This window comes from Gopherus evgoodei, chromosome 1 (genome assembly GCF_007399415.2).
Source record: "Gopherus evgoodei ecotype Sinaloan lineage chromosome 1, rGopEvg1_v1.p, whole genome shotgun sequence".
In the NCBI taxonomy this organism is placed as follows: domain Eukaryota; kingdom Metazoa; phylum Chordata; order Testudines; family Testudinidae; genus Gopherus; species Gopherus evgoodei.
Genome location: NC_044322.1, coordinates 2,729,263 through 2,790,210, shown reverse-complemented (window position 1 = coordinate 2,790,210; position 60,948 = coordinate 2,729,263). Strand labels below are relative to the sequence as shown.

Below are 60,948 nucleotides of genomic sequence, written 5' to 3'. Positions count from 1 at the left end.
TTAAGCCCATTAGAGCGCATTCGGTTTGTGCAAGGACATTGCCTGGCAGTATTATCCCAGCCCAGTTAGAGACGCAATATGTCAACAAACCTTATTCGTGAAGCCCATGCAGGGATATAAATAGCCTAGCAGAAGGGGTGGATCAACTCCAGACCTGGGCTAATGCAGTTGGCAATTGCCATAAAAAGAAAAACCAGCTGCTTCTCAGCTGTCATGTCCACAAGGCCCCAGAGCGAAGAGCAGCCGCTACTCCACAGGAGCTGGGGGAAGCAGAGACGCCCCAATTATTCCCCGCCTGCTTCTGGGGCAAGGAGAACCCAGGTAAAAGTTCTCACTTCTTCCAACTCAGCCTGCCAGACCAAAAATCTTGTCAATTTCAGCCCCAGCAGAGGGCAGCGCCCTGCCAAAAGTGAACTTTTTAACGGCCGGGGAGGGACAGTATTAAATGAGGGCTTTAATTTTATGACTCCACTTGTCCAAGAAACTGTTGTAAGTATTTCCTGGGCCAGCTAAGACAGAAATTAACCTGTCGGTTGTTCCGACTGTTCTGTACCTGCCATGGTGTTATTTAGGGTTGCAAGGGAAAGTGACATGATAAGGGTTTTAATCTCTATGGAGAGGCCTTTGGAGCACTCTGCTGCTGCATCTCTCTCTTTCCGCAAGTGAAATATTTGTATTCCAACTTGCTGACTGTTTGTGTGCCACACAAATATTGCGGTTGCACAGGGCCCACGCACTTCACAGCCCAATGAAGTACAGTCGTGCACTAGCTGAGGAAACGTGTCTGTCTTGCATGAAGGTGTTTAATGCAGATGGACGTCGATTTGATCAGCTTCTCGGAGAACGCCCAAACACACTTGTAAAACTGGAGTTTTCTAAACAAAGGGGCTGTACAATAGAATGTGCACAGGAGACACAAAGGCATGGGAGTTTTCCTATACGCAGTGTAGTTGTAGCTATGCTGACCCCAGGTATTAGAGAGACACGCTGAGTGAGGTTATATCTTTTACTGGACCAACTTCTGTTGATGAGACAAGCTTTCCAGCTACACAGATCTTCAGGGTGGGAAGGGTCCTCAGCGTGTCATAGCATAATGCCAGGTAGAAAGGTTGCAGTAGTTAGCACATAGTGGAAGGGCCCATTCAAGGTAGAGTGGCCCATTAACACCTCTGCAGTCACAGTACAAAGAGGGGGTGAGCGGGTTACAGATCCTTGTAATAAGCCATAAATCCAGCATCTCTGCTCAGGCCATGAGTTTTAGGCCATGGCTACACTGACGCTTTACAGCGCTGCAACTTTCGTGCTCAGGGGTGTGAAAAAACATCCCCCGAGCACTGCAAGATACAGTGCTGCAAAGCGCCAGTGTAATCAGGGCCGCAGTGCTGGGAGTGCGGCTCCCAGTGCTGCAAGCTACACCCGTAAGGGATGTGGTTTACGTGCAGCGCTGGGAGAGCTCTCTCCCACTGGCGCTCTGACCACACTCACATTTCAAAGTGCTGCCGCGGCAGCGCTCCCGTAGCGCTGCCGCGGCAGTGCTTTGAAATGTCAAATGTAGCCATACCCTTAGTGTCTAGCAGAGTAATGAATTCAAGCTCCCAGGTTTGTCTTTTGAAAGTGTTGTGCAGGTTTCCTTTGAGGATAAGGACTGAAAGGTCAGCTAGAGAGTGATAGAATCCCAGAATCGTAGGACTGGAAGGGACCTCGAGAGATCATCTAGTCCAGTCCCCTGCACTCAAGGCAGGACCAAGTATTATCTAGACCATCCCTGACAGGCGTTTGTCCAACCTGCTCTTAAAAATCCCCAATGATGGAGATTTCACAACCTCCCTAGGCAATTTATTCCAGTTCTTAACCGCCCTGACAGTTAGGAAGTTTTTCCTAATGTTCAATCTAAACCTCCCTTGCTGCATTTTAAGCCCATTGCTTCTTGTCCTAGTCTCAGCTATTAACAAGAACAATTTTTCCTCCCTCCTCCTTGTAACAACCTTTTATGTACTTAAAAACTGTTATCATGTCCCCTCTCAGTCTTCCCTTCTCCAGACAGAACAAACCCAATGTTTTCAATCTTCCTCCTAGGTGACGTTTCCTAGACCTTGAATCATTTTTGTTGCTCTTCTCTGACCTTTGTGAAGAGTGTTTGCCCACAGGTGATAGATCGGGTGGTTTTGTCTTTTATCCTTTTCCTGCGTGAGTTCACCTGAGAGCATAGGGATCGGGGACTGAGCAGAGACAGTGAGTTTATGGTTTATTACAATTTGTAACCCACTAACCCCCCGCCCAGCCCCTCAACCCCTCTTTGTTGTCCTGTGACTGCAGGGGCATTAACAGGCCACTTCATCTTGAATGGGCCCTTACAACACGCGTTAACTCTTTATGATAAACAAGCCCTTCCACCTTGCGTTCAGCGGTGATGCTGGGAGTTCCTTTCCCAGACCTGCAGAAGAGCTCTGTGGAGCTCCAAAGCTGGTCTCTCTCCCCAGCAGAAACTGGTCCAATAACAGATATTCCCTCCCTCGCCTTGTCTCTGGGAGTTTTCCTGGAATGCAGCAGCGGTTGTTTGTTTTCTTGTCCTCAGGGGACTGTGATCCCAGGGAGCGACTGCAGCTCGTGTGGTCGCACCTGAGCAGGGGTGGTGAGTTATATGGGCCATTGGAGCCTTCGTCAATGTTTGGTGCTGGCTCTCTCCCCGGGCCCCGCCTGCCTCCGCCAGGCCCCGGAGCGTCCCTGTCTGAAGCGGGTGGCTGCCCCCGAAACTCCAGGCTGTGCTCCGCTTTGCTGGCTCCTGGCATCAACTGCAGGGTCCTAGTGCCCCCCAAACGCTAATGCCAGGGCAGGCTGAACCTGACCCTGCCCTTTGGCCTCAGACTCTTCCCTTTTCCGATGGGACCCTCCAGCAGCACAGGGCCCCCCCGCCCCCCCCGGGCAAGGGGCAGCCCCACCCTCATCCCCAGTGAGGGGCAGCAGCAGGGATAGAGGCACACATGTGATGGCAGCCTCCACTCTGACACCCACGGCAGGGAAAGTGAGGGGGCTTCCTGAACCTGAGGGGGCCCTAGGAGCATGTGCAGTGACAGTGGTGCAAGGTGAGTGTGGTGCAGGGGGGGAAGAGGTGGATCTGCTGCTGGTGGGGAGATGTAGGAGTGTGCCAAGTCACCGGTGTGGTGCCTCCTGCTGGTCATCCAAGGAATTAGCTCACCAGCCTCAGAAGCGCCCTTTGCAGGCCGATGTCTCAGCTTGCCACTGGTTCCGGTGTCCCTCCTGGACCTCGGTGCCCCTTCTCTGGGGTTCTGACCCCTGCAGTACCCCGCAGTCTCACTGGGTCTCCCCTCCCCGGGGAACCCCCAGCCCCCTAACCCCACCTCGCCTCAGTCCTTGGCTACTGCCAGTTCCTGTCTAGCCCCCACTCACTGGGACGGACTGCAGTGTAATTGCCACTCATCATCAGCAAGAAGGGTTTGGACCTGCTGCCTTTGCCTACCCTGGGCTGCCCTCTGCAACCCCAGTACCTTTTCCAGCCTTTAGCAAGGCTGCAGTCTGGGGGGTTTCAAGGCCAGAGCTCCACAGCTCCTCTGGCCTTCCCCCAGCCCTGCTCCAGTCCAGGAGCCCTGCTCAGCTCCCAGCAGCCAAGCCAAGACCTCTCAACTCTAGAGAGAGAGACTCTGAGCTCCAGCCTAGCAGCCCCTTTATAGGGCCAGCTGTGGACTGATCGGGGCATGGCCTCAGCTGAGGCTGCTTCCCCAGTCAGCCTAGGTTTTTCTCTCAGCCCCAGCTCTCCCCAAGGCTGCTTTTACCCCTCATGGCAGGAGCGGGGTGACCACTCCTCTACAGGAGAGGGCTGGGGGGTGTCCTTCTCTCTGGCCCCAGCCCCGGGGCAGCCTGCCTGCTGCACCCCAAAGTTTGAACTCCTCATCCTCAGCCCCACCCCAGAGCCAGCACCCCCAACCAGAGCCCTCACCCACTCCCCTGACCCCAACCCTATGCCCCAGCCCTGAGTCCATCCAACTCCCCAAACCCCTCATCCCCAGCCAAAGCCCTCATCCCCCTGCACCCTAACCCTCTTCTCCAAACCTGAGCCCCCTCCTGCATCGTGATCCCCTCATCCCCGACCCACCCAACAGCCCTCACCCCACACCCCAACCCTCTGCCTGAGCCCCTCCCACATCCCAAACCCCTCATCACAAGCCCCACCCCAGACTCCTCACATTTTTACATTATTTAGAAAATATATATTGGCTTACAAGGCAGGAGTGGGGGAGTGGGACTTGGACCTGTTCTGGGCACCAACAAAAATTATACAAACCTGCTGCCCTGGCACCTGAGCCAGTTTGAATCTAGCCAACTCAGAGCAGAGAAGCGGCGGCAGCATGGGCTGGCCAGGCGAGGAATTACCCAGGGTTGCAGGTGGGTTTGTACAGCCTGTGCTCACCCCCCTGGTACCCAGAGCAGACGCATCTTAGGCATTGAGCAGCATCACTGCTGCAGCCAGCTGCGTTATGCTGGAGCGAACGATGCTCTGTGCTTGTCAACAGGGCCGGCTTTAGGAAGTGTGGGGCCCAATTCGAACAGTTTCGACCAGGCCCCGGCAGGGATGACTTTAAAAAAAACAAAAAACAAAAAAAAACACGTGGGGCTTGTATTCACCGGGCAGTGCTCCGAGTCTTTGGTGGCACTTTGGCGGCAGGTCCTTCACTCACTCCAGGTCTTCGGTGGCACTGAAGGACCCGCTGCTGAAGTGCCGCCAAAGACCCGGGGCGCAGCCGAGTGAGTAAAAGTTAAAAAGGTGCCTCTAGCCAGGGAAGGGATTCTCACTGGGCACAGGGCACTCTTAGGTATGGGGCCTGATTAGAGGGAATTGGTGGAATAGGCCTAAAGCCGGCCCTGCTTGTCAAGACAGGTACAGCCAAGGATCTGACCCTCACAGAAGCCCCTTGAGCTGGGGTAGTGTTGTTCTCCCTCCACGTTACCAATTAGGAAACAGAGGCACAGGGAGAGAGTTATCCAAGGCTACAGAGAAGAGTTTGGCAAAGCTGGGAGGAGAAGCCGAGCCTCCTCGCCGGCAGCCCCATGCCTGACCCACCAGCCTGCCCCACACCCCACCCAGCGCCTCTAAGCATCGCGCTGCCATCTGTGAACACACGGGCCGTTCCGCGGGGGTGGAGTGAGTAATTGTCTGCACTGAAGCGTTAAAGACAGTTAAATACAGCAGGAAAACACTTGGCAATCAGGTAAATTGCTGAAACTGAGAACCATCCACAGCCAGGAGAAGGGGCTCAGACTCCTCAGGGTGGGGGCTGGGGCTCAGTGCCAAGCCCCAAACTTTACCTGTGATGAAGTGTACAAGTAACATGTGGTACACCCTACGGCCTTTGCTATGGACACATGGCGCTGGGCAGCGCGCTTGCCAGCTGGCACAGACATAACTGCGCTAGCTCTGGTTCAGCCAGCCTCTAAAAATAGCAGCAGGTTTTCAGCAGCTCAGACTAGCCGGCCCAAGTACAATCCCACCTGACCCCGGGGTATGTATTCGGGCAGCCAGCCCTAGCTGATGCCCTTGCCAGCACAGGCACATAGGTATGTCCAAGGTGTACCCAGATACATCTACGCTGGCTGGGACTCACCTCCCAGCTCAAACGTACCCTGTGTGAGGCTTCGTTCCTTAACATTTCCCTTTGTGGCTGCCTCCTGGGTGATGTAGCCCTTCTCCTGGGTGGAGTCGGCAGCAATCAGGGCCGGGTTCAGTGTCTAGGGGGTTCCTCTTCACAATAAGAAGCACAACAAGCTCAAGCCCTGCTAAGGAATCTGGGAAAATGAAATACAACCCTGGACACCTCCAAGAGGCAAGACTTCTCCTCTCGTGAGTCAGCATGTAACCCACACATCTCCTGGGTGCAGTGCTCTGTCCCATCTAGGGCACTGAGACCACTTAGGGGGAGTTACATGAGTCTACTCGACAGCCTTAGCTAAAAGCCAGTTGGCTTTTAGCTTATGCTGTAGAGGCTCAAACACTAAGCTCCAGAGGCCCCAGGTTCGATCCTGCCCACTGACAACCCGGGGTCTGTTGGTGTTACAAGTGCACTCCTGGAGAGAGCTTTTATTAACAGGACAAGGGAACCAAGCATTAATTTGGGACAACACCACACACGCATTCCATGTGATCATAAGTAAACACCCACTCCACAGCACGCTGGGCGGGGTCCTGTGCCTCAGTTTCCCACCCTTGTGGTGGGAAAGTCCGGCGAATGAATGTCCCTCGAACACATCACTCCCCTCTCCCTCCACTGCACCCCAGTCACAGCTGGTTGGCCTGCATGAAGACCCAGAGGTGTGTTCACATGGATCCATCTCCCGCCCCTGAAAAGGGGATATAGAGCAAAGCCATTCCTGCTCTCACCTCCTCTGCAACTGACTCGGGGCTGCTGCTCTTACCTCTGCTGCTGCTTGCTGCCTTTTCAGCGATGCCACATTCCGCGGCTTCTCCACCCAGCCCAGCACTTCAGGATTTCACTGAGCAGTGGGGAACGTCTGTGTTACTGCCTATTAGTCATCTCTCACTCCAGCACAATCCCTGTACCAAGTGGACAGGCTCGACCCCTAGATCTGCCCATCAGTGACATCAGCTCCAGGAATCACTAAAGCAGTGGTCCCCAACGTGGTGCCCGTGGGGGCCATGGCGCCTGCCGGGGCATTTATGTGCACCCGCCTAGTGCCCAGCAGGGAAGAGACGCTGCAGCCCCACACCTGCCGGTGACAGAGAACTCCAGGGCTGCAGGCTGTGGGCACCGGTGTTCTTGGTCCCTGGCAGGCACAGGGCTGCGGCTTCTCTCTGGCTTCTCCGGGGCTGCAGACTGCGGGCGCCGGTGTTCTCTGGCCCTGGCAGGTGCAGGGCCGCGGCTTAAGCTCAAGAGAAGCAGCGGCCCCATGCACGCTGAGGACAGAGAACTCCTGGGCTGCAGGCTGCGGGTGCCAGTGTTCTCTGACCTCCCAGCTTCTCTCCAGCTTCTCTCTGCACTGCCCAGAACTGGCGTCAAAAACCCAAAAAAACAAAGACAAAAAAACAAAAACAAAAAAACCCACTCTGACTCTGCAGAATGGACGGAATGCCACCCTGTAACATGTGCTGCCCCAGGCACGTGCTTGTTACACTGGTGCCTGGAGTTGACCCTGTATGTGAGTAATTGCAGGCGCCCGCCACACTCTTCTGAAAACATGAATGTGCTACTGGCCACAAAAAGGTTGGGGGCCACTGCACTAAAGAGTAACAAGGACCCTCCATTGAGTCTAGTCAGCTCTGTCTTTATGTCATAAATATAAAGGGAAGGGTAACAACCTTATGTATGCAGTAATATAAAATCCCTCTTGGCCAGGGTACAGAATCACTTACCTGTAAGGGGTAATCAGTTCAATTAACCTAGGTGGCACCTGACCAGAAGGACCAATGGGGAAAGAAGATCCTGAGGGTGGCTTTGTTTGCTCTCTTATGTGTGTGTGTTCCCTCTTGAGACAGAGAGAAGACCAGAGCAGGAAAAAACATCTCCTTAAAAGATCCTGAATAATACATATAAAATTACAGAAATCATAAGTAATAGCAAGGAAATGCTTTAGATTATCTTTTGTTTTAGCTTGTGAATTTTCCCTATGCCAAGAGGGAGGTTTATTCCTGTTCTTTAACTTTAAAGTTGAGCCTAGAGGGGGATCCTCTGTTTTATATCTTTTTATTACCCTGTAAAATTACCTTCCATCCTGATTTTACAGAGGTGCTTCTCTCTCTTTTTCTTTTTTTATAATAAAGTTCTTCTTTTAAGAACCTGATTGGTTTTCAGAGTCCTAAAAACCCCAGGGTCTGGCCTGTGCTCAGCTTGGTTACCTATTTGGTTGATATATTATTCTCAAGCCTCCCCAGGAAAGGGAGTGAAGGGGCTTGGGGGGATATTTTGAGGAAACAGGAACTCCAAGTGGTTCTTTTCCTGAATCTTTGTCTAACTCACTTGGTGGTGGAAGCAATACCATCCAAAGGCAAGGAGGAATTTGTGCCCTGGGGGAAGTTTTTAACTTAGGCTGCTAGGAATAATCTTAGGGGTTCTTTAATGCAGGTCCTTACATCTGTACTCCAGAGTCCACTTCAAATGCTGGTGAGGAAAGAATCAGAGGGTATCTGAGACTCTGCAGACAGCTTCCACTCTGTCAGATAGGAACACCTGTCCCTGCCCCTTTCCTACCCTCAATGGGATTTCGCACCCCTACCCCTGGCTCAACAAGTGAGGTTCAGTTTAGAGTCACCCTCTCAAGCAGGGCAGGCTAAGCACAGTTCAGCTGCCTTTTACTCATACAGTAAGGACAACAACATCTCATCACCCCTGCCTACACATAATCCCAGCTATACATACAAAGTGATGGGGTCTAAATTAGCTGTTACCACTCAAGAAAGAGACCTTGGAGTCATTGTGGATAGTTCTCTGAAAACATCCACCCAATGTGCAGTGGCAGTTAAAAAAGCGAACAGAATGTTGGGAACCATTAGGAAAGAGACAGATAATACGATAGAACATATCATGTTGCCTCTATATAAATCCATGGTACGCCCACATCTTGAATACTGCATGCAGATGTGGTTGCCCCATCTAAAAAAAGATATATTAGAATTGGAAAAAGTACAGAAAGGGACAACAAAAATGATTAGGGCCAGGGAACAGCTTCCATATGAGGAGAGATTAAAAAGACTGGGACTGTTCAGATTGGCAAAGAGATGACTAAGGGGCGATATAATAGAGGTCTATAAAATCATGACTGGGGGAGAGAAAGTAAATAAGGAAGTGTTATTTACTCCTTCTCATAACACAAGAACTAGAGGTCACCAAATGAAATTAACAGGCAGCAGGTTTAAAACAAACATAAGGAAGTGTTTCTTCACACATCAAGTATTTCTTCACACACCGGGGATTGGTCCTGCTTTGAGCACTGGGTTGGACTAGATGACCTCCTGAGATCCCTTCCAACCCCAATATTCTATGATTCTATGAACGCACAGTCAACCTGTGGAACTCCTTGCCAGGGTCTGTTGTGAAGGGCAAAGCTATAACAGGGTTCAAAAAAGAATTAGATAAGTTCCTGGAGGATGGGTCCATTTATGGCTATTAGTCAGGATGGGCAGGGATGCAAAACCATGCTCTGAAATGTCCCTAGCCTCTGAGTGCCAGAAGCTGGGAGTGGACAATGGGATGGAGCACTCAATAATTGCCCTGTTCTTTTCATTCGTTCTGAAGCACCTGGCACTGACCACTGTTGAAAAACAGGACCCTGGGCTAGATGGACCATTGGTCTGACCCAGTGTGGCCATTTTTAAGTTCTTATTCAAAGCGAATTGTAATCCCAAACCAACCAAAACAGATCACTTTGACAAAGCAGGTTGCCTGCTGAACACCTAGGAAGAGTGGGCGTGTCTATGCAAATATGGTCTGCTCCTGAAGACTTTTCCCCCAGTGCATCACTGTATCACAGAAACATAGAACCACAGGGTCAGAAGGGACTGCCAGGTCATCTAGTCTAACCCCTTTGAATGGGGATAAAGACAAACAGAAGCACAGATGTCAGGGGAGAGCTCATTCAGACCTGCTGATTTTAGGAAAAATTGTCAGAGGAGCTACGTGCAAGAGTTGGTGGCTGCACATTGAGACCACCAAAAGTGTTGTGATGGCTGCGGCTCTAAATGGCCTAAATTGTGGTCTAGGGGAATAGCCGTGTTGCTTCCTGTGTTGTTTAAAGTGGCTCAGCTATCCCTGAGTAATTCTGCTGTCACGTGAGGCCCCAGTGAAAGGTACTGTTCCCTCTCTTGGTTCCAGATTTGCTTCTCTTGATTGCTTGGCATGACTGGAGACAGAGAGATAGTAAAAGAACCGACTGTTGTGGGACCAAAGGCATCCCTTTGGTCCCAGACTCTTGGCTTCAGGGCTGTTTCCGCAGCAATGAATTCTGAGCAGGCCCCTACTGGAAGATGACAGCTAGGATTGGAAAGATCTGTGATCACCTGCAATCTCAGCCTCACACATCCTGTAGGATCTTCTCACTGAGTTTCTCTGAGTCACAGTTTCCCATCTGTAAAATATAGATAATTCCACTTTTCTGGCCTTGTGTCTTGAGATTGGAAGTTCCCCAAGGCGGGATCTCTCGCTTGCTTTGTGTGTATGTACAGCACCTAGCACACAGAAGCTGCAGTCTTGCATGGGGCCCTCACAGTGAAAAACAAGATTGCTCTAGTATCTCTGTAGAAAGGGCCAGAAATCTTTAGGGTACAGGGGAAAACAATGGCCTGGACAGGTGTGCCTCCACCTCCCCACCACTTCCCACTATCTCCCAGGTGTTTTGTGGCTCTTCCTCTGTCTCTTGCACAGACTGGAGCTTGGTATGAATAAGTTGCTTACTGATTCGCTGCGGTCTGTACTGGCTGCGGACTGAGTGTATTTTTTTCCCAGATGTGGATGGCGAAGATGGAGCGTCTCAGACTAGTTTTGGTCCTGCTGCTGGCTGGGATCTTTGTGGAAAGCCCTCAGGTACATCCTAGGTGGCTCTGCTAAAAACACGCAGCAGTTAAACAGTTAACAATGTTGTCATCATTAGGGTTCAGCATTAACACTCCATTGAGATGAGCAGGGTGTAGGGCTAATTCTATGGGCTAGATCCCCTGCTGCCATAAGTCAGCCTAACTCCATTGACTTCTGTGGTTCATTGACACCTGCTGAGGATCTGACTCTTTATCCTTGCATATCCCAGGCAGCAGAGAAGAGCTGTATCCCCATTATACAGACAGAGACCTGAGGCCCAGACAGACCAAGGGAGTTGACCAAGGCTCACATGGGGATTCTGTGGCAGAGTAGGTAGCATCCCAGGCTACCACCCTAACCACTGGACCACCCTTCCCTCATGCTCCCTTCCCCCAACACTTTACATGTGTCATTTGGCTATTGCTGTCCCTGTAGCCTGGCTAAGACCTGCTCCACCATCTGTTGCCTGCGCCTGCCACCTTGTTCTCCTGCTGCCCTCAGGTCCAGTGTTTCTCCCTCTGCAAGAGAGACCTCTTCTCTGTCAGAGAGTCACCGCTGGACATGGCCCTCAGCTCCTTCGATGACCAGTACAAGGACTGCGTCAGCATGATGGAGGCCGAGCTGGGGGAGCTGAACCTCACCGAGTTGGCCAACAACAGGAACTACGCCGAGACCTGGCTGGAGGCAGCCTCCAGCTGGAAAGAGATGAAGGACAAGAGCTACATGCCACGGAACTTCAAGCCCGAGTACGCCATCGCCATCTTGGCCTACACCAGCCAGGGCCCCCTGTACAAGCAGCCCCTGCACCAGGAGTTCAACGCAGCTGTGAGAGAGGCAGGCCGCACTCGGGACTTTTACCTCAACAACTTCAACTTCAAGACCCTGCACTTCCTCCTGACCAGAGCCCTTCACGTCCTAAAGGCCTCCGAGCCCACCAAGTGCCACCAGGTGTACCGCGGAGTCCGGGGCATCCGCTTCAAAGCCGAGAGTCGCAAACCCGTCCGGTTCGGCCACTTCACGTCCACGTCCCTGAAGAACGAGAGTGCCCTGCATTTTGGGCAGGACACATTCTTCTCCATAAAGACCTGCCATGGGGTCATCATCAAAAACTTCTCCTTCTTCCCCGGTGAGAACGAAGTGCTGATCCCCCCCTTCGAGATATTCAAGGTCACCAACTTCTCCAGGGCTCAGGACAGAACCTTCATCCAGCTCCTGTCCCTGGACAGCTACAGCAACTACAACTGCGAGTATGTGAAAGGTAATGTCCACCCATGGGGTTAGCGGCCTTCTGCTCCCTGTGGCCTCTCAGGGATCCTGGTCTGAGCTTCCCACCAGCCTGGAGGGCATTAAGAACTGGGGGGATGGTTTGGCCGAATTATACGCTCCAAACTCACTCTGCTGTCAGAGCTGTTTGGAGCTGGGGTTTCAGTCTGTGGAAGGAGAGTCAGAGACAAGGGTCTGCGGATGGAAACAGGGTCAGATCTGGTGTGAACTGGCTCCAAGGTGACACCAGCTGAGCCGCAGGCCCAGGCCAGCTCTGGTTCTGTGTTTGCAGTTGGGCCTCAAGTGAGACCAGGATGAAGCTGATGCCATTTTGCTTAGCGCCTGTTGGGAGGGGGTGAGGGCAGCTGCCTCTGAGATAAGCTGGCTATGGGTGGTCAGTCCAATGTGAGATGATGGTCCTATCCTAGAGCCTCCAGACAGTCATGTAGGCAAGGCACTGAACTAGGACTCCAAAGGCTTGAGCTCATGTCCCTATACCACTGTGGATGCCCTGTACAACCTTGGGCGAGTGAGTTCATGTCTCTGAGCAACTCCCCGCCTGTAACAGGGGGATACGAGCAATTCCTTTCTCCCTCTCCTAGGCTACTGAAAGGCTGAGTTCTTTGGGCCAGGGATGGCGTCTGAGCCCTACTCAGCACAATGGGGCCCTGATCTTGGTTGGGGGCTTTTAGGTTCTACTGCAATACAAATAATAGCATGCCCAGTGGACGAGAAATTCACTGACCTCCATGGCCTGGTGGGTCCTGAGCTTGTACCTCCAGCAGAGCTCCAGGAGAATGATGTAGTTATGGCCCAGAGCAAGGGATGGAAACGCTTTCTTCTTCCACGTGACCCTCCCTGCATTGTCCCTCTGTGCCACCCCCAGTGAGGTCTGAAAAGAGGCAGCTTAGCATGGGAGAATTCAATCCAAACAGCTCCCCCAGGGGAAGGAGCCCTGCTGCCCAGCAGATTGGCCCTTTCCTTTCCCAACCAGCCCGGTTCTTCTGGGGTCATCCGTATGTCAGCATGGTGGCACCATACCCATAACCCCATGAGGTCCCTATCTCAGAGCCTCTTGACCTGACATAGAGAAGGAGGTGAAAGTGACATGCTGGGTTGGTTTTGTTTTAATGTTGTTGGTTTCTTTGGCAGAGAAAAGATGCAAGACCCGGAGATGCGTTTTCAGCTCCGGTAAGAACATTAATGACAATCTGATGCTTCTAGGGGGCAGCACAGATATTACTTTTGCCCGTGCCCCCACTACTCTTCCCCCACTGTAATTATTTCTTATACTTTTTCTTGGCATCTTCAGGAATGAGCAGTTTCTCCTTCGGCATACAGTGCCTGTACCTCCTCGGTGGAGTTCTTCTGGCGTCAAGTGCTTTGGGAACGCCTGACTTCCTTTGACGTCCTACTCAGCATGCTCGCTTTCTCCCTGAGCTATCATTAAAACTGTAAAAATTGCTTTGAGGAAAAAGGACACGGAGAAGAAAGAAACTCTGGAGCCCATCTGCTGGTGTCTTAGGCCAGAAGAGACCATTGTGATCATCTGCCCTGACCTCCTGCTTCGTGCAGGCCCTAGAACTGCCTGGGATTAATCTCTGTTTGAACTAGAGTAGATCTTTGAGAAAAAAATCCCATCTTGATTGAAATGTGGCAAGTGATGGAGATACACCCTGATCCTTGCTAAATTGTTCCAGTGGTCAGTTACCTTCAGCGTTAAAAATTTCTATTTAGTCTCTAGTCCCAATTTAACCTTCAACGAATCTTGTCTGACCTTTGCCTGCTAACTTTAAGAGCCCTCTTATCAAGTTCCCGTTCCCTATTATAAGTGCCGATAGAAGGCAATCATGTCACTCCATAACCTTCTCCTTGTTAAGAAACTGAGATCATCGAGTTCCTGGGTCAGCCTTGCGCTGGTCCCCAGAGAAAGTTCTGTCTCCTGCACAATGAGCTTTACCCGTGCTGTCGAGAGTCCCATTGTGCCAGGGAAATGCAGTTGCTGGAACTTTAGGGTCTGAGAGTCCCCGGCCACTGAATATCTTGCAGCTGAGGTCCAAGACCTTGAACTTGACTTGATGTTCTCTGGAAAGCCAGTGTGGAGCGCGGAGAACAGGTCTGATGCACTCGCAGTAGCCTGTGTTGCTGAGGAGACTCTCTGCAGCCTTCGGTAGCAGGTGGAGTTTTGTAAGCAGTGAAGGCATCATGCTCAGGTATACTGCATTGCTACAGTCCAGACAGGAGTGATTAAGGCCTATATAATTGTGGCCAGGTCATCATCCACCAGGATGGGAGGTAGTCTCCTAGTCAACCGGAGATGGTAGAAAGCATTAGTCACAGACGCTGCTATGAGAGAGCTCAGCATCAGCAAGGCATTCAAGAGGCCTCCTAGACTAAGGACTGAATTGCCCTATTGTGGGTGTGAACCTTCAGTCAAAGGAGGCTGCACCATGAATGCTGACTCTTCAAAATGCTTTGCTCTGCCCACCAGCATCACCTCTGTCTTGCTTGGGTTCAGCTTCAGCCAGCTGTTCCATCCAAGTACCGAGCCATCTTGGTGGTAGTGATGTGGTCGTACGGGAAGGAGAGGAGGAGCTTGGTATTGCTGTCATTTGAGTCCATATTGTACGTTCAGTTCGCATAGAGGCTGCAAGGAGATGTTGAAAAGTCCCCGAGAGAGAACTGATCTTGTGGGACTCCTCCAGGGAGGGATCCAGTGCTGGAGGTGCAGTTTCTCATCACCACTAATTGGGTGTGTCCCTCCAAGAAGGATTCAGACCTTTTTAGTGCATCCCTCTGGACTCTTGCTGCCTCTTAGGTGAGACAGAAGTATCTCATTGCCAACAGTGTCAAATAATGCCAAGAGGTCCAGGAGACTGCACATAGATGTCTGCCCTCCATCCATTGACAAGAGGATATCGTCCATCCCATTTAGCAGCAGGGGGAGTGAATAGCAGTTGATAGAAATGGTAAGTTATAAAGTATAGAAAATGGATAAGGGAAGCAAAAGACACCAGCAATAAATCCATGGCTAGCAGGGCTAAGGGAAATAAGATGATTTTTAAGTATATTAGAAACAAAGGAAGTCCTAAGATTGGTATAGGCCTTTACTAGATGGAGATTGTAACACTTTTAATAATGATGCAGAAGGGCCAAAATGTTCAATAAACCTTTCTGTGCTGTATTTGCAAAGAAGCAGGATGATGCACTCATGAACATGAACTTCTTTCCAGTTCACTGGTAGCTATGGAAGATGGTAACCAATACTTACTAGGGATCAATATTTTTTAATCAGCAGCCCCAGATATCTCACACCCAAAGAGTCCTAAAAGAGTTGGCTGAGGAGATTTCTGCCCTGCCGATGTTAATTTTTAATAAACATTAGAACCCCAGGGATATCCCAGAAGACTGATAGAGTGCTAAGGTTATGTCAGTATTCAAAAAGAGATGGATTGGATATGAAATACCTGTTAGCTTGTCATCAGTCCTGGGTGTAATAATGAAAAAGTGGACAGGGGATTTAGTCAATAAAGAATTAGAGGGTGTGGCTACAATTCATGCCTTTTTAAGCAATAAAAAATTTGGTTGATAAAGAGAACTGGAGAGATGAAGTAGATTTAGACCATTGCAAGTTGTTTGACCTAGTACCACATGACATTCAGATTAACAAACTAGTGCTAGACAGTATCAGTAGAGCACTCATCAAATGGAGTGAGAACTGGCTAACTGATAGATCTCAGATAGGAGATGTCCATGGGAAATCATCATCCAATGGGTTTTTTCTGACTGGTTCACAAAGGTCCTTAAGCACCTAACTCCCACTGATTTGGGCCTCTAGGGGTCTGGCTGATGGGCTGGAGAGAGGGGCCTTTTTCCATGTTGGACTGTCAGCTTTGAGCCCTTTCCCAGAACGAGGTGTGTAGGACCAATCAGTGCTTTCTCATGAGAGACATAAGAACATATATAAAAATGGCCTTGCTGGGTCAGAGCAAAGGTCAAGCTAACCCATTATCCTGTCTTCTGACAGTGGCCAATGCCAGGTGTCCCTGAGGGAATTAATAGAACAGGTCATCATGAAGTGATCCACCCCTGTTGCCCATTCACAGTTTCTGGCAAACAGGCTACAGACACCAGCCCTGCCCATCTGGCTAATAGCCATTGATGGATCTATCCTCGATGAATGTATCTAGTTCTTTTTTTAACCCTGTTATAGTCTTGGCCTTCACAACATCCTCTGGCAAAGAGTTCCATAGGTTGACTGTGAGTTGTGTGAAAAAACACTTCCTTTAGTTTCTTTTAAACCTTCTGCCTATTAATTTCATTTGGTGACCCCTAGTTCTTGTGTTATGTGAAGTAGTAAATAACACTTCTTTATTTACTTTCTCCACACCAGTCATGATTTTATACACCTCTATCATGTCCCCCGCTTAGTCATTTTTTTTCCAAGCCAAAAAATCCCAATCTTATTAATTATTCTTCATGTGGAAGTTGTTCCATAACCCTAATCATTTTTGTTGCCCTTTTCAGAACCTTTTCCAATTCTAATATATCTTTTTTGAGATGGGCAACCACATCTTCATGCAGCATTCAAGATGTGGGCGTACCATGGAGTTATATAGAGGCAATATGATATTTTCTGTCTTATTATTTAACCCTTTCTTAATGATTCCCAATGTTCTGTTTGCTTTTTTGACTGCCACTGCACATTGAGTGGGTGTTTTCAGAGAACTATCCACAATGACTCCAAGGTCTCTTTCTTAAGTGGCAACAGCTAATTTAGACCCCATCATTTTGTATGTATAGTTGGGATTATATTTTCCAATGTACATTACTTTGCATTTATCAACATTCAATTTCATCTGCCATTTTGTTGCCCAGTCATTTAGTTTTGTGAGATCCCCCTTTGTAGCTCTTTGCTTTCTGCTTTGGACTTAACTATCTTGAGTAGTGTTGTATAATCTGCAAATTTTGCCCCCTTACTGTTTACCCCTTTCTCCAGATCATTTATGAATATGTTGAACAGCATTGGTACCAGTACAGACCCCTGGGAGACACCACTATTTACCTCTCTCCAGTCTGAAAACTGACCATTTATTCCTACCTTTTGTTTCCTGTCTTTTAACCAGTTAAGAGCCTTTAGTGAGTGACCTCGTCAAAGGCTTTCTGAAAATCTAAGTACACTATATCCACTGGATCCCCTTGGTCCACATGCTTGTTGACCCCTCAAAGAATTCTGGTAGATTGGTGAGGTGCAATTTCCTTTTACATAAACCATATTGACTCTTTCCCAACAAATTATGTTAATCTCTGTATCTGATAATTCTGTAATTTACTATAGTTTCAACCAGTTTGCCCAGTACTGAAGTCAGGCTTACTGGCCTGTAATTGCCAGGATCATCTCTGGAGCCCTTTTTAAAAATTGTTGTCACATTAGCTATCCTCCAATCATCTGGTACAGAGGCCGATTTGAAGGACAGGTTACAAACCACAGTTAGTACTTTTGCAATTTAACATTTGAGTTCCTTCAGAACTCTTGGGTGAATCCCATCTGGTCCCGGTGACTTATTACTGTTTAATTTATCAATTTTAGTTCCAAAAACTCCTCTATTGATACCTCCATCTGGGACAGTTCCTCGGATTTGTCACCTAAAAAGAATGGCTCAGGTTTGGGAATCTCCCTCACAGCCTCAGCCATGAAGACAGACACAGAGAATTCATTTAGTTTCTCTGCAATGGCCTTATCGTCCTTGAGTGCTCCTGTCGCACCTCAATCATTCAGTGGCCCAATGGGTTATTTAGCAGGCTTCCTGCTTCTGATGTACCTAAACATTTTTTGCTATTACTTTTGGAGTCTTTGGCTAACTGTTCCTCAAATTCTTTTTTTGGCCTCTCTAATTGTATTTTTACACTTCATTTGTCAGTGTTTATGCTCCTTTCTATTTCCCTCAACAGGATTTAACTTCCATTTTTTAAAGGATGCCTTTTTATCTCTCACTACTTCTTTTACTTGGTTGTTTAGCCACAGTGGCACTTTTTTGGTTCTCTTGTTATGTTTTTTTAATTTGGGGAATACATTTAAGTTGAGCCTCCATTATGGTGTCTTTAAAAATTTCCATGCAGCTTGCAAGGACTTCACTGTGGATGGCTGTGTCAGTGCAGAACCTGCCAGAGGTTTGTGGCTTGACTCAGCATCACAGTGTGAGGAACACCCCAGGTTGGTGGGACAGAGGACTCAGTGGTCCCACAGTCCACGTTGCACCCTGGGGACCTCATCCCAGGAGTTCTGTCCTTGGAAACACAGGGACTCTCAAAAGACCCCCTGGCTGGGCAGGTTGTTCAAAGCCACGGGGGCTGGCTGGCGACACTTGGAGGAAACAGCCAAGTTCACAGACATCCACCTCTAACTTTTAAAGAACTCTTTCCTCCTTTTTTTGTACAAAGAGCAGGATCCCTGCAGCAAAACAGGTTTTTATCTGCTCTTCCCGGCCTCGAGTGGCTCTAGTGTCCCAGCTGCTTACCCTGTTAAAACCTGGGCAATGCCCCTTCCTTAGGTGGCTAGCAGCTGTAGCTCTGTCATGGGACGAGAACATGGTATGACGCTGTCTGATTGAATATGACCATTTTTATCATTGTTTATACAAAATTGCAACAACTCTTGTACAAAGTATGTCATGCCAATGGGGAAGTTACAATTTGCTAAGTATGATTATCCTGTTGATGTGCATGTATCATCTTTGTATCTGAAGTTATGATTATTGTCCATGGACTTGTATCTTACTCAAGTGGTGTATGCTCGGGTAACACTCCTCAGTTAGAATTTGCATTAAGACCAGACAGCTATGAATTGATGGCGCTTCCAGGACACTTAGCTCTCGCAATGGGCCAGAGAAGAAACACGCCTCAGGAAGAATATGGGCAATGGCTTCATTTGTGAGTCATCAAAGCATGTGAGGACGTGACATGCTCATGTGACCCAGGACTCCAACTTGAGCCAGTAACTTTCCACAGACAGATGCTGTGAGCTTTGTTTGGGACAGTAAAATTCCATGCACAGGGCAGAGGATATAAAAGGACCCCCGAGACAGTTCCATCTTGTCTTCATTTCCTGCTTCATTTCTCTGGACTGGATTTCTAACAAGGAAGGTCTGAACAACAAAGGATGACTTCCAACCTGTCTGGATGATTCCAGAGAGACATTTGCAAGCTAGCAGTTTATTCCCTCGCTGCTGTGATCCTGCTCTCTGAACACTGAAAAACTACTTGTATGTAGCTGATCTATTAACCATTTATGTCTTTTCTCCTTTTCTTTTATTATTAAACCTTTGGTTTTTAATTGCTAAAGGATTGGGAGCGGCGTGATCATTGGGTAAGATCTGATTTATAGATAGGTCTGGCTATGTGGCTGATCTCTTGGGATTGGAAAGACCCTGTATCTGATTAAACTGGTTTTCAATAACCCCTCATCATACAATCCAGTGTCTGGCTGGTGAGCCATGTGCCTTAGGACACTGCATTTTGGGCTTCTTGTTACCCAGTGTGGTGAGACAGAAGTTTACTTTTGTTACTGGTTTGGTATAATCCAATGATAGAATAACCACGGTTTGGGGTGAGTCTGCCCTAGTTCTCAGCAAAAAAACAACGAGGAGTCCTTGGGGCACCTTGGAGACTAACAAATTTATTAGGGCATATATTTGCCCAAATAAGTTTGTTAGTCCCTAAGGTGCCCCAAGGACTCCTCGTTGTTTTTGCTGATACAGACTAACATGGCTACAGGTCTGAAATATTTCTCAGCAGTTTATCCTGAATTTGGCATCCTCAGCTGTGTCCCGCTGAGGCACCATGACACATGGTCACACAGTTGACTGTTGATAGGTGCTTCACAGACTATTGCTTAGTACCCAGGAGTACTCCCAGGAGGTATCCCCCTTTTACAGATGGGGAAACTGAGGCAACAGGAAGGGCTTAATCTCTCTCAGACCGGGCTCGCACAGTCCATGCAGCAGCACAGAGTCCTGGTGCTCTCTTTCCACGGGTTTCTCTAGTGCAGGGGATCTCCCCCGATTTCAGTGGGGCTGCACCCACTTACACCAGCAGAGGATTCGGCCCAAGGCATTTAACTAGAGATAAAGCATCACTAGAGATTAGGGAGCTGGGAGCAGAGAGGCCGACCTCTGCCACGGATTCGCTGGATGACCTTGGGCACAGCCTCTCCATGCATTAAATGGAGATTATTCTTTCTTATTTCTAGTGTGCTGCTACCAAAAGACCCTAATCAGGGCCGTAGAGTCACATGCTGCACTGATTTGGTTCCTTGCAGCACATCATTGGGCTCTATGCACTGTGTAGAGTTCCAGGCAGTGTGTGGTCCCTGGTAAACAAGCAAGACAAGGCTGAAGACTGAGCTGTGTGGAAACCTCTATTTGTGGCTGTATTTTGTAGATGTTTCTTTAATAAATTAGAGGAGAGTGGGAAGGGAGTCCTCGAGGTCAGGCAGGCCTCTGGGTGAAGGGAATGGGAGCGAGGATTCTGATCCTTTCACTAGCCCGTTTCACTAGGGTGGTGTATAAGCCAGAAAAGTTCCCAACAAGAGTGAGACCGTTCCCCTGCTTACGTCTGTTCAAAGGACTCACCTTACTTTTCTCTTCTAAGGTGAAACTTTTACCCTTTGAATGTTTCGCTCTTTTGCGGTATGCAAGGCTCTTCAAATATCTGAAAAAGTGTGTAATAACCTGCACTTTCTGCCTGACTGGTGCTATGTCTACACTACACACCTTACAGCTGTACCGCTGCAGCTGTGCCGCTGTAAGGTCTCCCGTGTAGACGATCTATGCCTATGGGAGAGAGCTCTCCTGCCTGAATGATTAAACCACCCCACAATGAGCATTCTCCCACTCTCAGAGCACTGTGCACACCGCGATTCTGTCAGTCAGGAGGTGTTTTTTTACACCTCTGACTGACAAAAGTTTTACCGACAGAAGTGCTAGTGTAGACAAAGCCTGAGTTGCATGACAGTAAAGATGCCCACTACCTCAAGTCCTGTAATGGTTAAGAAGATTGCAACTTTCTGCCGGTCTCCTTTCTCACCGAACCCAGCTGCTTGCATAGATCTACCTCAAAACTCTGCCTCAATCCCTTCCCGGAGTCTGCTGCATTACCGGAGAGTTTCAACTCCTTGGGGGCTTTCAACTGTTCCCTCTCCATGATGACTCCTTTGTTGTGCACCACAGCCTCTGTTCTCTGCCCTCTCCTCTGGTACCAGGGGTTGTGGCCTCTGAGAAGGGATGGTGATTAGCACTAAAGCAGTTACAAAAGCTAACGGAGAGTCACGTGCTCCCAGCTGTGTGTCTGCCAGCCAATGGCCCGTTCTCACTAGCCCCAATCTAGTTCCCCTGAACATGCGCTCTGATCTGAAAGGCCCAGGACACACTTCTCACAGCCTGGGCAGGGCTGTGCCTTTGGGCTGTCTCGCACCCACCCAGCAGCCTAAATAACCACCCAGTGTTAGTGCTGTTACTCCTCCATCTCCCCCCGTACTCCATGTCTGGTTTGCTACACACAGTAACTTTGTCTTGTCTTAATTTGATTTCTAAGCTCCGTGGGGCAGCAACTGTTTCTTCTTCTGTGTTTGCAAAAGGCCCAGCACAGGGGGCCCTGAAGTGGAGCGGGGCCTCTGGAGGTTTTCACAACACAAATAACAATCATAAATTATAAACAAAAATAACAATCATAAATTATAAACAAGTAATGCAGCCAAATCAGGGCCCAGTCCCCCTTTGCTTTTAGCTACAGACGAAGGTCAAACCACGCTGGCCAGCTACAGACTGTTAGTAACTTGTATACAGGTGGACATGGTGCCCCTGTTGGGCTCAGAGAGTAGAATTCATTCAGTCTCATTCCAAGGCTTAAAAACCCAGGTGCTCCGCACTGGAGAAATACCCTGACGTGCCAGATGAGCAGGCAGAGATTCAGGTGTGAGAATCCAAGCACCCTCCAGCCAGGACACTCCTGGAAAGTCTGACTCAGCCTGGGACATTCGATTTCAATTCCATCACTGGGAGGAAATGAACCAAGAGGAAGAGAATGAATCTAATGCAAACACTAATCCAGTCTCTATCATGCCTATAGGGCCCCTTTGTATCACAGCAGCTGTGGGGGGTGGAAGGCAAGGCCTCTGTCCCCAGGACAGGCCCCTGGCAGCTCTCTGTTCACAGGAGTATTCTGTTGGTGTTGCTTTTCCTAAGGCCTTGGCTACACTGGAGAGTTGCAGCGTTGGTGGTGGCTGGTGGTATCTCCCTGGCTACAGCACTGGCTGTACTCCACCTCTGCCTGGGGAATAACGACTGCAGCGCTGGTGATGCAGCGCTGCTCCGCCAGTGTGGCCACCAAAAGCGCTGTTATTGGCCTCCAGAGGTATTCAAAGGTATCCCAGAAGGCCTGTTCAGCCACTCTGCTCATCAGTTCGAACTCTACTGCCCTGGCCTCAGGTGACCCACCCTTTAAATGCCCCGGGAATTTAAAAAATCCCCTTCCTGTTTGCTCAGCCAGGTGTGCAGCGCAATCGGTGAATCTTTCCAGGTGACCATGCCTCCACACGCCAAACGAGCCCCAGGACCAACCGTTTTAACAAGGAGCTGGAAGTGATACTTGGGGGTGACCCCACCGCCAATCTGAGGACCACGATGGACACTTCAGAGCGGGACAGGAGGCAGAGGCGGGGGAGGAGGAAACCGAGAGTGAGGGTACTGGGGTAGGGGGAGACATCCCGGAATCCCAGGAGGCATGCAGCCAGGAGCTCTTCTCAAGCCAGGAGGAAGGTAGCCAGTTGCAGCAGCTGGTTCTTGGTGAAGGACAAGCAGAGCAGTGGGTTCCCGGTACACGGCTTTTATTTTCAGGATGGAAATGTTTCAGGAGAGGCGGGAGGGTTAGGGCTGCATGCATGCATGCATACCTAGATGTGGTCTATCATGTCGTTGTAATCGGCCTCAGTAATATCTTCAAAAGTTTCAGCCAGAGCGTGGGCAATGCGCTTGCACAAGTTAATAGGGAGAGCCACTGTGGTCCTTGTCCCAGTCAGGCTAACGCGTCCGCGCCACTGTGCCGCGAGGGGTGGGGGGACCATTGCTGCACACAGGAAAGCTGCATAGGGGCCAGGGCGGAATCCGCATTGCTGTAGAAGACCCTCCCTCTCTTCCCAGGTGACCCGCAGCAGCGAGATCTTCCAGGATCAACTCCTGTGGAAAATGTTGGGAGACTGTTCAGTGTAGGTGCCCCCTGCAGCTGTTTGCTTTCCCCAGTGCACAGAAATCCCTGCACAGCCCTGAAGCAATCAGTCCCCCTTACTCACCATTTCAGGGCTCCTGTGGGTTATGTGTGCTCCCTTTGGTATGGGAAAATTATGCTATTGTGAAGACTGTAAACGCCTTCACTATGTGGGAATAACTGTCTGTGAGATATAAACAATGCTGCCTCTGTTAACTGTTGCCTTTTTTGCCTTTCCACAAGCAACCTTGAGTTCTCAGCTGGCCGTGTTATCAACAGCTCAAAGACTCCAAAACCTCTGGAAGAAGCTGCAAAAAAGCAAAGAAGATATGCTGCAAGCAGTTATGGATCACTCTGCCAGAGAGAATCAAAAACTGCAGGACTGGAGGGAAAGGGAAAGCAGGATCCACTAGAGAAACGCAGCGGCCAGGAAGAAAAGCACAAAGCAGCTGATAAGCATCCTGGCACGCCAAGCAGACTCTATCCAGGTGCTCGTAGCCATGCAGGCAGAGCACTACCACACGGCCCCACCCCCCGTCCCAAAGCTCTTTCCCTTATGCCTCAATGTCAGCTCCAAACTCCCTTCCCCAGCATCCAGGTTCTTATCTCCACCAGCTGCCTCCAACACCTGTACGTTCACCAACCAGCCCTGAGAACTACGACCCCTACCCTCTGCACTCAACCCCCATCACCATGCAGTATAGGCATCCTGAAGTGCAGCAGTCATTGCACAGCACTCCAGACAGGACATATTCAAACCTGTGACTGTACAGTTCCCCACCACACACCCCTGCCCTTTGAGGTTCCCAAAATGTTGTGTGTCTGTCAAGAAAGTTATTTTCTTTTCAATAAATGAATTCTCGGCTTTGAAAACAGTCTTTATTATTGCAGAAAGTCAAAGATACCGTAGCCCAGGAAAGAAACAGGCACTGCAAATCAGCTTAGGAAAAAGATTCCTACTAACATTGTAACCACTGCACTTCACTCCGGTGCAAGGCACCAAACATTACTGTTGGTTTTCAGCCTCAAATTCCTTCCTCAAGGCATCCCTAATCCTTGAAGCCCTGTGCTGGGCCTCTCTAGTAGCCCTGCTCTCTGGCTGTGCAAATTCAGCCTCCAGGCATTGAACCTCGGAGGTCCATGCCTGACTGAATGTTTCACCCTTCCCTTCACAAATATTATGGAGGGTACAGCACGCAGATATAACCACAGGGATGTTGCTTTCCCCCAAGTCTAGCTTCCCATACAGAGACCTCCAGCGCCCTTTTAAACAGCCAAAAGCACACTCCACAGTCATTCGGCACCGGCTCAGCCTGTAGTTGAACGGGTCCTTGCTCCTGTCAAGCTTCCTTGTATACGGTTTCATGAGCCAAGGCATTAAAACGGGTAAGCGGGGTCTCCAAGGATCACATTGGGCATTTCAACATCCCCTACTGTGATCTTCCTGTCTGGGAAAAAAGTCCCTGCCTGCAGCTTCCTGAACAGGCCAGTGTTCCGAAAGATGCATGCATCATGCACCCTTCCAGGCCAGCCTGTGTAAATGTCAATGAAATACCCACGGTGGTCCACAAATGCCTGGAGAACCATAGAGAAATACCCCTTCCAATTAACGTACTCGGATGCTAGGTCGGGTGGTGCCAGAATAGGAATATGCGTCCCATCTAGCGCCCCTCCACAGTTAGGGAAACCTATTTGTGCAAAGCCATCCACAATGTCCTGCACTTTCCCCAGAGTCACGATTCTTCTTAGCAGGATGCGATTAATGGCCCTGCAAACTTGCATCAAAATGATTCCAACGGTCGACTTTCCCACTCCAAACTGGTTCGTGACCGATCGGTAGCTGTCTGGAGTTGCCAGTTTCCAGACTGCAATAGCCACCCGCTTCTCCACTGGCAGGGCAGCTCTCAATCTCGTGTCCTTGCGCCGCAGGGTGGGGGCAAGCTCCTCACACAGTCCCATGAAAGTGGCTTTTCTCATCCGAAAGTTCTGCAGCCACTGCTCCTCATCCCATGCTTGCAGGACGATGTGATCCCACCACTCAGTGCTTGTTTCCCGAGCCCAAAAGTGGCGTTTCACGGTGCTGAGCATTTCCTTGAATGCCACAAGCAATTTAGTGTCAGACGCATCAAGCTACTCGATATCATCGTCGGACTCCTCATCACTTTGGAGCTGAAGGAATAGCTCAACTGCCACACGTGAAGTGCTGGCGAGACTCGTCGGCATACTCCTCAGCAGTTCGGGCTCCATTTCCCACAGAAATCGCACTGCGCAGAAACTGTTGGGAGAGTCACAATGGCGCCAAATGTGGACGGAAAAACAGGGACTGCTGGGATGTGAAGCGATGCACCACGGGGCATTGGGACAGGAAGCAGAATGACCCGCCCCCTCCGCCCCCTTCCCACAACCCACGGCGCCAAAATGGGATGAGGTGCTCTGTGGGATAGCTACCCATAATGCACCACTCCCAACACCGCTGCAAATGCTGCAAATGCGGCCACACTGCAGCGCTGGTAGCTGTCAGTGTGGCCACACTCCAGCGCTTTCCCTACATAGCTGTACAAAGACAGCTGTAACTCCCAGTGCTGCACACCGGCAAGTGTAGCCAAGCCCCCAGTCTGTTCCCGCATAGCGGCCCCAGTGACTGTGATGTGTTGGCAGGTTTCTGAGTGGGTGCGGAGTTCACACCTCACAGAAGTGGGAAGCTCACAAACTCCTGCTAGTTTTGAAAACCTCAGATTCACCTTGGGAGGATGCAAAAGCTTTGTCTCCCTTTTTCCACCTTTCCTCTGCTTCCCACCCAATCAACAGGCCCTGCCAGAGTGGAAGTCCATTTCCCTCTTGGCATGATGGAGAGATTGTCATTATGGCAGGGAAGTCAGGACCCCTGGGTTCTATCTGTCATCCTGCCACTCAATCTCTGTGTGACCTTAGCCAAGTCACCTTTCCCTGTGCCTCACTTTCCTATCTGTATAATGGGGATATGTTCATAGTGACTGTCCTTTGCTAGCTGTTTTGAAGATCCTTCAATGAAAGGTACTTCACAGTATGATGATAGTTACTGAAGAGAATTACTGATCTCTGACCCCTTAGCAATAGCTCTCTGTGCCTGCAGAAAGCGTTCGTATCTTCCCTCAATCACCGTTCTCCAGATCTCTCTGTCTACTACCTACCCATTAATACTGGGCATTTACAGGGTATCAGACCCTCTGGAGAACTGGGCATTATCCCTAGTTTTCTTATTGATCAACTACTTTTAAAAATACACAAATGCACAGAGCAGCCAATTCCTCTCTGACTCAGTGGAGAGCCCAAGGGTTCTCATCTCCCTTTGGGAATGTCCCTTAATTTCTATTTACTCCTAAAGCTGGATAAATAGCACAGAAGTGCAGACAAGGAAAGAGAGACATTTGCTAGAGTGTCTCCGGTCTCCAGACAGTTTCCATTCAGTTGCTGCTTCTCCCCTAAAGGCTGAGCGAACCCCCCTGGGATTGCTCACAGCTATATTATAAACAATGCACCCCTCTGTGTCAGCTCTCAGTGTGGGATGCTGCTGCAGATGCTGGGGTGAGAGAGATGTGAGAAACGGCTGTCTGTGGGGGATTCCCAGGGAAGCTATGTCCGTCTCAGAATTCACAGATACCCATCTCTTGCTGAGGAGCTTACCTGCTTGACAAACCCAATGCAATGTGCTGAGATGGAGAATAGGTCTGTGGTCCTTTCTCCTCTGCAGAGCCATTAAACATGCTGGGGCCCTTGCCACAGGGGATGTGTTTGCTACAATATCATTGGCCAAAATGTTTTTCTTTGCTCTGCCCCGGCTGATGGGCTCCACCCCCAAGGTGGCTGCATTTCAGTGGCACAGGGGATCCTTCAGGATGAAAGGTATTAGTATATGTACAATACAAGGCCAAATTCTGAGGCTGTGGCCCGTACGTTCTCAAGCCCCACTGAGGCAAAACTGCTCTTGGAGTAAGAACTGAGTGAGGACCTCAGGAGCCAGCTGTATGTGAGTTAATGCACAGAGACGCTCCCCTCCACCTCTAGCATTTCAGGGCTCTGGCTGTTAACAGGGGGAAGGAGGGTTCTCTCTTGACTTTCTGACAGAAAGCATGGAGGTGTTAGGGTTCCTCACTGGAATAATTATATGAATTTTTCAACATGGGAAAGACGTCTTTTCTCCTGGCTTCATTCGAGAAGTCAGCCTAATTGTTATGCCTGAAACTTTCAAAAAAAAAATTCAGCCAGAAGCAGACACCCCGTGTGGGAAATTTCAGTGTAAACGGTTCAAATTTGGCAAACTTATAAGCAACTGAAAATGAGGTCTCCTAATTGAAGGTGTCAGATAGCCTAAACTAGCGGTGGAGCCTCCAGCACCACCTGCATTGGCCAATCCACTTGTAAATCCCATTCAGCTATGCTCTTTGCTCCAATAATGTCGGTGGCAAGGAGTTCCACTGGCCACATATGGATTATGTAAACAATTTTCTTTTCTCAGTGTTATATGTTTAGACTTTCAATGTAATTGAATGTTCCCTTGTTTGTGTGTTGTGAGACAGAGTAAATATAAATGTCTGATCCACTTTCTTTATTGATAGATTCATAGGGTTTAAGATCGTCATGTCTGACCTCCTGTATAACACAAGCCAATAAATTTAACCCAGTTACCCTGTATGTAGCTCCAAAACTTGTGTTTAACAAAGACCTGGTCTACACTAGGATTTTACATTGTAGAATCATAGAGACATAGGGTGAGAAGGGACCTGCAAGAGTTAGATAGTCTAACCCCCTGCCAAGATGCAGGGTTTATTGTGTCAAAACCCTCCAGGACAGATGGCTCCAGCCACCTTTGGAAAACCTCCAGTGAAGGAGCTTCCACAACCTGCCTAGGTGACTGTTCTATTGTCCTACTGTTCCTACAGTTAGGGAGTTTTTCCTGAGATTTAATCTAAATCTGCTCTGCTGTAGTGTGATGTTATAAGTGTAACATAATATCCCATTGAAAGGTGACACAGGGCCAGAAAAAGTTAATTGACTCACAGACTGATATGACCCAAGGCCGAACTTTAAAGACTCGTTAGGAAGAAATGTAAATGAACAGAGTTTTGAAATGCAAGCCTGCATTGTTAGAGATAGAAGGTTAGATGTTTGCTCAGGTCTTGTGATGTAAGCAAACAAGTCTTGTCTATTACTATGGCTTTGATTGAAAGATCAAAAAAAAAAGGAGTGTTAATATTTAGGAAGACACTTGAGTGAAATAGTATTATTGTCTATGTGTCTCTTTAAAGGTTGTGGTAACCTGTATCTGAACTGTTTAATGGATAAATGACCCTGTGCTAATTGCCATGATGTTTGGGAGAAGGAAAGTTAAGCCTATTGTTTTCTCAGGCCAAAAGGCTTCTGGAAATGTGTAAAACCCTGGGACAAGATCCTTCTTCATCTCAGATCTGCTTGGGCTTTCAAGAAGGGGAAACCCTCAGCCATAAGAATTGAGGTCGCCAGTCACTGGCTGGAGTCACCCTGAATATGAACATTGGACTATAAGCTGTAGACTATTTCTAAAAGGACTTTTGGCAAATACAAGCTAATCTCTGCTATGTATCTGAACCTCAAAAACTGAATTCAAATCTGTATGTATTTTGATCTTTTAACCAACACTCTCTCTCTTTTCTTTTAAAAAACATTTTAGTTTAGTTAACAAGAATTGGCTACAAGCGGGTATTTTGGGTAAGATCTAAGTTATAATTGGACCTGAGTGAGTGATTGATCCTTTGGGATTGGAAGAACCTTTTGTTTTATGTGACAAATTAAGATTTTCAGAATTTATCATCATATGTTTGACTTGTGTGTCTGGACGGAGGCCTGAGGCTGGGCACTTTAAGGGAACTGCATTGTTTGGACTTCTGAGTAACCAGTGAGGTTGTTTTGGGCTGCCTTAGTAAATCTCAATATTGGAATATTCACCAGCATTTGGGGTTTGTCTGCCCTGTTTTGTTTGCAGTTCACCCTAATTGAGTGATCTCAGCTGGCTCCCATGGGCAGCATTGGTACAGGTAGTTTAAACCCACTGCCTTTTGTCCTGCCCTCTGTCTCAAGAGAGAACAAATTTTCTCCATCTTTTTCATGGTACCCTTTCAAATACTTGAAGACCACTATCATGTCTCTCCTTAATCTCCTCTTTTCCAACCTAAACATACCCAGTTCCTTCAGCCTTTGCTCATGTGGTTTGCATTCCATCCCTTGGATCATCTTTGTCGCTCACCTCTGGATCCTTTCCACTTTCTCTACATCCTTTCCACACACTGGTGACCACTATTGCACCCAGCACTCCAACTGAGACCTGACCAGCTCTGAGCAGAGCGGTACTATCACCTCCCATGACTTGCGCACTATGCCTCTGTTAATGCAACCCAAAACTGCATTTCCTTTTTTTGCAACAGCAGAAGAATCCACACCCCTGAGAGCTGTTGCTATATCAACCTAACCCCTGTGTAAACAGCATGAGGTCGATGAAACAATTCTTCCATCAACCTCACTATCACCTCTCAGGGAGGTGAATTATCTACACTGACAAGAGAACCCCTACCGTTGCTGTAAGTAGTGTCTCACTCCAGCCGTATGGGAGCTGCACTGTCAGTGGAGAAGCGCACAGCGATCACACTGTGGAAGCTGGTGACTCCAGGCTTCTACTGGTCAGTTGCAAATCAGTTTGGACCTGGGAAGTCGACTGTTGGGGCTGCATTAACCCAAGTGTGCTGGGCCATTAATCACATCCTTCTGTGCAACTAACTTTTGGCAACATGCATGACATTGTGGATAGCTTTGCAGAAATGGATTTCCCCAACTGTGGAGGGACGATAGATAGCACGCATATTCCAATTTTGGCACCAGATGCCTTTCAATGGAATATATCTATCGGAAGAGGTACTTCTCCACGCTGCTGCGGGCACTCGAGGATCACTATGGGCATTTCATTGACATCAGTGCAGGGTGACCCAGAAAAGTGCATGAAGCATGAATCTTTAGTAACATCGGTCTTTACATAAAGCTGAAAGCAAGGACTTTCTTTTCAGACCAGACGATCCCCACAGGGGATGTTGAAATGCCCTTAGTGATCCTGGAAGACCTGGCATATCCCTCAATGCCAGGGCTCATGAAGCTGTAGAAGTGAAACCTGGATAGTGGTAAGGAGCATTTCAACAATAGGCTGAGTATGAGCAGGATGAACATGGAATGTGCATTTGGCAGATTAAAAGCGCGCTGGCGATGCATTTTTGATAGGTTAGATCTCAATGAAGAAAATATTCCCATGGTTGTAGCCATGTGTTGCAACTTGTATAATATTTGTGAGGGTATCAGGGTTCCTTCCTCACTCTGAACTCTGGGGTACAGATGTGGGCACCCGCATGAAAGACCCCCTAAATTTATTTTTACCAGATTAGGTTAAAAACTTTCCCAAGGCACAAATTCCACCTTGAACAATATGCTGCCACCACCAAGTGATTTAAACAAACACTCAGGGAGAGCCACTTGGAGTCCTACCTTCCCCAAATATCCCCTCAAGCCCCGACACCCCCTTTCCTGGGAAGGCTTGAGAATAATATCCTCACCAATTGCTATAGGTGAACACAGATCCAAACCCTTTGATCTTAAGAACAATGAAAAATCAATCAGGTTCTTAAAAGAAGAATTTTAATTAAAGAAAAGGTAAAAGAATCACCTCTGTAAAATCAGGATGGTAAGTACTTTACAGAATAACAAGAGACTCAAGAACATAGAGGATTTCCCCTCTACGCAAAACCTTAAAGTTACAAAACAGGGATACCTCCCTTTTAGCACAGGGGAAAATTCACAAACTAAATCAAAAGGTAATCTAACACATTTCTTTTCTGCTATTACTATTTCTGCAAGACTAGATGCTTAGTTCAGGTATATTTTCTCCTGCCCTGTTTCCTGACTGCCTCCGACAGCCGCAGACCAAAAACTTTCCCCCACAGATTTGAAAGTATCTTGTCCCCTTATTGGTCCTTTTAGTCAAGTGCCCCTAAAGTTATCAGAGCTTCTTAACCCTTTACAGGTAAAAGAGGAATTAACCCTTTACAGAGTAAACAGGGATTTTATGCTACCCTTATCTGCATGTTTATGACAGAAGCTATAGGTGAAAAGTTTGCTCAGGGGTGCTCTGCTCAGAGAGAACACATGGCTGCTGATTTTGAGCACCCAGATACCAAGGCTATTCGAGGGCACAATGGGGGGCAATTCAAATCAGGAAGGCTTTGTGGCAACACTTTGAAAATGAGAACAAGTAATGTTTATTGCTATGCATGGGATTATAATGCATAATGAAGTCCAGTTTTGGCACGGTAGGAAGCAGTTGTGATTGTTCAGGCCCAGGCTTCAATGTAAGGAAATGATGAAATGGCTTGCTGTTTGCTGATGCCACCTGCTATCATAACTTCATCAGAAACAAATAAAGAGTGCTTATTATTCAAATAAATTTCCTTTTATTTCCAAAAACCCCAAAACACCATGCACACACACACACAGCTGAGCTTAAGTCCAGCTTTCATTTGAAAAGCTGTCTACGGAGGTGGAGTGAACAGTAAAGTGAGAAGTTCCAGTAATCGGAAAGGAATGTGCGGGTGGAGATTGGGGATGACATGGGAAAGAGTTCTGAATGTGCTGAAGGGAAGGGTGGGCACCCATCTGCTCATGTTGTTCTGCCACTCCAAAACTTTTATCAGCCTCTCCATTGCATCCCTAGTGTATGTCTCATTTTCTTTTCTTTCCTGCTCGCTGCTTTCCCTCCACTGCCTCCATTCTGTCTTGTCTGCAGCAGAGTACTGCAGCACCTCCCAGAACATATCTTCCTTGCTCCGTCTTGAGCGCTTTCTTATCCGGCGGAGACACTTGGCTGGAGTGGAGGGGGTGCCTCCTTTCAAGGACATATCTGGAGAAGCACAAGTAAGAATAAACAGAAGCATTATTGTTAAGTACACATACAGCATTGAAACACTATATTAAAATACACTGCTGGTAACACATCAGTCACTTTCCTGCTGACCCTTGACAAGCACACATGCTGATGAACACTGGAAGCATGGTGAGTGTTCCCAGGGGTGGGCGTGGAAGAAAAGCAATGGGCCAGTTACAGTGATAAAATCAAGTAAGGTGTCTGCACTGGCACTTTGGCGACAAAAGCTTCCAACACTCATCAAGGAGGCTTTATTATGTCACTGAAACTGAGGAGTTCCTTAATCGAAAGTTGCTTTATAGTCTTTACACCTCCAGTATTTCATCACCAAATGCTGCCTTTTGGCAAAAAAAAACCTTGGCAGCGTAGACAAGGCCTAGAGAACAATAAGGAATAACCAGTATACACTTGTGTTTCCTGCTAGTGCCTGTTAAGGTTTCCCACAGCACGATGTGTAGGAAATATTGACGAAGGGAGTACCATAAAATATGGAATTGGCATTAGGAGGGTCAGTGGTTCATAATTCATTTATCTGAATAATGAAAATGTCATTTTTCAGTGCGTGAAGAGCTACCAATCTGCTTCATCCACGAGAACAGCCTCCAGTAGTGCATGTAGTGTCTCATATTAACATTTTCCCTCCATCCGGGTATTTGTCCTGCGACCATCACCCATGACCCTGGGCACATACAGGAAGTCAGGGGAACGTACGGTTCATGCAAGAAACACCGTTCTGCCTCAGCATTGGACACATGCTCCCCTACACCATGTCAGATTCCAACTCAACCGACTTCACAAACCCCACCACCTTCATCCTGCTGGGCATTCCTGGCCTAGAGGCAGCCCATATCTGGAAGTCCATCCCCTTCTGCACCATGTACGCCATAGCCATCTTGGGGAACTTCACCATCTTGTTCATTCTAAAGACGGAGCCGAGCCTCCATGGGCCTATGTACTATTTCCTCTGCATGCTGGCCATCACCGATCTGGTCCTGTCTACATCCATCCTACCCAAAATGCTGAGCATCTTCTAGTTCTATTCCAGGGAAATCAATTTCACTGCCTGCCTCACCCAGATGTACTTTATTCTCAGCTTATTTTTTATACAGTCTGGGATCCTCATGGCCAAGGCTTTTGATCGCTATGTGGCCATCTGCGATCCCCTTAGACGTTCTATTATCCTGATAAACACTGTAGTTACCCAAATTTCCCTGGCCGTGGTGCTGCGCGGCATGATGCTCATACTGCCCCATCTCTTCCTGGCGAGGAGGTGGCCATATTGCAGAACCAGCATCATTCCAAACATGTACTGTGAGCACATAGCCATGGTAAAGCTGGCCTGCGCCAACATCAGCGTCAGTTGTTACTACAGCCTCTCTGTGGCTTTCTTGGTGACTGGTATGGATGTGTTTTTTATCACCATATCCTACACCCAGATCCTCAGGGCCATCTTCAGACTCTCAGTAAAGGACGCCCGGCTCAAGACTTTTGGGACCTGCAGCTCCCACCTCTGTGTCATCTTAGCCTTTTACATCCCACATCTCTTTGCCGCCATCATGCAACGGTTTGGGCACAATGTGGCCCTGCATTTGTGTGTTCTCATGGCAAACATGTACCTCCTGGTGCCCCCCATGCTAAATCCCATCATCTATGGGGGAGGACCCAACAGATCCAGGACCGGCTGCTCCAGATCTTTGCTCATAAAGAAACCTAAAGTTTTTTCCTGGTTCTCTGGCTCTCAGACTGAGCTCCATGCAGAGCTGGCTGGTGACATGGTGCTGGGCCCTCTTCCCTGAATCACTGACTAGTCAGTCAAAGAGACATTAAATCCTTTCCTGACCTTAGTGTGCTGTGTCAGTGGGACAAACTGGGGAATCTGCCTATGTACAACTCATAGGGTTGTCACCTTTCTAATTGCTGGTAACTGGGATCCTCCGGCCCCACCCCAGTGCTCTGTCTCTTCCCCCAGATTCCACCCCTGCTCTGCTTTTTCCCCTAAAGGCCCTGCCCCTCACTTCTTCCTTTCCTCCCCGCCACCGGTCACTCTCTGGATCATCCCTCTGACACTCTGCACTCCAAAGCATCCATATTTACAATGGTGATGTAATTATGGTATGTTTTGTACAAAGTATGCCCTGTGAGGTATCATTCGAAAAGTCTTGATCTGCTAAACATTGATATCCCCTTGGGTTGTATGTGCTGTCATTGTATGTGAAGCAATGAAATCTTGCTATCTGTGAGTTACTAAAGTGTGATGTGAAGCTGGAAACACCCAAAACCAGCCTTTCAGGTATGTCAAAGGAATAGCCAGACAGTGTTAATTGCTGTTGTCAACACTCATCCAGGGAAGAATCCACTAGCACTGAAGTCTGTATAAGAAAGCCTTCTCAGAGGGAGTACAGAAACAATGGAGAATGTTTGGCCAATGGGGACACACACACCCATGTCACATTGTCATAAACAGATAGCTAAGGGTTAATGTTCTTTTACCTGTAAAGGGTTAACACAGGGAACCAAACACCTGACCAGAGGACCAATCAGGAAACAAGACTTTTTCAAATCTGGGTGGAGGGAAGTTTTGGGGTGTGAGTTCTTTGTCTTGGGTCTGACCCTCTCGGCTCTGAGAGTGATTTTTCTATCTCCAGGCTTTCTAATCTTCTAATTACAAGTTGTAAGTACAAGGATAGTAAGACAATAGGTGTGTATTGTTTTTCTTTTGTATTTACATGTGTGTAGTTGCTGGAATGTTTTAAATTGTATTCTTTTTGGATAAGGCTGTTATTTCATTTTTTTCCTTTAAGCAATTGACCCTGTATATTGTCATCTTATTACAGAGACCATTTTATGTCCTTTTTTCATTCTTTTTATATAAAGCTTTCTTTTTAAGACCTGTTGGAGTTTTTCTTTAGTGGGGACTCCAGGGAATTGAGTCTGCAGCTCACCAGGGAATTGGTGGGAGGAAGAAGTCAGGGGGAAATCTCTTTGTGTTAGATTTACTAAGCCTGACTTTGCATACCCTCTGGGGGAGTGGGGGGGGGAAGAGAGATTAGCTCTCTTGGTACTTGTGTTTCCAGGACTGGAAACAGGGAGGGTGGAGTCCCTCTGTTTAGATTCACGGAGCTTGCTTCTGTATATCTCTCCAGGAACCCAGGGAGGGAACACCTGGAGGGGAGGAGGGGGAAAGGAAATGGTTTATTCCCCTTTGTTGTGAGACTCAAGGAATCTGAGTCTGGGGGTCCCCCAGGGAAGGTTTTGGGGAGACCACAGTGAGCTAGGCACTGTATAATTCTTAGCTGGTGGCAGCGATACCAGGTCCAAGCTGGTAACTAAGCTTGGAGGTTTTCATGCTAACACCCATATTTTGGACGCTAAGGTCCAGATCTGGGAAGAAATGCTATGACACACATACATAGACTTTCCAGCAATCTGGAAGAAACTATAAAAGATGGATAGTGACATGCTCACTTGCCTTCACTCCCCCACAACTCAGCACCTGCAAGAAGCTCTGGAAGACCAAAGACTTTGAATGGGGGAGAGGAACCCAGGCTGCAAAGGTGATGCAGCCTGTGCCTCAAGAATTCCCTAAACCACTCATGAACCAAGGCTGATACTCCTTGTATCATCAGTCAGGGTGAGATATTGCTGATTCAAATCCTATCTAGTGTGTACAACTCATAGACTGCAAATTTGCTTGATTTCCTAGGTAACCTGCTTTGATCAGTTTGTTATCTCTTATAATCACTTAACATCTATCCATCTGTTGTTAATAACCCTGATTTATGTTTTATCTTACCCAGTGCATTTTTGAGTCAAGTGTTTGGGAATCTTAGCTCTGTTAACAAAGGGAGGTGAATATCTTCCCTCCATCGAGAGGGGAGCAGACTATTTAAAGAGTTTACGGTGTACAGATCACTGTGCAGTGCAAGATGGTCTAATTCTGGATTTTTGATCCAGTAGGGGTGCAAAGCCGGGGAGCTGGGAAATTGGCTGATGCCTCCATTGTTGGTTCATGAGTGGTTTAGGTAAAGCACTCAGGTAACTTAGTTGGGTGTGTGGTGCCAAGTGCTGCCGTGTTGGGTGATAACAGGGCCCGGAGGGGATGGCTATGTGTCACCAGCAGAGCAGGGGGGGAGGCCAACCCAGCTGAATGGTTTGGGGGCACAGTGGTTCCATCAGCTTCCAGGCTTCACCCCGGGGGTACATCCCATCACAATCTCCACCTCTCACCCAGCCCCCCGTGCTGGGCACCCTCTGCTCCGGGGCTGGGACAGGAGCTGCTGCACTCTGACAAGCAGCCTGCCTGTGGGTCGAAGGCAGCGCTGGTTAATGATCCAATGCTTCTCTCCACCCTGAAGTAACCAGACATCACTATATATAGAGATATGAAGAGAATGTTTAAGTCAATTTCACGGTAGAGATGGTGAGCTTTAAAGTTGCAAAGAGTTCTTTCAAAATTAATCCTTTGGTTGCAGGCCAGTGTCCAATATCAGGGTGATCCAGAATGGAACTGGAGACCTCAGTCTTGTGACTTGAGCTTCCCCTGATGAAGCTTAAGCACATTTGAGATGACAGGATCAGCACCCAAGAATTTTTTTATAGACCACTCTCAGGCTATTATAATGATGAATAGTTGCTTTGAAGTAGAATTACCTATTTCCTACGCATGCACAGGTAACTCTTCCATTCATCAGCTTACGGTAATTATTACTTAAGCGGTCCATAGGTAGTTTACTACAAATTTCAAAGAGAAGTAGAGACAATGATGTTTTTACACCCAAGTTTAATTTAATGTTAATATTTTCTTTTGATCTTTGAATCAACAGATATACCACCGGATAGGAACCATCTGTTTACATGGTTAACATCTAACATAAGTAAACACATACAATTGGCATTACCTCTAATTCTCTAACAATACAGGCTTGCATTTCAAAGCTCTAGTCCATTTACCACGGCTAGGTTGTTATTTATAGGGAATGGCCCTAATTACCATTGATATACTTCTCTAATACTTCTTCAAAGGTTCGTTTTGGGTGAATTAGCCTGCTAGTTGCATAACCCTTTCGGAGCCTGTGTCACACCTATTAACTCACGTTTGATTGTATGAACCATCTGTATCCTTATGTCTTTGGGTGCTACTGTACTCTTCGTTCAGGCTCCTTGTGCTCAGAAGTAAGAGGAAAGGGCAGAGGCATGTATGTATAAATAGCCCTTACAAGATCTCATCCAGATAGAAGAAAGAAGTAACTGAATTCTAGCTAAAACCAGTGTGCTCCAGCTTCTGTGCTGAGGAGTGGGCTTGGAAGGAATGGAAGCTACCCAGAAAAGGGAACTGAGGGAGGAGTGGTTGATCCAGTAATGTGTGTGAGGCTGAGGTCTGACAAACATAAAGTGCAGGTGACACTTGCTGAACAATGAAAGTGAGAGGGACATTTTCAGGGTGTCTGTCACATATTGCGCATGTTGGTTAGCGGCGAAAACACTCTTTTATTTTCCTTTGCTCTGTACCTTGGCTTGGTTTTCTCCTGTAGTGCAGTCCAGAATGTAGTCTTTCTCAGGACATGGATAAATATCTTACATAAAAACACAAAATTAGATCTTAGAGAGCTCTAGTTTGATAGATATATTGCTGTGACATGCTATACCCCAAAGCAACACTCTTGCACCCCATATTCACCACTGTTATATAGTTGCCACAAATCTTGTAGAAACTATGTCATGTGAGGTGTCACTGAAAAGCTATGGTTTGCTGACTTGATTATCCTATTTGTATGCATGTCTCATTTTTTTATCTGAAGTTATGGACCTGTATTTCAATTGTGTTTGTTCCTGTGGTAACTCCCACCAGGTAATTTACATCCAGTCTAGCCAGCACTTTGTGAATGGAGTATTCATGTTGATGGCCCATCAACGAGCACAGTGGGCCATGGAAGAAACTTATCCCCACCTGATGGACTTTCCTGAAGACGTTCTAGCCAGGTTATGGGTAATGGCCCCTGCTGTGACTCATTGAAGCATGCAAAGTCTTTTGACCAGCTCATGTGACACTGGGCTCAATCTTGTGTCTGTAGTTTCCCACTAATTGTACTGGGGGCTTTGCTTGGGAAAATGAAGTTCCCTTCACATGGCAGAAGCTGTAAAAAAGGAAAGTGACATCATCACTTGGCCTCACTCCCCCCGCAATTCAAAACCTCAAAACACAGCTAGAGAGAAAAGATTTTGACTGGGGAGGTGGTCCCACGCTGGAAAGGAGAAATCGTAGATAATCTACTTTGATCTGTACACTTATTAGTTATAATCACTTAAAATCTATCTTTCTGTAGTTAATAAACCTGATTTATGTTTTTTACCTAATACAGTGTGTTCTTTGAAATGCAAAAGGGTAACCTGCTCAGGAACAGGTGCATTGTCCTCTCCACATTGAGGGAGGGGCAGACTGGGTAATAAACTTACTCTGGTCAGGAATCTGACGAGGGCAGGATGGTATAGCTCTGGGATCATAGGCTGGGGAGCTGGGGGGAACTGGCTGGAGCCTCTCTATTGTTGGTTCATGAGTGGCTGGCAAAAGCATTCATGTAACTCAGCTGAGTGTGTTCCTGCCTGTGAATGTTTGTGTGAGTGCAGGACCTGGAGGGGTCTTCAGCTTGTCACAGCCTCACAGTGTGAGCGGGAGCCCAGGTTGGTTTGCCAGAGGGTTCAGTGGTATCCCCGTTCCAGGTTGCATCCTGGGCAAGTCCGTCACACCCACCTTATGAACAATCCCTGCTACACCATGAATCCATTTCCTTCTTGTCATGCCCTCAGTTACTAAAGGAGAGACCGTGGTTACAGCAGGGAAATCGGGACTCCTGGGTTCTGTCGGTCATTCTCTGTGTGACCTTCACCAAGTCACATCTTCCTTCACCTCATTTTACCTATCAGTATAATGGGTATATGTTCATAGTCACTTTCCTTTGCCAGATGTTTTGAAGATCCTTCAATGAAAGTTGCTACACAGTATGATGATAGTTACTGATGAGAATTACTGATCTCCCCATGGGCCTGCAGAAAGTGTTTGTGTCTCCCCTCAATAACCTTTCTCCAGATATCTCTGTCTACTATCTACCCATTGATACTGGGCCTTTACAGGATATCAGACCTCATGAAGAGCTGGGAATTATCCCTAGTTTTCTTACTAAGCAACTACTTTTAAAAAATACACAAATGCACAGAGCAGCCAATTCCTCTCTGATTCAGCGGAGAGCCCAAGGGTTCTCATCTCCTTTGGGAAGGTTCCTTAATTGCTGTTTATTCCTAAAATTGGATAAATAGCACAGAAGCGCAAACACTGAATGAGAGACATTGGCTAGAGTGTCCCTGGTCTTCAGCCAGTTTCCATTCAGTTGCAGCATCTCCCCTAGAGGCAGAGCAAATCCCCCTGGGATTGCACACAGCTATATTATAAACAGTGCACCCCTCTGTGTCAGCTTTCAGTGTGGGATGTTGCTGCAGATGCTGAGGTGAGAGAGGTGTGAGAAATGGCTGCCTGCAAGGGATTTCCAAGAAAGACACATCTGTCTCAGAATTCACAGGTACCCATCCTTTGCTCAGGAGCTCACCTGTTCGACAAACTCAGTGCAACATGGCCATGATGGGATGGAGAATAGGTCTGTGGTCCTTTCTGCTCTGCAGAGCCATTAAACATGCCAGGTCCCTTGCCACAGGGGATGTGTCTGCTCCAATATCACTGGCCAAAATGTCCCTCTTTGCTCCCCTTGGAGGAAGAACTGAGTGAGCTGTGTGTGGGTTAATGCACAGGGACTCTCACCTCCTTCTCTTTCATTTCAGGGCTCTGGCTGTTAATGGAGGGAAGGGGGGCTCTCACCTGACTTTCCTGATAGAAAGCATGGAGGTGCTAGGGCTCCTCACTGGAATAATTATATGAATTTTTCAACATGGGAAAGACGTCTTTTCTCCTGGCTTATTTGAGAAGTCAACTGACTGGGGGTGGGGAGGGATAGCTCAGCAGTTTGAGCATTAACTTGCTAAACCTAGAGTTGCCAGTTCAATCCTTGAGGGGCCCACTTAGGGATCTGGGGCAAAAAACAATACTTGGTCCTGCAATGAAGGCAGGGGGCTGGACTCAATGATCTTCCAGTTCTAAAAGATAGGTATATCTCCTATTTGTTATGCCTGAAACTTTCAAAAAAACAATTCAGCCAGAAGCACACCCAGTGTAGGAAATTTCAGTCCAAATAGTTAAAATTTGGCAAACTTATAAGCAACTGAAAATTAGGTCCCCTAATTGAAGGTGTCAGATAGCCTTAACTAGCCACCAGCACCATCTACAATGGCCAATCCATTTGTGAATCCCATTCAGCTATGATCTTTGCCCCAATAAAGTCTGTGGCAAGGAGTTCCACAGGCCAAATATGGATTATGTAAACAATTTTCTTTTCTCAATGTTATATGTTCAGACTTTCAATGTAATTGAATGTTCCCTTGTTCGTGTGTTATGAGACAGAGTAAATATAAATGCCTGACCTACTTTCTTTCTTGATAGAGTCATAGGGTTTAAGTTCAGAAGAGATAATCCGGTGTGAACTCCTGTATAACACAAGCCATTAAATTTAACCTGGTTACCCCTGTATAGAGCTCCAAAACTTGTGTTTGAATAAGACCTGGTCTACACTCAGATTTTACATTGTAGAATCATAGAGCCACATGGTGAGAAGGGACCTGCAAGGATCAGCTAGTCTAACCCCCTGCCAAGATGCAAGGTTTGTTGTGTCTAAACCCTCCAGGACAGATGACTCCAGCCACCTTTGGAAAACCTCCAGTGAAGGAGCTTCCACAACCTGCCTAGGCGACTGTTCCATTGTCCTCCTCTTCTTATAGTTAGGGAGTTTTTCCTGAGATTTAATCTAAATCTGCTCTGCCATAGTGTGATGTTACGAGTGTAATATAATACCTCATTGAAAGGTGACACAGGGCCAGAAGAAGTTAATTGACTCACAGACTGACCTGACCCAGGGTCAAACTTTAAAGACTTGTTAGGAAGAAATGTAAAGGAATAGAGTTTTGAAATGCAAGTCTGCGTTGTTAGAGATAGAAGATAGATGTTTGCTCAGGTCTTGTGATGTAAGGAAACAAGTCTTATATACTATGGCTTTGACTCAAAGATTAAAAAAAGGAGTATTCATATTTAGGAAGACACTTGAGTGAAATAGTATTATTGTCTATAAGTCTCTTTGAAGGTTGTGGTAACCTGCATCTGAACTATTTAATGGATAAATGACCCTGTGCTAATTGCCATGATGTTTGGGAGAAGGAAAGTTAAGCCTATTGTTTTCTCAGGCCAAAAGGCTTCTGGAAATGTGTAAAACCCTGGGACAAGATCCTTCTTCATCTCAGATCTGCTTGGGCTTTCAAGAAAGGGAAATCCTCAGCCATAAGAACTGAGATTCCCAATCACTGACTTAAATCACCCTGAATATGAACACTGGACTAGAACCTGTGCACTATTTCTAAAAGGACTTTTGGAAACTACAAACTCATCTCTGCTATGTATCTGAACCTCCAGAATTGAATTCAAGTCTGTATGTATGTTGTTCTTTTAACTAACATTCTACCTCTTTTCTTTTTTAATACATTTTTACTTAAGTTAACAAGAACTGACTATAAGCATGTATTTTGGGTAAGATCTAAGGTATAATTGGACTGGGTGTGTGACTGATCCTTTGGGATTGGAAAAAACCTTTTGTTTTATATGACTGTCATAAACAGATAGTTAAAGGTTAATGTCTCTTTTACCTGTAAAGGGTTAACAAGCTCAGTGAACCTGGCTGACGCCTGACCAAAGGACCAATTGAGGGACAAGATACTTTCAAATCTTGGTGCTGGGAAGTCTTTGTTTGTGCTGTTTGTGTTGTTCGTTGTTCTCTCTTGGGACTAAGAGCGGCCAGACATGCAACCAGGTTTCTCCAATCTTTCTGAAACAGTCTCTCATGTTCCAAATAGTAAGTACAAGCTAGAAGGTGGATTAGTCTTTTGTTTGTTTTCTTTATTTGCAAATGTGTATTTTGCTGGAAGGATATTTTACCTCTGTTTGCTGTAACTTGTAACATAGGCTGGGGGGGGAAGGAGTCCCTCTAGTCTATGTATAGCTGAAGACCCTGTAAACATTTTCCATCTTGATTTTACAGAGATAATTTTTACTTTTTCTTTCTTTAATTAAAAGCTTTCTTTCTAAGTACTTGATTGATTTTTCCCTTGTTTAAAACCCAAGGGGATTGGGTCTGAACTCACCAGGGGATTGGTGTGGGGAAAGGAGGTGGGCGGAAGGTTAATTCCTCTCTGTTTTAGGATCCAAGGAGTTTGGATCAGTGTATCTCTCAGGGTAACCCAGGGAGGGGAAGTCTGGGAGAAGGAAAGGAGGGGGAATGGTTTATTTCCCTTGGTTTTAAGACTCAAGGGGTTTGGGTCTTGGGTCCCCCAGGGAAGATTTTGGGGGGACAGGGAGTGTACCAGACACTGGAATTTCTGGTTGGTGGCAGCGCTATCAGATCTAAGCTAGGAATTAAGCTTAGAAGGGTACACGCAGGTCTCCACTTTCTGGACGCTAAAGTTCAAAGTGGGAATAATACCTTGACAATGACAAATTAAGATTTTCAGAATTTATCATCATATGTTTGACATTTGTATCTGGATGGAGGCCTAAGGCTGGGCACTTTAAGGGAACTGCATTGTTTGGACTTCTGAGTAGCCAGTGAGGTAAAACAGGGGCTGCTTTGGGCTGGCTTGGTAAATCTAGGTACTGGAATATCCACCAAAATTTGGGGTTTGTCTGCCCTGTTTTGTTTGCAGTTCACCCTAATTGAGTGATCTCAGCTGGCTCCCATGGGCAGCATTGGTACAGGTAGTTTAAACCCATTGCCTTTTGTCCTGCCCTCTGTCTCAAGAGAGAACAAATTTTCTCCATCTCTTTTATGGTACCCTTTCAAATACTTGAAGACCACTATCATGTCTCTCTTTAATCTTCTCTTTTCCAACCTAAACATACCCAGTTCCTTCAGCCTTTGCTCATGTGGTTTGCATTCCATCCCTTGGATCATCTTTGTCGCTCACCTCTGGATCCTTTCCACTTTCTCTACATCCTTTCCACACACTGGTGACCAATATTGCACCCAGCACTCCAACTGAGACCTGACCAGCTCTGAGCAGAGTGGTACTATCACCTCCCATGACTTGCACACTATGCCTCTGTTAATGCAACCCAAAACTGCATTTCCTTTTTTTGCAACAGCAGAAGAATCCACACCCCTGAGAGCTGTTGCTATATCAACCTAACCCCTGTGTAAACAGCATAAGTTGATGGAATAATTCTTCCATCAGCCTCGCTACCAACTCTCGAGGAGGTGAATTACCTACACTGACGAGAGAATCCTCTTGTCCATGTAAGTCATATCTACACTTAAAACATGACCGTGGCACTGCAAAGTGCTTAAGTGTAGAAAAGCCATCAGGCAGATCTTCCAGAGAAGAATCCAGTTTGGATCTGCAGACATGGGGAGTTGAAGAATCCACCACTTCCCTTTGCAGTTTGTCCCAACAGTTAATTACCCTGAGTGCTAATCATTTGACCCTTATTTCCGACTGGAATTTGTCTGGCTTCAACTTCCAGCCATTGGGTCTTCCTCTGCCTTTTTAAACTAGATTACAGAGCCCGTTTGTACCCATGGTTTTCTCCCCATGGCAGTCTCTGCTTGCTTGTCTTTTTGATGAGATAAATAGATGAAGCTCTTTAAATCGCTCTCTCTGTCAAGCATCTTTTCCAGTCTTCAATCATTTTTGTGGTTTTTTTCTGCATTGTCTCCAATTTTTCAACGTCCTTTTTGAAATGTGGATCCCAGAACTTGACGCGGTCGGTTTCATCAATGCCATTTGCAGAGGTAAAATCCTTCTCCTCCTACTCCCCTGATTATGCATCCAAGGATCGCATTAGCCATTTTGGCCAGAACATCATGCTGGGAGCTCACGATGAGTTTGTTTTCCAAAATGACCCCTAAATCCTTTTCAGGGTCCCTGTGTACCATAGTACAGTGCCCTAGCCTGGGGGTCGGGTCTGCATTCCCTGTTCCAAAAGAATCACTTTGCATTTCACTGTATTAAAACATTTTGTTCGCATAGGCCCAGCTCAACAAATGCGCCAGATCAATTCTTATGTCTATCCTGGCTGCCTCATTGTAACCACTCTGTCAAGCTTTGAGTCGTTAGCAAATTTTATTTGCAACGATTTTCTATTTCCTTCCAGATTATTGACGAAAAAATTGAATAGCATTTGGCCTGGAACTGATCCCTGCAGAACCCCACTAGAAACGCTCCCCTTCACTAGCAATGGCCTATTGAAGACTGCTTTCTGAGAGCTGTCAGTTAGCCATCTTTTAGTCCATTTAACATGTGCTCTACTGATATTGTATAGTGTTCATTTTTTAACTGAATGTTTTTCCCTACTAAATCAAATGCCGCAGAGAAATTGAAGTCTATTGCATCCGCTTGGTTCCTTTGATCAAACAAACATGTACTCTCATGAAAGGAGGAAATCGGATTGATTTGACATGACCTGTTTTCTATAAACCATGCTGTTGACTGGCATTAATTATACTCCTAGACTTGGTCCTGCTAGAGAAGGCAGGGGACTGGACTCAATGACCTTTCACAGTCCCTTCCAGTTCTAAGAGATAGGATATCTCCATTAATTTAATTTAATTTTCATTTGAAAAGGTGTCTGTGGCAGTGGAGTGAATGGGAAAGTGAGACATCCCAGAAATTGGAAAGAAATGTGCGGGTAGAATTTGGGGATAACATGGGAAAGAGTTCTGAATGTGCTGAAGGGGAAGGCAGGGACCCATCTGCTCAGTATGAAGCATCAGGAGGGACTGCAGCATGTTGGTTTGCCACTAGAAAAAATTTATCAGCCTCTCCATTGCATCCCTAGTGAATCTCTTATTTTCTTTTCTTTCCTGCTTATTGCTTTCCTTCCACTGCCTTGATTCTGTCTTGTCTGCATCAGAGTACTGCAGCACCTCCCACACATATCTTCCTTGCTCCATCTTGAGAGCTTTCTTATCTGGTGGGACCCTGGGCTAGAGTGAAGGAGGTGCCTCCTTTCAAGGACGTATTTGGAAAAGTACAAATAACAATAAAGAGAAGCATAATTGTTATGTACACGTACAGCACTGAAACACTACATTAAAACACACTGCTGATAACACACCAGTCACTTTCCCGTTGACCGTTGACAAGCACACATGCTGATGAACACTGGAAGCACGGTGAGTGTTCCCAGGAGTGGGGGACGTTGGACATGGGAGAAAAGCAATTGGCCAATTACAGTGATAACATCAAGAACAGAGTCTACACTGGCACTTTGGAGACAAAAATGTTGCGTAAAAACATTGCAACGCTCGTTAAAGTGGATTTATTACATCACTGAAACTGAGGAATTCCGTCGTCGAAAGTGGCTTTATAATGTTTACACCTCCACTATTTTGTCACCAATTGCTGCCTTTTGGTGAAAAAAAAGTGGCAGTGTAGACAAGGCCTAGAGAACAATAAGGAATAATCAGTATACACTCATGTTTCCTGCTGGTGCCTCCTAAGGTTTCCCACACTACCATGTGGAGGAACTATTGATGTAGGAAGCACCATAAAATATGGAATTGGCATTAGTAGGGTCAGTTGTTCATAATTCACTTATCTGAATACTGGAAATTTCATTTTCAGTGTGTGAAGACCAACCAATCTGCTTCATCCATGAGAACAGCCTCCACTTGTGCATGTAGTATCCCATATTAACATTGTCTCTCCATCCAGGTGTTTGTCCTGCGACCATCATCCAAGACCCTGGGCACATACAGGAAGTCAGGGGAACATACAGTATATGCAGGAAACACCGTTTTGCCTCAGTGTTGGACATCTTCTCCCCTTCACCATGTCAGATTCCAACTCAACCGACTTCATCAATCCCTCCACCTTCATCCTGCTGGGCATTCCTGGCCTGGAGGAAGCCTATGTCTGGATGTCCATCCCCTTCTGCACCATGTACGCCATAACCATCTTGGGGAACTTCACCATCCTGTTCATGGTAAAGACGGAGCTGAGCCTCCATGAACCCATGTACTATTTCCTCTGCATGCTGGCGGTCACTGACCTGGTCCTGTCTACATCCATCCTACCCAAAATGCTGAGCATCTTCTGGTTCTATTCCAGGGAGATCAATTTCAGTGCCTGCCTCACCCAGATGTACTTCATTCACTGCTTCTCAGTGATAGGGTCTGGGATCCTTGTGGCCATGGCTTTGGATCGCTATGTGGCCATCTGCCATCCCCTGAGACATTCAACCACCCTAACAAATCCTGTGGTGGTCAAAATTGGTCTGGCCATGGTGCTGCGCGGCATGATGCTCATACTGCCCCATCCCTTCCTGGCGAGGAGGTGGCCATATTGCAGAACCAACACCATTCCAAACACGTACTGTGAGCACATAGCTGTGGTGAAGCTGGCCTGTGCTGACATCAGCGTCAGTAGTTACTACAGCCTCTCTGTGGCTTTCTTCGTGACCGCTCTGGATGTGTTTTTTATCACCATGTCCTATACCCAGATCCTCAGGGCCATCTTCAGACTCCCAACAAAGGAAGCCCGGCTCAAGACTTTTGGGACCTGCGGCTCCCACCTCTGTGTCATCTTAGCCTTTTACATCCCACATCTCTTCGCCGCCCTCACACAACGGTTTGGGCACAATATGCCCCTGCATTTGCATGTTCTCATGGCCAACGTGTACCTCCTGGTGCCTCCCATGCTAAACCCCATCATCTATGGGGCAAAGACCCAACAGATCCGGGTAAGGCTGCTCCAGCTCTTTACTCATAAAGAAACCTAAAGTTTTCTCCTGGTTCTCTGGATCTCAGACCGAGCTCTGTGCAGCGCTGTCTGGTGACATGGTCCTGGGCCCTCTTCCCTGAATCACTGACTAGCCAGTCAAAGAGACATTAAATCCTTTCCTGACCTTAGTGTGCTGTGTCAGTGGGACAAACTGGGGAATCTGCCTATGTACAACTCATAGGGTTTCCACCATTCTCATTGCTGGTAACTGGAAGCCTGAGGTCCCACCTCTCTTCCCTACCTCTTCCCCAATGTTCCACCCCGCTCTGTCTCTTCCCCTCAAGGCCCCGCCCCTCACTTGCTCCTCTCCTCCCCACCCCTGTCTCTCTCTGGTTCAACCCTCTGACACTCTGCACCCCAAAGCACCCCATATTTACCATGGCAATGTAATTATGTTATGTCTTGTACAAAGTATGCCCTGTGAGGTATCTTTCTTAAAGTCTTTCTAAACATTGATAGCTCCTTGTGTGTACTCTCATTGTATGTGAAGCAATGAAATGCTGCTGTGTGTGAGTTACTAAAGTGTGATGTGAGGCTGGAAACACCCAAAACCAGCCCTTTAGGTATGTCAGAGAAGTAGCCAGATGGTGTTAATTGCTGTTGTCAACACTCATCCAGGGAAGAAATCAGGAACTCTGTATAAGAAAGCTTCCTCAGAGGGAGTATGGAGACAATGGAGAATGTTTGTCCAATGGAGGCAGACCACCCACGTCACATACGTAGACTTTCCAGCAAGCTGGAAGAAACTATAAAGGATGGGGAGTGACATCATCTCTTGTCTTCATTCCCGCACAACTCAACACGTGCAAGAAGCTCTGGAAGACAAAGGACTTTGAATGAGGGAGGGGAACCCAGGCTGCAAAGCAGATACAGCCTGTGCCTTAAGACTGTGTAAGCCTGCTTGTATCATCAGTCAGGGTGAGATATAGACAATTCTAATTCACAGCCCTCTGTGGAGAAAGAAGTGGTTTAGGACGATTTAGAAAAGCTGGATGAGCACAAGTCCATGGGACCAGATGTGCTGCATCTGAGGGTGCTAAAGGAGTTGGTGGATGTGATTGCACAGACATTGGCCATTATCTTTGAAAATTCATGGCGATCGGGGGATGTTAGGATCTAGATATTCAGGCCTGTCTGCAAAGACCTATACTTTAAGATGTAGGTGTATTCTTATCACTTAGCTAGTTATAGAGGTATAAAAGAAAGAATCAAAAGCACTGTCTGTGTAATGGCCTTCTCTTACTGTGACAAGCTAAGGCCTTCAGCTAAGATGTAGTTAGGCAGCCATAAGCTGGGAAGTGTATGGTCACATCCTCACATTCCAAACTAGTCACATTGAAAGAAGGTGCTGTTGGGAATACAATCCTGTCCTGATATTCCATCACCTCCAGAGAAAGGGAAGAGCCTAGAAGATGTAAAAGGAAACTTAGTTTGATAGCATCCTGGCTGGCAAGAACTCACTTATCAATAAACACAGCTGGAAAACCCTTATGTCTGTATAGATGTAGTTGTGAAATCCTCACTTCTGTACTGTTTTGTATGTTTATTTGCATGGTCTCTGTCTGGTTCTGTGATTGTTTCTGGCTGCTGTATAATTAATTTTGGCTGTAAACCAATTAAGGTGGTGGGGTATAATTGGTTAAATAACCATATTACAATATGTTAGGATTGGTTAGTTAAATTTCAGTAAAATGATTGGTGAAGGTATAGCTAAGCAAAATGCAGGTTTTACTATATAGTCTGCAGTCAATCAGGAATGGGGGGAGGGAATGGGAACAGGGACTGGGGATGGGGGAAATAAAATCATGTCTTGCTAAGGGGGGAAATGAGAACAGGGGATGGGAACAGGAACAGGGACACAGGCAAGGCTCTGTGGTGTCAGAGCTGAGAAGGGGGACACTGAGGAAGGAAACTGGAATCATGCTTGCTGGAAGTTCACCCCAATAAACATCGAATTGTTTGTGCCTTTGGACTTCGGGTATTGTTGCTCTCTGTTCATGTGAGAAGGACCAGGGAAGTGAGAGGGTGAAGGAATAAGCCCTTTGTCATGGTATAATTCCCCACTCTGAACCTTAGCATCCAAAAGATGAGGTACCAGCATGAATTCCTCTAAGCTCAATTACCAGCTTAGTACTTGTAGCGCTGCCACCAACCAGGAATTCCAGTGCCTGGTACACTCTGGTCCCCCCAAAACCTGGCCCGGGGACCCCCAAAACCCAGTCCCTCTGGATCTTAACACAAGGAAAGTAAACCCTTTCCCTCACCGTTGCCTCTCCCAGGCTTCCCCTCCCTGGGTTGCCCTGGAAGATCACTGTGTGATTCAAACTCCTTGAATCTTAAAACAGAGAGGAAAATCCACCTTCCCCCCCTCCTTCTCTCTCCCCCTCCCAGACTCTCCCTGAGAGAGAAAGTAATCCTAACACAGAGAGAAAATTAACCTCTCTCTCCTCCTTCCCTGGTGAATCCAGACCCAGTCCCCTGGGGTCTCACCAGAATAAAAAAACAATCAGGTTCTTAAACAAGAAAAGCTTTTAATTAAAGAAAGAAAAAACAGTAAAAATTATCTTTGTAAATTTAAGATGGAATATGTTACAGGGTCTTTCAGCTATAGACTCTGGGAATACCCTCCCAGCCCAAGTATACAAGTACAAATTAAAATCCTTCCAGCCAAATACACATTTGAACTCCTCCCAGCCAAATACACATTTGCAAATAAAGAAAACAAACATAAGCCTAACTCGCCTTATCACCTAGTACTTACTATTTTGAATCTATAAGAACCTGTATCAGGGAGATTGGAGAGAAAACTGGTTGCACGTCTGGTCACTCTCAGAACCCAGAGAGAACAACAACCAAACACTAACAGCACACACAAAAACTTCCCTCCCTCAAGACTTGAAAGTTTCCTGTCCCCTGATTGATCCTCTGGTCAGGTGACAGCCAGGCTCACTGTTCTTGTTAACCCTTTCCAGGCAAAACAGATATGAAGCACTTTTGTTCTATTAACTCTTACTTATCTGTTTATGACACCCCCTAACAGGAGAGGGCTCAGATGACTGGACAAAGGCTAATGTAGTGCTCATCTTTTAAAAAGGGAAGAAGGAGGATCTGGGGAACTACAGGCCAGTCAGTCTCACCTCAGTCCCTGGAAAAATCATAGAGCTGATCCTCAAGGAATCAATTCTGTAGGACTTAGAGGAGAGGAAAGTGATCAGGAACAGACAGCATGGATTCACCAAGGGCATGTCATGCCTGACTAACCTAATTGCCTTCTATGATTATATAACTGGCTCTGTGGATGAGGGGAAAGCAGTGGATGTGTTATACCTTGACTATAGCAAAGCTTTTGATTTGGTCTTCCACAGTATTCTTTCCCACAAGTTAGAGAAATATGGGCTGGATGACTGGACTATAAGGTGGATAGAAAGCTGGCTAGATCATCGGGCTCAACAGGCAGTGATCAGTGGCTCCATGTCTAGTTGGCAGCTGGTATCAAGCAGAGCGCCCCAAGGGTCAGTCCTGGGGCTGGTTTTGTTCAAATATCTTCATTAATGATCTGAAGGATGGCATGGACTGCACTCTCAGCAAGTTTGCAGATGACACTAAACTGGGAGGAGTGGTAGATACGCTGGAGAGTAGAGATAGGATACAAAGGGATCTAGACATATTAGAGGATTGGACCAAAAGAAATCTGATGAGGTTCAACAAGGACAAGTGCAGAGTTCTGCACTTAGGACGGAAGAATCCCATGCACGGCTACAGACTTGGGACCGAATGGCTAGGCAGCAGTTCTGCAGAAAGAGACCTAGAGATTACAGTGGATAAGAAGCTGGATATGAGTCAACAGTGTGCCCTTGTTGCCAAGAAGGCTAACAGCATTTTGGGCTGTATATGTAGGGGCATTGTCAGCAGATTGAGAGACGTGATCATTCCCCTCTATTCGGCATTGGTGAGGCCTCATCTGGAGTACTGTGTCCAGTTTTGGGCCCCACACTACAAAAAGGATGTGGACAAATTGGAAAGAGTCCAGTGGAGGGCAACAAAAATGATTTGGGGGCTGGAGCACATGAGAGGCTGAGGGAACTGGGATTGTTTAGTCTGCAGAAGAGAAGAATGAGGGGGGATTTCATAGCTGCTTTCAACTACTTGAAAAGGGGTTCCAAAGAGGATGGACCTAGACTGTTCTCAGTGGTATCAGATGACAGAACAAGGACTAATTATCTGAAGTTGCAGTGGGAGAGGTTTAGGTGGATATTAGGAAAAACTTTTTCGCTAGGAGGGTGGTGAAGCACTGGAATGTGTTACCTAGGGAGGTGGTGAAATCTCCTTCCTTAGAGGTTTTTAAGGTCAGGCTTGACAAAGCCCTGGCTGGGATGATTTAGTTGGGGATTGATTCTGCTTTGAGCAGGGAGTTGAACTAGATGACCTCCTGAGGTCCCTTCCAACTTGATATTCTATGATTCTATCTCGTGTGTATAAGTCTTCGAATTTAAGTTTGTTTGATTTCCAAAGTAACCTGCTTTGATCTGTTTCCTATCTCTTATAATTACATAGCATCCATCCTGTAGTTAATAAACCTGATTTATGTTTTATCTTAACCACTGTGTTTTTGAGTTAGGTGTTTGGGAATCTTAGCTCCATTAGCAAAGGCTGGTGCAGATCTTCCCTTCATTGAGGGTAATTTATCCATTACACAGTTCAGGTACAGGTTACCACAACCTTCAAAGAGACATATAGACAATAATACATTTTCCCTAAAGTATCTTCCTAAATGGTAATATTCCTTTTTTGATCTTTGAATCAAAGCTATAGCAATAGACAAGACCTGTTTGTTTACATCCCAAGACCTGATACCCTTGAGATCTCTACCAATGCAGACTTGCATTTCAAAGCTCTATTCATTTACATATCTTCCTAACAAGCCTCTAAAGTTCAGCCAGGGGTCAGGTCAGTCTGTGAGGTAATTAACTCTTTCTGGCCCTGTCACCTTTCAATGAGGTATTATATCACACTCATAACATCACAACCCCAGTTCCAGGTTGCACTCTGGGGAAGTCTGGCACAGCGAGTAGAGTGAAATGCACAACTTGTTCTGAGTGAGATTTGCACTTCATACACTGGTATAGAGATTTTAAGTGAGATTTTAAGTGTGGTGGCTGGAGACCAGTCAAAGAGGTTATCTGTTTGTTATTTTCTGTTTGCTTGTTTTGGGAAAAGGAAGTAGAGACAGAAAAGCGGCAAGATGAGTGCAACCAGCGACAGGAGTGTGAAATCGAAGCTATTCAGACTGCAGGCAGAGGCTGCCAGACAGGAGGTTGAACACAGAAGGACTATGGAACTAAAACAAGAAGAAACTGAGGAGAAAGAGAGAGAGCAGAATCATTAATTGGACTTGCTGGAAAAGCAGAACCAGAACCTTCTCACTCCACTGATTCCCACCTTTTCAAAAATCCTCAGATGGGAACAGCTGTGTCCTGCATACAACGAGGCAGGGATATTGCTGAATACTTCACTACCTTTGAAAGCCTGTGTGAGATTCGTGGTGACTAGAAGATGTCCACTTTAGTTGCTAATTTAACTGGTAAAGCTCTGGATATAGTCAATAAAATGCTAATTGATGATGCTTTAGATTATTGTAAATTCAAAGAAATGGTTTTGAAAGAATTTCAGATTACCCTTGAAAGACAGAGAGTGAGATTTAGGAATCTTAAGAGGGGTGCTGTGTGTAACATGAAATATGTAAACAAAATGAAAGATTTGATGGATAAGTGGGTAAGAGGCACCGGTGTTCGAAGCTTTGAAGCAATGTTTGACCTAGTTGGTCAGGAGCACATCTTAAACATATGTGAAGATGATGTGAAACAGTTTCTATGGGACAAAAAGGTGAAAACTGTGGATAGATGGCTTCTCTGGCTGATGATTTTGAGCAGACAGAAGCATCTATTGTGAATAAACTACAGACAGAAAAAACAGAAGGCTGCAGGAGGTACTATCATTGTAATACCCAGGGCTGGCTCTAGCCATTTCGCTGCCCCAAGCACGGCGGCATGCCGCGAGGGGTGCTCTGCCACTCGCCAGTCCCGCAGCTCCGATGGACCTCCCGCAGGCGTTCCTGGGGATGCTTCACCAGAGCTGCGGGACCAGTGGACCCTCTGCAGGCACGCCTGCGGGAGGTCCACCGGAGCCCCCTGCCACCCTTCTTGCAACCAGCAGAGCGCCCCTCACGGCATGCAGCCCCAAGCACGCACTTGGGGCACTGGGGCCTGGAGCCGGCCCTGGTAATACCACTGATCACCGAGGGATATATGCCTTATGCTCAGGAGGTAGCCCATTGAAATGCTGCGATTCTGAGCACAGAAGCCCATCAGGTACCTGTCACATATCATACTAGGTTTGTAAAATTAGCCTCTGCACAACAGATATGAAGCGCTTAATGGCAGGGAACACCTTGGGTGTGAAAATACAGGGACAGAAATTTCTGTGGTTAGGAGGAATATAGTACCACAAGGTGACATACTGACAGGACAGATGGCAGAGATTTTATTATTTGGGAGTTACAGAATCCTTGTGCCTTTGGCTAAAGTGAACATAGAAACTGAGGGTTTGGAAGTTGTATTATCAGTGGGGGTGGTAGACGATGCTCCTATTGGTATGCTAATTGGAAATGATTCCCTCCATGCAGCTCAGGCTGTTAAAGTGTCCCCCTGCAGCAAGAAGGAGCATTCTGCTTGGACCTCAGATGGGAAGGAGAAAGTCCCAGGAACTGCTGAAGGAATGAGAGTCTCCTTGATTCCCCTGCAGCAATGGGAAACTGCATGCTTCCAGGGGTGGCGGTGGGTGAGACCAGCTCCTGCCCTTCTGCTGCCTCAGGAGGAAAAATGTCCATGTTGCTGCTAAACAAGCGACAAACCCAATGCTAGGGAATATAGGGAGATATGTTCCAGAGGGGAGCCCAGTGATAGAATCATAGAAACCACTGAAGACGTGGGTGTGGATTCCTTTAACATTGCAGCAGAAGGCAACATCACCTCAGGAGGGAGGGAGGGGGGTGTAGAACCTGCTACTGAGACAGCTGTCCAGGCTGTTAGCTGTGTCTGAGCCCTTCCCGGCTGATGGGAGGATAGTTCCCACTCTAGAGAGCATAGGGGTATGTGTCCTAGATGGGGACCCAGGGGAGAAACTGGGGGAGGAATAGTGAGGGTACAGGAATGTCTCCTCACTGATCACATGGGGGAGGATGCCCAATGCAGAACTGAAGATTCAGCATTTGTGCTCCCAGGCACCCAACCTGTGACTCAGGCTTCAAGAGGAAACTGTGTAACTGACCTGCTGGAAAAGCAGCACAGTCCTGTGGCACCTTATAGACTAACAGACGTATTGGAGTATAAGCTTTTGTGGGTGAATACCCACTTCGTTGGATGACCTGCTGGAGCGGAGCAGTCACACAACTGACCTCTCGGGGATAGAGAGGGGATAATGGAGGGTACTCCAATCCAGATTCTGATATTTCAGGACTTTGTTCCTGACATGCTTGTAAAAACTAACTCTGTCTCTTTAAGACAGGATGGATGTCTAACTGAATCAATAGTTGTCTGTGGAAATGCTAATGAGCTAACTGGCAAAGGGGAGGAGGAAATTCCCTGGGTTGGGAAGACACAGAAAAGAGCTGTGAAAAGACACAGCTCTTGGCCCACAGAACACAAATCACAAACCTCTAGGAGAGGGGAGGGGAAGGTCCCAATGCTGGGAGTGGGGATCACAAGGAAAGTCCAAGGAGGGGTGGATAATTTCCATGAGTATAACCCTGGGGTTGGGAAGCAGCTCTGCAGAGGGCTAGCCAACATGTAAAGCCAACTTATATCCTTATCTCATGAGACCATGGCATACCAAGACCCCAAAGATCACCTTAGACTGAGATCCCTACTGAAGGGGTGAAACATTATTGACATGAACTGTGACCATATAGATCATTGTTGCAACCAAAGTCCTATAGTGGCACCAAATCTTGTACAAAGAAGGTCGAGTCAGGTGTCTATGAAAAGGTTGTAATTTGCTAGTTATGATTTTGCTGTCTGTATGTGTGTATCATTTTTGTATTTGAAGTTATGAATATTGGATATGTACTTGTATTTCAATGTGTTTGATTCTAACTAGCATCAGCAAAGCATTTGGTCAGCTTCTTGAGAAAGGGCTATTCTGAGTAAGTGCCAAATCAAGAAACACCTAACTGTCAATGGACCTTGGGAAACTCCCATCCACATGTGAGAAGCCTTCCTGGGAACGTTCAAGATAGCAAGGGAGCAATGGCTGCCGCCTGCAAACTGAGTCATGCATGGACATGTGACTTACCCATGTGACTCCAAACTCCATCTTGCTGCTGTGATTTTCCATAGTAAGAACAAAGAGGTGTCCTTCGACATGGCAGAGGATATAAAAGGCCCTGGAATCCTCTCCATTTTGTCTTCAATCCTGCTTCTGACCTCTGGAGGAACTGTGCTTAAAACTGAAGCTCTGAACAAAGGACTGAACAACCCATCCAGACTGAGATGTTTGTACTCCAGAGACTTGATTGATTTAAATCAGCAGTAATCCCATCAAGCCTGAAGCAAGCCTGAACTAAGAACTTTGCAATTTTGTGTGTTGTATATATTTGACTCCATTTAACCAATTTGAACTATCATCTATATTTCTTTCTTTTTATAAATAAATCTATAGATTTTAGATTTTAAAGGATTCACAACAAAGTGATTTGTGGGTAAGATCTAACTTGTATATTGACCTGGGTCTGAGGCTTGGTCCTTTGGGATGGGGAGAACCTTTTTTCTTTTACTGAGGTATTGCTTTTCATAACCATTCATCCCCATAAGAAGTGGTGCTGGTGGTGATACAAGGGAACTGGAGCATCTGACAGAGTTGTTTGTATGACTTCAGGTTAGCCAGTGGGGTAAAACCAAAGTCCTCTCTGTTTTGCTGGTTTGGTGCCTTAAATGTAAAGAACCCCCAGCCTTGGGCTCTGGTTGCCTTGCTCTAAGCAATTTGTCCTCAGTTGATACTCTCAGTAGTGTCCCACCAAAGGCCCCATCGTTACAAGGGGATACTGAGGGGAAAGGAAATCCAGTAACTAAACACATGTTAAGGTTCAGGGAGGAGTTGAAAGACACAATGGGTATTGAACAAATCAAAGTGTCCAAGCAGAAGGTGTGGTATAATAAAAATACTTGGAAACACCTACCCGTGATAAAAGATTCAGTGTTATTGTTAAATCTCATGATGCAATGTCTGTTGCTAATGGGAAATCTTATAACAAAGAATTTGGTACTGATGGCAAATCCTATGAAAAGGTGTAACATGCATGATTTTTGGGGAAAGCTTTCGGATATGCTACAAATAGTAAACAAGAAGCTGTATGAGGATACTGCTTCTCAGCTATCACCTGTAAACAGGCTCAAAGCTCGTCACAGTAGGGAAACCATAATAAATCTGGTCTTCTGTGTGGAAGGGGAAACTGAGGCACACCACTGCATGGCATAGATGACTATCTGTATTGAGTTATCACCAGTTGGAAAAGCACAATGGTTTTACAGTGCAGCACAGATACAAAGAGAGGTTTTCTAGTGACACAGAGAAGGCACACAGAACTCTTTAAAAACACGTGGAGAACACTACAATGTTTGCAACACTTAGGTGTTGTATGTTCCAAACCTTAAGAAGGCCTTGTGCACACTCCCTCCAAATTAGTCAATGACTAACACTGCTGCAGTAAACTAAGTGGGGACGTGTGACATTCTGCGCCCCAAAACAACTCCTTGGCACTCCCATCTTTACCATAGTGATATGATATGTAAGGTATCAATGAAGAAGTTATGGTCTGCTGAATATGATTACCCTATTTGTATGCATGTATCATTTTTGTACTTGAAGTTCTGAAAGTTTGCGAGGGCATGTGACCAGCTCATGTGACACTGGATTCCATTTGTGCCTGTACTTTTCCACTAACTGTTCTGGCGGCTTTTGCTTGGAAAAATGAAGTTCCCTCCACATGGAAGAAACCATAAAAGGTGGTAGTAACAAAATCACTGTCAAGGTTCCTTCCCCACTCTGAACTTTAGAGTATAGATGTGGGGACCTGCATGGACACTTCTAAGCTTAATTACCAACTTAGAGCTGGTATCGCTGCCACCACCCCCAAGCACTACTTTTCTTCCCTGGGAAGTCTTGAGAGACTTCACTAATTTCCTGGTGAACACAGATCCAAACCTCTTGGATCTTAAAACAAGGAGAAATTAACCATCCCCCCTCCTTTCTCCCACCAACTCCTGGTGGATCCAGATCCAACCCCCTTGGATCTAAAAACAAGGAAAAAATCAATCAGGTATTTAAAAAGAAGGCTTTTAATTGAAGAAAAGAAAGGTAAAAGAAAACCCTCTGGGAGAGATTAGCATACCAGATACTCTCACAGACAACAGATTCAAAACACAGAGGATGTTCCCCTGGGCAAAAATCTTAATACACACAAGAATACCCAAATTTGATAATTCCCTTAATGGTACCAAGACAAGTTACAAAGAAAATAAACATAAACCTATTTATCCCTTTCTAAAACTTACTACTCTGATAAGAGGCTGGTTCCTTGATCTTCTTCACTCTGGCTGAAACTGAGACTGACTAAACAAAGGAAACTTCCCTCCTTCCTTTTGAAACATCTTGTTCCCCCATTGGTTCCTCTGGTCAGGTGTCAGCTAGGCTGGGTGAACTTCTTAACCCTTTACAGGTAAAAGAGGCATTAACCCTTAACTATCTTTTTATGACACGCCCCCCAAATCTCAGATAGTGTTGAACCACAATGGAGGTGATTTATTCCTAGAACTTCAGAATAAACAGATTAATAAAACACATGCACCTTTACATATACTACTAATTATGTAAAACTACAAGATTTTTCACATTTTATGGACAATTTAACCAGTCAACTCTGGGAAACTTTCACAGGAAAGTGCATCAGCTACTTTGTTAGAAGCTCCTGAAATGTGTTGCATTTCAAAATCAAAATCTTGGAGAGCTAAACTCCATCGAAGAAGTTTTTTGTTGTTTCCCTCAGCAGTATGAAGTCACTTTAGCGCAGCATGGTCGCTTTGTAGCTGGAAACGCCGTCCCCAAATGTATGGGTGTAGCTTTTCCAGGGCATACACAATGGTGTAGCATTCTTTTTCACTGATTGACTAGTGGCTTTCCCTTTCAGACAGTTTCTTGCTGAGAAACACGACAGGATGGAATTCTTGATCCGGTCCTTCCTGCATTAAAACTGCTCCTACACCACGCTCAGATGCATCTGTGGTTACTAGGAATGGTTTGTCAAAGTCTGGGGCCCTTAGCACAGGGTCAGACATGAGTGTCGCCTTAAGCTGGTTAAAGGCCTTCTGGCACTCATCAGTCCACTTAACTGCATTTGGCTGGGTCTTTCTGGTCAGATCTGTCAGTGGGGCAGCGATTTGGATGTAGTGTGATACAAATCACCTGTAATATACGGTCAAGCCTAAGAATGATTGGACCTCTTTTTTTGACTTGGGGATAGGCCACTTTTGGATAGCATCCACTTTGGCCTGTAGGAGGTTTATAGTTCCTTGACCCACCTGGTGTCCAAGGTAAGTCACTCTGTTCTGGCCTGTTCGACAATTTTTAACCTTAACAGTTAGTCCTGCCTGCCTGATGTGCTCGAAGACTTTTTCCATACGCTCCAGGTGTTCTGCCCATGAATCAGAAAAAATGGCCACATCATCGAGGTAGGCAACTGCATATTCTCCCAATCCTGCTAGGAGACCATCTACAAGTCTTTGGAAGGTGGCGGGTGCATTTCACAGCCCGAAAGGAAGCACATTAAATTCATACACCCCTGCATGGGTGATGAAGGCTGACCTTTCCTTGGCGGGTTCATCTAGCGGTACTTGCCAGCACCCTTTGGTTGAGTCTAACGTAGAGATGAACTGGGCATGTCCCAATTTCTCCAATAGCTCATCTGTGTGTGGCATTGGATAGTTGTCGGGACGAGTTACAGCATTTAGCTTACGGTAGTCCAAGCAAAAGCGTATTTCCCCATCTGGTTTAGGAACTAGAACCACTGGAGATGCCCATGAACTGTTAGAGGGGTGGATTACACCCATCTGTAGCATGCTTTGGAACTCCCATTCTATAGCAGCTTGGGCATGAGGAGACACCCGGTAGGGTGGGGTTCTAATTGGGTGAGCATTACCTGTGTCTATGGAGTGGTATGCCAGTTCAGTCCGTTTTAGGGTGGCTGAGAACATTGGGGCGAAGCTAGTGCACAGCTCCTTGATCTGTTGCCACTGCAGACATCCCAGGGTTGTGGAGAGGTTCACCTCTTTCACGCCACCGTCACTTTTTCCTTCATAGTAGACACCTTCAGGCCACTCAGCGTCATCTCCTCCCTGGGCTGTAAACTGACAAACCTTTAATTCTCTGGAATAAAAGGGCTTTAGAGAATTAACATGGTACACTTTAGGCTTTAGGGTTGAGGTGGGGAATGCTATGAGATAGGTAACAGCTCCCAGGTGCTCCTGGACCGTGAATGGTCCTTCCCACGACGCTTCCATTTTATGGGCCTGGAGTGCCTTCAAGACCATGACTTGGTCTCCTACTTTGAAGGACCATTCTCTGGAATGTTTATCATACCAGGCCTTTTGTTCTTCCTGAGCATCCTTTAGGTTTTCTTTAGCAAGGGCTGAAGAGTGTCGGAGGGTGCTTTGTAGGTTGCTTACAAAGTCTAGAATGTTAGTTCCTGGAGAAAGTGTAAACCCCTTCCATTGCTGCTTCACCAACTGTAATGGTCCCTTAACCTCGTGACCATACACAAGTTCAAATGGTGAAAACCCTAAACTGGGATGTGGTACAGCCCTGTAGGCAAAAAGCAACTGCTGCAACACTAGGTCCCAATCACTGGAGTGTTCATTTATGAATTTACGTATCATGGCCCCCAAAGTTCCATTAAACCTCTCCACCAGGCCATTGGTTTGATGGTGGTAAGGGGTTGCAACCAAGTGATTCACCCCATGAGCTTCCCACTGGTTTTTCATGGTCCCTGCCAGGAAATTAGTTCCCGAATAGGTAAGGATGTCGGAGGGCCAACCTACCCTGGCAAAAATGTCCGCTAATGCCTGGCACACACTTTTAGCCCTGGTGTTGCTTAGAGCTACTGCTTCTGGCCATCGGGTAGCAAAATCCATGAAAGTCAGTATGTACTGCTTTCCTCTGAGTGTCTTCTTTGGGAAAGGAACCAGAATATCCACAGCTACTCGCTGAAATGGGACTTCAATTACGGGGAGAGGCTGGAACGGGGCTTTGACCTGGTCTTGGGGCTTTCCCACTCATTGGCACACCTCACAAGACTGGACATAATTAGCAACGTCCTTGCCCATTCCCTCCCAGTGGAAGGACTTCCCCAACCTGTCTTTGGTTCTGTTCACCCCAGCATGGCCAGTGGGATGATCATGGGCTAAGCTTTAGAGCTTTACCCGGTACTTAGTTGGAATTACCAGCTGTCTTTGAGAATGCCAGTCTTCCTGGTGTCCACCAGAAAGAGTCTCCTTGTATAGAAGTCCTTGTTCTACAACAAACTGGGATCGGTTAGAAGAGCTGAGAGGTGGTGGGGTGCTCCGTGCCGCCGCCCAAGCTTTCTGAAGGCTGTTATCTGCTTCCTGCTCAGCCTGGAACTGTTCTCTTGAGGCTGGAGACATCAGTTCCTCCTTAGACTGTGGACTTGGGCTTGGTCCCTGTGGAAGTGATGTAGGTGATGGGGTTGTTTTCGTTGATTGTGAACCGCTTTCCGCTGGTGCACTATGTGATATTTCAGGCTCTGGCTGAGCCTCTGGGGTAGGGTTGTTTGCTGCTTCTGCCAGTTCAGGCCTGCTGGTGCCCTCTGGCGTTGGAGTTGTAAATGGGTTTGCAAGCGCTGGCAATGGTTCTGGTGCTGGTTGCTTTGCCAGT

The 60,948-nt window shown here is 46.8% G+C and overlaps 2 protein-coding genes and 1 long non-coding RNA gene across 5 annotated transcripts; all 3 read left to right on the top strand.

Annotated features, from left to right (window-relative positions):
- Positions 1–202: 202 nt before the first annotated feature.
- Positions 203–15,848, top strand: LOC115648420 (erythroblast NAD(P)(+)--arginine ADP-ribosyltransferase-like). Of its 3 annotated transcripts, XM_030556036.1 has the most exons (6): positions 256–321; positions 2,576–2,632; positions 10,467–10,544; positions 11,037–11,793; positions 12,951–12,989; positions 13,111–15,848. In XM_030556036.1, the coding sequence occupies exons 3-6, from the start codon at positions 10,467–10,469 to the stop codon at positions 13,203–13,205; spliced, it is 969 nt and encodes a 322-aa protein (XP_030411896.1). In that variant the 5' UTR covers positions 256–321; positions 2,576–2,632; the 3' UTR covers positions 13,206–15,848. The 3 variants fall into 3 exon arrangements, with proteins under 3 accessions (XP_030411886.1, XP_030411878.1, XP_030411896.1); XM_030556026.1 differs by lacking the exon at positions 2,576–2,632 and having other exon boundaries at positions 203–321; positions 11,037–11,782; XM_030556018.1 differs by lacking the exon at positions 2,576–2,632 and having other exon boundaries at positions 203–321.
- A 12,258-nt stretch (positions 15,849–28,106) lies between these two features.
- On the top strand, positions 28,107–41,152 carry LOC115645722. Its single transcript, XR_003998807.1, has 3 exons — positions 28,107–28,193; positions 38,720–38,722; positions 41,139–41,152. It is a non-coding gene; the product is annotated as an uncharacterized LOC115645722 (long non-coding RNA).
- Positions 41,153–46,000: 4,848 nt separating this feature from the next.
- On the top strand, positions 46,001–46,948 carry LOC115645718 (olfactory receptor 52R1-like). Its single transcript, XM_030550742.1, has one exon. It carries the CDS (start codon positions 46,001–46,003, stop codon positions 46,946–46,948), a length of 948 nt encoding a protein of 315 aa, XP_030406602.1.
- Positions 46,949–60,948: the final 14,000 nt, after the last annotated feature.

Excerpts from the sequence above, each read along its gene's own strand:
- LOC115648420 (XM_030556018.1), top strand. The coding sequence starts at position 214 with ATGTCCACAAGGCCCCAGAGCGAAGAGCAGCCGCTACTCCACAGGAGC. Across the intron at positions 11,794-12,950 it reads CAACTGCGAGTATGTGAAAG|AGAAAAGATGCAAGACCCGG; the intron begins GTAATGTCCACC and ends TTTCTTTGGCAG. Across the intron at positions 12,990-13,110 it reads GAGATGCGTTTTCAGCTCCG|GAATGAGCAGTTTCTCCTTC; the intron begins GTAAGAACATTA and ends TGGCATCTTCAG.
- LOC115645718 (XM_030550742.1), top strand. The coding sequence starts at position 46,001 with ATGTCAGATTCCAACTCAACCGACTTCATCAATCCCTCCACCTTCATC.